Genomic DNA, 72,089 nt, shown 5'->3' with positions numbered 1-72,089 from the left:
AAAATCATCTTGTTGCTCCCTTCTTCAATCTTTTCTGTCAGATTATGTTCAGATACTTAAGTCTCCTATAGCCTGGTCTAATATACTTCCCTCTACTTGTAGATATGAACCTTCATGGCACACCAGGCTTAGCTTGTGCACATGCCTTTTTTCAAACATCCCAGTTACATTCCTAAATGCTTTATGTGATTATCTAATTTTATTTGCTGAGAATTCCACTTCCTTCTACTTTTTCACATTTAACTAATCTTCTAGGGAAGATTAAGGATCTAAGAGTTCTGTGACCATATTCTTAGGAATTTAGTCCCCATTGATCTCTTTCTTAGCTAAACTTCTATCATGTGTCTGTTTCCCAGAATTTATAGTTTTTATACTACGATAAAATGATATTGTGAGGTATTAATCCATATGGTTTTGTTCCTCCCACTTCATTCTCTTTTTTAACTGCAAGATATGAAGCAGCAAATTGAAGGAGGACTTTTAGTGGAGACAAGGAACTGACATTATGTTCCTATTCGGTTTTAATAAAGACTTGGAAAACAGTTATGGTCAACTTGAAACCGTTATTTTTCAACACTGTCCTAAAAAAGATAAAAGGGCCATAAGCTTGGATAGAAGTGAGAACGTGGGAGGCTAGATGTGAATAAATCCCAGAGAGCTGCTGTGATCTGCCCTGCTGTAGACTCACTCCTGAAGGCAAGTTCTTTCTCCCCTTTCACCCCACAAGTGTGAGGATCTCAGAGTGGGAGTGTCGCTCAGAGAGAACAAGCCTCAGAAAACACTGCATCACTCATGGCACCAGAGCAGTGGAGTATCCTGAGCTGTGTGTGATGTGTAGGCAGTTATGTGTTATGGAGCCCCTGGGACCCCAACACTGAGCTTAAGGCCCTTGAAGTTTGTGCAAGTCAGCTGAGAAAAAGAGAGCCATCCCCTGCAAAGTGCTCAAGGCCAGGAGGAGGGAAAGTTATAGCCACAAATTTTTTTTTTTTTTCCTGTACGCGGGCCTCTCACTGTTGTGGCCTCTCCCGCTGCGGAGCACAGGCTCCGGACGCACAGGCTCAGCGGCCATGGCTCACGGGCCCAGCCGCTCCGCGGCATATGGGATCCTCCCAGACCGGGGCACGAACCCGTATCCCCTGCATCGGCAGGCGGACTCTCAACCACTGCGCCACCAGGGAGGCCCTAGCCACAAATTTAGAGAGAGCATGCTCTGTGTTCTCATCTCCTCCTCTGAAAATGGCACCTATTGAGAAAAATACAACACAGTTTTAAACTTGAAATGACTGAGAAATATCAAAAATGAAAAGTTTCTTAAAAGTGACTAAATTAATTATGCTGGATCAGGCAGAATGGAGGCTTGAGGTAAAATGAAATTTCATTTTTGCACACCTGAGTCTATGACTATAGCACTCATTTCCATTTCAGTAATATACAGCCATCCCCAAGGTTTCCTTCTTGCCAAAACAAATGGAAAACCCTTCCAGGTAACCATGATAGCTTTTCTTTGTTTTAGATTAGTTAATTCTATATTTCACATTCCCTTTGTCAGGATAGACAATTCTGTTTTCCGGGAGTGGTGGAAACTTGGACTTGATTTTTATTTTGAACTTTGATTTGATTTTGAAAACCTAACGTGTAATTTTTTCTCCCTTTAAAGAAATATACCCTTCTAGGTGACAGGAGAGGTGGTGGCATTTCTATGCTCTTTGTTTAGCATTGATTGCATATACATACACATGTATGTGCAATTTGAGCAAATAATTGTATTATCAAGATGGTATGACAGCCCAATATTGTAAAATGGCTGCTTTGGAGAAAAGCTAGCATTTTGGAAGCTGATAATTATTTCCTAATATTTATTACTCGACAAGTAGATTAGTTCCCACGATATTCTGATCTACTTTATTGGAGTATTATGTTACTTGCAGACAAAAGCCTCTTAATTGATACAACTGCTCGGCACTCTTTGACCTGGAGCAGTTTACTTAACCTGTCAGTCCTTTTGCCTCTCAGTGCTTCAGTATTTTTGCCAGTTGTAATATTAGCAAAACAGTCATTCTTATTTCAAGTCATTTTTATCAAGATTAATTTAGATAATCCACATAGAGTCCTTAGAATGGTGTCTGGCCTATAGTAAGCACCCTCAGTGTCAGCCATTTGTATAACATGACATAATTTGGGCTTTTCAAAAAATGAGCTTCTAATAAGATTATCATTTCACACATTAAATGCCAAGTGATATTCCAAGGAATAAAAATGGTGATGTGGTTATTTTAAAAGTCAGTCAACACACAACAAGTGTGTCAACTGCCCTCCAGACAGATTCCGGAGATAAGTTCAATGACTTTTAAAAGTACTCGCCAGAAATAGCTTTGGTTGCACTTAGCCTAAAGGAGGAAAGGGCACAAGATACCATTTAGGTGGTGTTTACAGTTAGACTTAAATAATTATTTGACCTGTTTTCTCATTCTGTGAGGTTGCCCGTGTACCTGAACATTGATTTGTGAGTTTAGACATTGAAGCTCAGTGAATTTCAAGGCAAGAAGAGTCCAGTCCCTGCCCCCAGGGACTCTGGGAGTTACCTATTAGATAGGCGAGAGCAAGACTCTGCTTCTTCTTACTTAATCCAGTTGAGCAATAGAGAAGAGGGAGAGACTCCAGGACAAACTGCCCAACAGAGACCAGAGGGAGGGTTACACATGGAGAGAGTGTGCTGTCCTCATGTTGCCTCTGAGTCTGGTAAGGTTAGTAGAGCTTGGAAGTGAATATAATCAGAAAGCATTATAACTGGGTGGTACCTGTAGAGAAGATTTTAAAATGAGTGATCTGAGATTGTGAAAAAACTTTTAAAGTGAGGGGAATAAAGGAGATTAGAGGAAAGGCAGTGCTTCCAAATAGCCAACTTCCATGACGTAGTGCTACAATCTAGGCTCTACATATTTTCAGAAAGTTTTATGATGAAAAATAGAAGAAGCAAGAAATTTTTATTTAAAAATATTTTTCCTCTGTGCTTTCAAATGGAAATAAATTTCCCCCAGGTTTATTATTTTTTTTAATAAGAATGCATTATTAATTTTCTGTCTTATTGTGAATTAGTATTTATACAACCTCATTTTTCCTTATTTCTTTAGCCCTGAGTATGAATGTTTGCTTTCTCTAATCCCTAACATTCATAGTAAGGTGATAAGTTTTATCTATAATAAGAGACATAGAGACATACTAAGATCTTTTTTTAAATTTACATTACTTAATACAGCAAAGAAATCTGTAACTACCTTAAACACTTACCTTTGATACATTTAGTCTGACTAGTTTTCAATTTAAAAATCATTGAAGTGCTTCCAAAGTTATGTATACACCTTTACTTTTAATCTCCATCATTTTCAAATTAAACTGGCAGGGTTACTTTTTTTTATAACAGTCAACATATTTGCTTTCATTTTCTAAATTTAAATGAGCCTTTCTTTATCTATAAAGGCACCAGATAGTAACATAACAAAGATACTTGTAAAATGCATCCAGTATGGTTTTCTTCTTTTTTTCCGTATGAAGTAAAATTTTTGTGCTTTGAAGCAGAATTTTTAGTTCTCACTTGTACTGTTTTTACACAATAAAAGGTTATAACTTTTGGTAGTTTAATACAAATTTCTTTTAAATTCTAAGGTGAAACTCCATTTTTTTCCCTAACAGTGCCTGGACATAGCAGACACTCAATTCATTTGCATTGAATTCCCTCTAATCTTATATATTTTAATGTAGCCACAGCAACTTTTCACATTTTCTTCCTTGAAGTCACTGGCTTCTGGTAGAAACTGCTGTATCCTTCAAAAGATGGAGAAATATTCTCTGCCTTTATGTTAGCCAATGTGTTCTCTGTGTTAGCCAATACATGGTAATTGTTCTCTGACTCATGCTTGAGGAGGAAGCTGAAATATCAGGTCCTCTGAGAAGTTTGTCATCTCTCCTTCTAAAACCTCCCCCCTCTGTAGGTTTTCCACTGTACCATAAACCTTCCACTAGACCATCTATTGTTTGATTTTATAATAATTTTTCTATATGTCTATCTGTCATTCCATGAAGCTAGAGTTTTACTTATTTTATTTTCATAATTTCTGGACCCAGCAATATCTAGTGCAAGGAGGAATAATTTATTAAATTAAGTAATTTTGTGAACAAATGAGTTATTTTAACTATAATCTGTATATGAAAATAATGAAAATAATTCTGAAACATCACAGTAGCATAGCACACTGCATTTGCTGAGAGATTTATATTGACACAAGGTAAGGATTTAGATATGGACAAGAAAATGCCTTACATGATCATGCATCCTTATGTCTTCCAACTAATCTTTGATATTACTTGTCACCTGGATGCATAAACCCAAGGTGACCTATTTCATACAAATCCTGGAAATCTTAGCATTTATCTAATTTTCCTAATTTTCTCTGTCAGTTATGCCCTCTGTAAAAAATGTGGTTAACAATACCTAACTATAGAACTTTTTGTAGGCTTAAATAATGACATGGAAGCATTTAGCATGATAATATGTTAACAAATATTTGTCCTCCCCCTTATCCTTTCTTAGAACTTTTCCAGTTGTCCTTATAAGGGAGAAGAAATAGTATTCTACTTTTATATTTAATAATTTAATTTAAATAATTTAAAAAAACATATTTAAAACAAAGTAAAATTTTAAAAGTCAAAAGAGCATTGGAACCAGAATAATTTAAAAAAACCTAACTTCACTCTAGTAACAGGGTACAGTGTATGGGAATCAAAGAGGTGTAAATTATTCCAATTATCCAGGAAATTAATATTAAACTGACTAGCACTGCTGAAGAAGAACAGAGTACAATGACATACACAAAAAAACTAAAGTAATACATTAGCAAATATCAGGCCACATCCTGGGACAAGATATGTGAAAAGGAGAAAAATAGAGAGTATTCTAGCTGAGGAGTTTTGTTTTTTAACTGCCACTAAGGCAGTGTAAAACGAGCATTTCCCCAGACCTCTGAAGCTTCATCTGCTAAATGATTAAGACTAGATGATTCTTAAAATTCCTTCACATTTTGTAATATAAAGGTCACAAACGAGAGAGAGAAGAAATGTGTCACACATGGAAGTGGGTAAAAGGTCTTTGAACTAACAGTCACAGCTATTTATATCTGAGTGAATGTGAATGTCCTGTGAGCCTGGAGACTTGTGGTTGTTTACACTGGGATCTTCATGTAGAATTGTCCTCTGTGTCTGAGCTACACCTCTAAAATATGACCTCCTTGAAGGTAAGCGTTGCTAAACTATCCAAGCCAATTTGGGCACACACTATTATTGGGTGATCTTGGTAAATATTGGTAGCTTCCAATAAACAACAGTAGGGTGAGCTATAGATCTCTTCGAAAGACAGCTACAGAGAAACCTTCTCAGAATCGGCTTCTGATGGAATGAGTTAAGTAGCCAGCAGGAACCCAACCTGCTCCATGTGCTCTGTGAAGTCCCCACCCAGTCCTTTTAAGTATCCCAGTAGTTCTTGCATGGAAGATTCCTCAGAGGCACAGACTTAACATACTAACTACAGAATTCAGCTAACCATCCAGTCCCAGTCAGGCAACGAGGAATGCCATGAAATCAAGAGCTGGACAATGGGCCATTTTTGAACTGGACTTAGTGGGTTTTTATAGCCTATAATGTGAGGGTAGAGACTTAGGCCAGTAATATTTCTAGCCAATTCGTAAATCTTTTGAGAACATTAATTCCAGCAGTAAAAACCTCATTGTTACATTTATTATGAAAATTTCCAGATTTTAGAAGATAAAGATAACTAAATTACAGATTTTGATTACACGCTAAGTAAACAGTTCTAGAATGAATATTCACAACTAGGTTAGCTGCCCATTTCGAGATGGTAGATTAAAAGTCTTCAGTACTCCCTCATTGCATTTCATATGCGAGTATTTGAAGTTCATTACAGAAAACCTCACTGTAGGGATCATGCTTTCTTCTTCTCTGTGACAGGATTCTAGGCACACAGTGGCCACATCATGAATATTCATTAAGTATGTGTGTGTGTGTATGAGGATGCATGTCATCAACTTTAACCTTTACAGAATTATTGCCTTAAGAGATATGAGGAAAATCATACATTTTTTGTCTAATGTAGCATATACTGTAATGGCTTGATTGGCTTTTAGAATATCTTTTTTGTCTTAGTTTCTTTATTCTTATAAGTTGCATATATAATAGCATACTCACCAAATATTGCTAATCTTACATGACAAAAGAATGTCATAACTATCATAAAACTGAACTTGTTCATTTTGCAAGACCCTGCCCAACGTTGCTAGCATCTCCAGCTTTCCACAAACTAGAATATTCCCTGATGCTTTATTTCTTATCCTAAAGACCAGTGTGCATGTTGTTATGTGGTTCCTAGGAAGACTGTAATGTCCTAAAGACGAAAGATGAAAAGAGTCAAGGGAATTGCTATGAGAAAATAAGTAGGGATACCCCTGGAGAAGGAGTTGCCTCTGTGTTCTTCTAAATGTCGCAGAGTAATTGTTTCTTTTTTTAAGGAAAGAAGCAGGGGAAAGAGCATCTCATTTTCAAGCTGGAGAGCTTGGCAAATATAGGCTGCAGGGTTTACTTTGGTTTAGGAATCCCACTGCCTCACTGTTGATGCAACAGGATATAGGAAGTAACGTCAAAAAATTAGCCATTAGATTAAAGCCAATTTTCCGTTTGCAAATCACTCCTATGAGGTTTTTCATGGCAAGAACTAGCTACATAGAATGAAAATGGGAGGCATAGAAAACCAGGTGTAAGAATTAGATAAAAATTTACAGATTCCAGACATAATCGTTTTATTGGACTCTTATAACCATTACTATTAATGACATTTTATTTCAACCCATATTATGATACAGTGTTCTATAGGAACAAACAACATTTGTATACCTTAACTTTATTTCACTGTGTTTATCTTAAATAGTTGTAAACTGTGAATTAAAATTGAAGGCAGTGGTTTGCCTCAGTGGGTATTGTATGAAGATAGTATACTAAAGAAAGTGTGTAACATAGACAGGGACAGGAAATGTCAATACAAGCTCATTCAAGGAATAATTCATAACCTTGCACCTCACACCTATACAATTCTATTTGACATTTTGGTAGTTAATTGTTATTTAAGCATTCCAGACAACCCATAATTAAATATTTTGATCCAAAATCACAAAACAATTACTGACTTAAAATTATGTATGTTACCTAAATGTAAATAATTAGAAAACAAAAAATTTGAAATGACATGCTGTATAGTAATGCTACTAAACATATATTTTTATTTTTATTTTTAACATCTTTTTTGGAGTATAATTGCTTTACAGTGGTGTGTTAGTTTTTGCTTAATAACGAAGTGAATCAGCTATACATATACATATATCCCCATATCCCCTCCCTCTTGTGTCTCCCTCCCTCCCACCCTCCTTATCCCACCCCTCTAGGTGGTCACAAAGCACCGAGCTGATCTCCCTGTGCTATGCAGCTGCTTCCCACTAGATATCTATTTTACATTTGATAGTGTATATAAGTCCATGCCACTCTCTCACTTTGTCCCAGCTTACCCTTCCCCCTCCCCATATCCTCAAGTCCATTCTCTACATCTGCGTCTTTATTCCTGTCCTGTCGCTAGGGTCTTCAGACCTTTTTTTTTTTTTTTTTTTTGTAAGATTCCATATATATGTGTTAGCATATGGTATTTGTTTTTCTCTTTCTGACTTACTTCACTCTGTGTGACAGACTCTAGGTCCATCCACCTCACTACAAATAACTCAATTTCGTTTCTTTTTATGGCTGAGTAATATTCCACTGTATATATGTGCCACATCTTCTTTATCCATTCACAAACAGATATATTTTTATGTGAAAAGTCAAGGACTTTGTGAATGTCAGCATTATGTACATGACTTTGGAGAGTTGGATTATGTGTTGCATCTTGTTTATTCATTCAACAAATATTTGTCTGCCCATCACATACTGCACATTGACCATTTTCTGTACCTAATTTCATCCACTTAGCACTTTGATCAATTAATTCCCCAGAATAAATATCATTATTTAATAAATTAAATCTATCAATATAGGGGATGTTATATAGGGGTCACTGCTCTACTTGGTAATCAGGGAATCTTCCACTGAGTCTGGTACCACAGGTTCTCATGTTTTTCCCTTAAGGATAATGAAAGATCAGTGGACTCCTATGTATTTGAAGTGTGTGGAGTCTTAGGTTGCTTAGAAACTCGGTGACTATGTGCTTGTGATGGCAACCCAATTAATCAGTGAATGCAAAAGTAACTTAGTTGGCATTTTGCCAAATCTCCATATTTTGCTAGTAAGACTATTCAGATCAGCTCTTCTATCACATAAGTATTTATTATTCACACAATCAAACTAAATAATACTACAACTTACCAAATTTTGAAAAGAATAATTTATAGTTTATAATAGATAGCAAATACATGAAAATTTAGCTTAAATTCACTATGTAATTTTAGTTATTTCAAATTTGTTATGTCAGCTGGTTATTATCCCATTGCCTAAACTGCCTCATATACGTGTAAGTTTTGCTCTAAATTAGAAGCATGGGAAAGTTAGACTAGTACAGTATATAATCTATGTGTTAATAAAAAAGTCTCTATAAAATTTGACTTCTATTAATCTATAAAAATCCATAAATTTAACCATACATGTATATGTAGTACATTTTAATGATATTTTCATTTTACATTACTAACCCCTTTTTCACATATAAATATAATATATTAAAAATATTATTTACCATATTATTTCTCTTTAAAATCTTAAGTCTTAAGTAATATGCCATGTAATTTGTACACACAAATGCATTAGAAAATTAATGTATTAGGAAAGCACATTTTTGCAATAATGGAAAAGACATTAGGGAATGTACTCTCAACTTCAGTCTAAGTATTTGTTCCTTGTGGTACATTTTCAACTATTTTGCCCCTTCTAATTTAAGGCATGTTTTTAGCTTTTAATAATACCATCTGTTTATTAGTTTTTTACATACTCATGCTATATAAAAACTGTTATCTTCTCTGTACCTCTTCATATGTAGGCACTGTATTTATCGTATCTCCTATTGATTCCAACTCTCATGTTTATCACAGCCAAAAGCACAGGTAGAGCCGGCAGCCTCTCCTGAGACTAGACTGCTACAAAGTTCTAGTTACTGTCATTTTCCCATGGGTTTTGACATTTATGCATTTTGTTTTGATATTTAAGAGGTTATCATATTACAGGTTCTCTTGAGAATAAAAGAATCAGTGTGATTCAGGCTTTTATGTGACAAGGATGCATTTGGTGATATTTTCGATTTTTCATTATTCTTGATTTCTACAGAATTCTGCAATTGATCAAATTTTTCAGTCCTCTAGTATGTCAGTTCATCTGGGCAGTGCCCATGTTACTGAGACTATATCTCATTTCACAGATGGAAACAAGTATGAGGACAAAACTTGAATTGTTTTCCTTGAATTAACTGCTGTCAGAACAGAAAAGCCAGTTCTATGGGGTCCTTATTTAAGACTCCAGTGACTAGACTACATTGGCACCCTCAACAGAGGTGCATTTTGTTGTCAGATAAAGGCCTGCTGTTTTTTAACAAAATAAGTGAGCAGTCCAGTACAAATCCACTAAACAACCCAAAGGAATCAAACTATCAACAAGGGATCACACGTGTTAGTTTATAAAGAGATAGGAGATTGGCATGTAAAATTAAATGGTAGAGTAAAATATTAAGGAGACTTGGACTAGGCAAAAAAACCTCAGTACAAGGAATGATCTACATTTTATATTTAATCGTGGTTTTTGGTGTGTGATTGAAGTACTGTCACAAATTTACAAAATCTTCCATTTAATCAATATGTCTATTCCTGGCAACTGGAGACATAAGCACAGTTGGCACATTTGATCGTTTAAAATGTTTGGGAAAAAACTTATTGTGTAGTCGCATGTCATTTGTCCTTGTATTGCAGTTACTCAATAAATATTTGTGGAACAAAAGAAGTAAGCCCTTCTGAAGAATATTTTCCAGTGTGGAAGAGTCAGACTGTTTAACACATTCAGATTCTTGCTTAAAGTCGACTACATCTGTTCTTTATTCCATTACATGCCTGCTGTCTACTAAACGTAAAAGATGCACATCTGGAAAATAACCAGTCCTTTTAAATTTGATGTTGGATAACCTGGAAAAGTAAATATACTCTTCTACCAAAGTATTTAACATACCCATGTCTCTTTAATGTATGTTGGGGTACTTGTAGTATAGGTTTTTCAGCATCTATTCAATGAATATTTGAGCACCTATTATGTGTCAGGCACTATTGTAGAATCTGGCATATTACCAAACACAGTTCCCAGTGAATACATTATAGGGAGTTTCATTGGGACCTACTCCCTTGCAACTCATTAGTGAGCAAACAAATAATGAATTGAGCTTTTTTACGATACTTTGTACAAGTAGGACACTAAAGTATTCTGGACATATAGAGATGAATAAAATATAGTCATGTGATATTTTGTATGTGCTTAATATTAAAACCTCTGTTGCATATATTATAGAAAACCATGTTGCAGGGGTTTTTTTTTTTTCTTTGTTTACTTTTTTTAGGAACCTACTGATTAAATCATATTTCTTGAGCACACTTAATAAGCAAGAAATTTGGTTATATGTTTAGTTGTTTAAAATATATGTGATCGGGGCTTCCCTGGTGGCGCAGTGGTTGAGAGTCCGCCTGCCGATGCAGGGGACATGGGTTCGTGCCCCGGTCCGGGAGGATCCCACATGCCGCGGAGCGACTGGGCCCGTGAGCCATGGCCGCTGAGCCTGCGCGTCTGGAGCCTGTGCTCCGCAGCGGGAGAGACCATAACAGTGAGAGGCCCGCGTACCGCAAAAAAATAATAATAATAATAAAATAAAATATATGTGATCTACAGTCCATATTTTGCATAGAATCTCCGGGTATCAGTTTGAGTACTTTCAACTCAAACTAGCTGAATTGATACAAGGATATGAGGGACCCACTTGATTGAAAACTTCAGAGTTAGCACTCTTCAGGCACAGTTGGATCTAAGTGCTGTCTCTTCTGATTTTTCTTGGCTCTTCCCTTTATTTGGGTGTTGGCTTTTACCCTGGTTGGCCTTCCTTGAAGTTTTGAGATGGTTCCTGGCAGCATGAGTACATGTTCCCTTATTCTTACACATTCTTACATATAGAGTATGTGAATGGGGAAAGATGATAGTGGGAAGATCAACTCCCACCCATACTGAACAAAGGAACCTAGGTTTTGGGAGTCCTGAGGAGACATATGTTCTTATAACACTAAACTTTTGATAACGCTTTAACTTATAACAAATAAATAGGGATTTAATTAAATAAAGGAAAATATTAAATAGAACACTGACATCTTTAGAGGCAATATCATGTTAGTACCATGTTAGTACCATGTTAATACATGTTTTATAAATCAAAATATGTAGGTAGCTTTTGAATCATTCCTTCTGTACTCAATATTGAGACGCATCTCTGAAAGCAAAGTCAGCTGCTTGTGGCTTCCGGAACACTAGTTGCTTCTCACTACACAGGATGTACTAAGGATCTGAGGATAAGTTCTTGAAGAAACATTACTATCTTCCTTTCCTCTGGGAGATTCTTAAGCATGTAGAAATGTCCCATCGAGATTATGATTTAGTCAATCAAAATGGGTGAATTTAGTTATACTTACTCATTATGTATCATCTTTAAAAAATTGAAGCCAATCTCCTAAAACATGTCTTAACACATGCATGTTGGAATTTTTCAAAAAACAGATATTGTCTATTTTCAATTTTAATTTTATTCACCTAAGATTGGAGGAAGATTGCCTGAAAGGATGACATCTTCAATGGTAGAATGTTTTATCATAGAAAGAAAAGGTTTTCCCTGTAATTAATTGGCACCAAAAGACTTAAAAAGGAAAATCACCACTGTATTTTTTCCCTAACCTAAATGGCATGGCAAATAAGCCAAAGAAAGTTTAGTAAAGTTTAGTTTAATCTTTCTTTTTTTTTTTTTTAGTTCATAGCTTGAAGAATTTAAATATTTTCTACACAGGATGGTAAATAAATATGAGCTTAAAAGAATAAGTGGCAGAATAAGGTTCAGTTGTAACTAAAATATTTTTTGGTAATATTTGGAAACCCGTGATTGTGTATTGAACTGCCATCAGGAGGTAGATGTCTTTCAAAACAGAAATACCCGTAAAGTGGATAATGTTAGTGTATCAATAAAAGGAGTGAAGGAATCATCTCACACTGGTCAGAATGGCCATCATCAAAAAATTTAGAAACAATAAATGCTGGAGAGGGTGTGGAGAAAAGGGAACACTCTTGCCCTGCTGGTGGGAATGTGAATTGGTACAGCCACTATGGAGAATAGTATGGAGGTTCCTTAAAAAACTACAAATAGGGCTTCCCTGGTGGCGCAGCGGTTGGGAGTCCGCCTGCTGATGCAGGAGACGCGGGTTCGTGCCCCGGTCTGGGAAGATCCCACATGCCGCGGAGCGGCTGGGCCCGTGAGCCATGGCCGCTGAGCCTGTGCGTCCGGAGCCTGTGCTCCACAACGGGAGAGGCCACAACAGTGAGAGGCCCGTGTATCGAAAAAAAAAAAACAAAAAAAACTACAAATAGAACTACCATATGACCCAGCAATCCCACTACTGGGCATATACCCTGAGAAAACCATAATTCAAAAAGAGTCATGTGCCAACATGTTCATTGCAGCTCTATTTACAATAGCCAGGAGATGGAAACAACCTAAGTGTCCATCATCGGATGAATGGATAAAAAGATGTGGCACATATATACAATGGAATATTACTCAGCCATAAAAAGAAACGAAATTGAGCTATTTGTAGTGAGGTGGATGGACCTAGAGTCTGTCATACAGAGTGAAGTAAGTCAGAAAGAGAAAGACAAATACCATACGGTAACACATATATATGGAATCTAAGAAAGAAAAAAAAATGTCATGAAGAACCTAGGGCTAAGATGGGAATAAAGACACAGACCTACTAGAGAATGGACTTGAGGATATGGGGAGGGGGAAGGGTGAGCTGTGACAAAGTGAGAGGGTGACATGGACATATATACACTACCAAACGTAAAATAGATAGCTAGTGGGAAGCAGCCGCGTAGCACAGGGAGATCAGCTCGGTGGTTTGTGCCCACCTAGAGGGGTGGGATAGGGAGGGTGGGAGGGAGGGAGATGCAAGAGGGAAGAGATATGGGAACATATGTATATGTATAACTGATTCACTTTGTTACAAAGCAGAAACTAATACACCATTGTAAAGCAATTATACTCCAATAAAGATGTTTAAAAAAAAAAAGAGTGAAGGAACAAATGAATTCATGGTTTCTGCTAATTTAGGAATAGCTGTGATTTTGTAAGTATAATTGCAGTAAGTTAATTTGGATGCAATTTCAAATTTACATACCTAAAACCACATTTAATTTTGAAAAACTATTAGAAAGATAAAAATGAGATGTCAAATAAAAATCAACTGAGATAGATAAATGCAAGGTAAACCAAGGAAGAAAAGAAGGAAAAATGAAAACTGAGAATCTTGTGGAGGAGAGAAGTCTATACTGAAACTTATTATAAAAATAATATTTTGGGACAGACTTATTTATAACATGGGAAATATTTAGTGGTTTTTAATTTTGAGTTGCATGAAATGGTATGGTTTCCATGTTTTTATGGGCTTATTTCACCTCCAAATATTATTCACTGTAGTCCTCATTTCTTCAACCTACTGTGATTATCCAGTTTTCCCTGTGGAGTTGTAGAAAATGAGAGGAAAAACAGGCCTGCCCCAGTCTTGGATCATGTCCAGAAAATGTTTTTAGTCCTTGGACTACGTGGAGGATGGTGCCCCAAGCCTTGTATACACAGATTGGGAAAACAATGAGGATCTCAGCGTATTCACTCTCAACAGGAAAGCCCTGTGTCCTTAACAAAAGGTGTACTACAGAGTACACTAAAATGCACTCAGATAGCATAAGCATCTCGATTCACATTTGTATCTTTACCCACGAACAGGAGGCAATGTGGAGTAGGACAGTTTGCTTGCTAAATACCACAACTGAGGGCCCTGGGCCCTGAAAGCCAGGAAAACGGTTGTGTTAGCAATCTCTGAGGATAAATGTACTAATCAACCAGTGCAAAACTAGGAGGACCAGTAGAGTCATTTAGGGTGACATTCCATAGCAATTCAGATTCCATAATCTGCTACTGTTTACTTAAATCACAACCTCCGGACAAAATAGAAGAGCAACATTCAGGAATCTGAAAGGGGATGGTGAGAATGAACATGATTTGAGTCCTTGGTCGCTTGTTGGAGAATGATGAGGATGACAGACACTTGCATAAAGACACGGCTGATGTTATTTAAACCTACTTCAGAATAGAAGATTTCTTTCTACTTAATCATAAGGTAAATTCCTTTATCAAGTCCATTGTCAGTGCCCCCTAATGTGCAACAAACTTTAATGATGCTACTAAAACGTTAGGGCTAAAATGAAGTTTAATAGGTAAGTTGAACTTCTCTATTATTCAAAATTTAAGTGTGCAGATACTAAAGGGAAGGTTTTACTGTACCCCTGACTAGTTGTCATTTCTTTCATTCGAGCAGATAACCAACTGTCACAGAGAAACCTGCAGAACAGTTGCAGGGTTCTGATATTTTAGGATTCTGAATTTTTATGATATCTACCTTATGCATGATAGAATAGTGGTCTGTCACTTTTATTCTATTTGGATTTTAATGTTTATGATTTATAGAATATAATCATGAAAATAAACTATATAGAAAGAAATTTAAATGATTTATAATACTTCCAGGAAAATATTTGCTTCTGGAAGTTTTATTTGATATATTAGATAGATACCCACACACACCCATACACTCTATATGTGGGTATGTATGTGTGTTCCACAGGTTTTTGTTTTGTTTTTACAGACTATTACACGAGGCTTTGTTCAAACTGAAAAATACATTTAGAGCAAGATGTTCCCACTTTGAATCCTTATGGATTCTTGGAAATCTTAAGAATTTATTTCAAGTTCTTCCAAGGAGTTCATTTGAGAAGCAGCACTCTAAACCAAACCCTTTGGTCTCTTGGAAGACAGAAAACTCTGGCTTAGCCACAAGCAAATCCTTCCCGTAAACCCACTGAGAACCAACCTGGAAAATGACTATTTGATTTCACTATAGGGTTTGATAGGCTGTATAATATTTCTTTAAAGTTTCTAGCAGAAGCTGCTGTGCCACTCAAATGCAAGGTTTGTGCCAAATGTTTCTTCAAAGTGTCAGGGAAGAAGGATCAACCTTTTCTATTTTCAAGCAGACAAACAGAAAAAGAAAGGCATCAGAAATATCTTATTTCCTGTGTGGTGATTTCTAAGATAAATTATTGTTACGTGACATACTTCTTAGAAAGTATTTTATTTCTCAGCTTTAAAAAAGAATTTCATTAGGTATGCTTCCGTGTCCCTGGAAAAGTGTGTGTGTGTGTGTGCGTGCGTGTGTGTGTGCCTGTGCATGCATGTATGTGAGTTTAACACTTTCAGGAATCTGACACCTAAGTGCTGTGTATCTCTAAATTTAATGGATTGTCAGATGGCATAGATGTCAATATAATTGTTTAAAAGACAGACTACAGAGTATGGTTAGTATGTCTGTTTATTTACTAAATGGAACAAAATCACTTTAAGTCTCGTTATCCCTCTGATTTCTTTTCTGTTTTTACACATTCATCACAATGAAAGCTTCTTAGCCTTTCAAAGCATATCACCTTGATCAAGCCATCAGCTAATGTGAATGTGTAAATTGATTTCTCTAACCCTTCTTAAAATTACTTTATTGATTTCCTTTTTAAGACCCCACTTCAGGGACTATTTATAGTGTAGATGACATTTCTCAACACAAAACTCTGTTGTACCCTCAATTCAATGAATTTTATATTTCTGTCATGGGAAATTATAAATTAATTGCTCACAGAATTTTTTTCAGCCTTTTTCTGGTATTTGGTTAGCCAAATGCTTATTTTTGTAATTGATTATTGATTTTTTCTTATTATTTCATAACAACCTGCTTTGAGGTCTAGTTATTCTTTTACCTGAAGATTTCTGTTTTTTCCCCCTAATAATTTCCTTTCCAGTGTATGAACACAAATTGTCCTGACAACTGTGCTGATCTTAACACTTCCTTAAAGTTCTTAGTATTGTTTAAATGTTGACTTTTCTCCACTCTCCTTAGAGAGTTAAGTCTGTTTTGCAAATGGTTCAAGTAAAGATAGGTGCGCCAGCATATTTAGAAGGCCTGTGAAATTTACATATTGATCTGGCCCAGACCACATGAGAAGTATCCACATATACAGAGGTGCTGTCTTTAATCTGTCTTTTACACACAGCTCCTACCATGACTTCTATGAGACATATGGGGAAGTCTACTTTATATCACTAATGCAGTAAGTTTACTTTCATTGTGTGCTCTATTCATTAGACGACATAGCTTAAGTCTAAACTTTAATGACCCTGATGGTCTTCATTTTACCTTTAATGATGTCCTTTGAAGTTTTCCTTTAAATGTGTTATTAAAAACCTCCATTTTACTTTCTCACGCTTTCGCTGGCATTACCGTGTACTGCTATGTCTTGTGCATTTAATATTCTCTTTTAAAGTTATGTACATATATATTTATGTACATAAATATATATGTGAAGCCCCTCCTCACCACATGAAGCAGGTAGAACCTGCCATTGGTTTAATACTTCAATAAATGTAAGGCAGCTATTGAAAAAATAGGTATTTGTTTATATAGCACACACAATCAGGTGTCTTATGCAAGTGCATAAATATGTGTGTGTGTGTAAATCTTCATGATTAGTTAGCCCAAGGATTAAAGTGATAAGACGAATTTTGCCTTGTGGTTTTACACCGGTAACTAATGTTTTGAGATACTTTACAGTGTTAATGTGTTACAGGTCTTCAGAATGAATTTTGTTTTAGCTAATCTCAAAATAATTCTGTTAACTGCCACTTACAGAATATGCTCACTGTTCATTCCTTGTTTGTTGTACTTAGATATCATTTTCTAAGAGCAGGTTATTTATAATTGTTATTCAATTTGAACAAATGTGTTGAAAAGAATACGTAAATGAGGTATTGATCAAGAACTTATTTATATATATATTTTTTATTTCAGAAAAGAGTATAGGCTCCTCAGTCAGTCTTTCAGGGTTTTAATCCTTGTTTTGGCACATGCTAGCTGTGTGACCTCCACTAGTTGTCTAAAGAACATAGTAAGGTGGTGTGGTGGGTCAATGAGATAACTTATGTGAAACACTTATTTCAACAATTGGCAGACAGTAAGCCCCCAGTACATGTTAACTCTGTTACCTTATCACCATCATAATTTATAGGTCTTTGATTGCCCATACAACTAGAATTACAAAGCATATGATACCAAAATTCTTTTCATTTGCTAGACTGTAAAAAAAAATGAATCAATTAAAAACTGTTATCTACTATATAGAATCTGCATACATCTTTACATTTTAAATTTAAATCTACCATATAACTTGATCTTCAGCTTGAGGCTGTAGGTAGGCTCTGTCGTTATTCTCTTTGACAAGAAAGGAAATCAGGAATATGAGGACTGTGTGCTGCCCAGTTCACAAAACCTATTATTATTAAAAGAGCTGTGGTCAGGACTTGAGCTGTGTGATTCCTCTTCTAGAACTCTTATTATGCCTATGTTGTCTGCTTCTCAAATATGTTGCAATGTTTGTAATTACTCAACATATTTTACTCTTCCTCTTTTATTTCACAAGTGTTAAATTCCATGAATCAGCTCATCTAGAAATACCGTTCTAAAGGATCTTTTGAAACCATACAAATGTTAGAAGAAAGTTTATTATTTTTTATATTCTTGGAGAAAGACTTTCAAAGCATGACACAGTACTTAAAAGGAAAGTTAATGGCATAAAAATTGAAATTGTCAGTAATTTAAAAATACAATCAAAATAAAGTTTAAAATAGTCAAAAAAGTTTTAAAAACTGTCAAATGTCAGAAGACTGGCTATTTCCTTACTAGCTAATAAGGAAGGACAAACAAACCCACAGTGGGGAAAAAAAGATGAACAAAGATATTATCACAAATATTAAAAAATATAAATGCCAATATGCTTAAGAAAATAGGTGAACCTTCACTCAATTAAATATTTACCGATAAAATAAGTACTTGTAAAAAACAAAGTTTAGTGTAAACCAGTGTGAGTGATGTATGGAGACAGGCATTTTTACACATTGCTGTGTACATGTATGAACAGAAATTTGGTAAATCTCCCCCTGCCAAAAAAGTGCATACTTTTAAATTTCACTTTCTGCTGTTTACTAGTGTCCTAGCACAGTAAGCAAAACTATATGGGGACTTCCCTGGTGGTCCAGTGGTTAAGACTTCACCTTCCAATGCAAGGGGTGTGGGTTTGATCCCTGGTCAGGGAGATAAGATCCCACATGCCTCGCGGCCAGAAAACCAAAACATAAAACAGAAGCAGTATTGTAACAAATTCAATAAAGACTTCATTCTCCATTTTTTGATTAAGAAAAGAAGAATAAGTAGTTATTTAACTCCTAATCCCCAGTCAATATAGCTAGCAGTGGTAACACCAGAAGTCATGGATGTCTGTCTGATTCCAAATTCTAAGTGGTCTTCCAGAAAAAAAAAAAAGAGTTCCCAAAGCACTGTGCCTAAGCTGACTTAAGCATATTGACAGTTTTATCTTTCATTCTACTAAATTTTATCTAGTGCTGTAGTGGATTTACAGAAGGCAAGGTATAGCCTCATATAAAAATATCCCTTCAAAATATTGCACATACATTATATTTTCAAAATGAAAACCCCAACATGCATTACTCAGAAATGGGTGCGGCAGTTTTCTGCCTTGTTCAAGGTGAATATTTTGCTCAAAATATAGATATATCGTTGCAGATTTTACTTAGCTCTAGAGTTCCTGGGTCTTATGTGCTAAGCTACTCAGAACGGTTGTCTATGGGATTGAACACTTAACAGCTGCCTCTGGGAATGTAAATTTGATTCTTTGGGCTGCTCATGGGAGGGTGTGACATTTTCCTCTCCAGAGACACAGTGTTTGAATGGCATTAGGCTACTGAGTAAATAGTGATCCAAGTAAGTTCAGTGTCAGCTTAGGCATCTATTTTACATGTATTTTTTCTGAATCATCTTTCTCTAACAGTCTTCAAATTTTCATTATAATTTAACTATCCTTGACTTCCCTGGTGGTCCAGTGGTTAAGAATCCGCCTTCCAATGCAGGTGAGGTGGGTTCCATCCCTGGTCAGGGAACTAAGATCCCACATGCTGCGGGGCAACTAAGCCCGCGTGCCACAACTACTGAGCCCATGTGCCACAACGAAGAGCCCACACACTGCAATGAAAGATCCCGCATGCTGCAACTAAGACCTGACACAGCCAAAATTTTAAAAAATAATAATTTAACTAGCCTTTCAATATATTTAAGATATGCTGTTTAAAATGGCATCTGAACTCCTATATTGGTGGGCTATTTCTGAATTGTCACATTGGATGGTGTGTGTATGTGTGTGTATCTGTGAGAAGGCTGAGAAGGAAATGTATCAAAGTAGCTTAAATACAATAAAATAGATACTCTTAATCAAAATAATTATTAAATTAGCTTTTATACTACCTTTTTATTAATACAACAAAGTTAAAAGGTCACAATTATAAGGGAATCATCTTTTTAAATTATCTGAAATCTCTGTAAGTTATTCTTTTTAAATGAAAAGCATCAATCGTAATGAGATTACAGAAGGCCATTTCTACTTTATTGTAATTAAATGATCAGATATATTTTTTTAATTCCAATATACCTGAAGACTTTTATAACTTATTATTAATTTTTAAATAAATTTGTCTGTAAAAATATCCTGGAAAGAGAAAGCAATGCTAGAGGAAAAAGAGTGCTTTGGATTCCTTTCCAGTTGTATTGCACAGCTAGCAAATGAGAGGATGCAACACATGCCCAGAAGTGACAGCACGAGCAATCCAATGAGGACTGGTTTAAATACAATCTGATGAACTAAATGAATTTCTGTCTATTACTGTTAGGTTGCTGTCTTTCAAGCCTGACTTAGAGGCATTTATTTAGCTGGTCTGTCTGATAGATGACAGTTTAACCTTCTGAAGATTTTGATTTTTGCCTGTATGTTTCTGAGAATTTCTTTGTAAAAATGTATTTCTAATATTGAGGGTCTTTTTTATCCTCCCAAAGTGCAAGAGTTTAAAATAATAACTTTCTTTTAAAGTAACTTTAGTATATGCTTTTTTTATATTAAAAGATCATCCTAAATAGTAGAATTATTTAAATGTTATGTAACAGTTGTCTTTTTATCTGAAGAGATCTAAGAGAAATTTAATTTGGGGTGCTTTCATAGAAGGATTTTGCTGTGCTCATGAAACTTCTATAAAACTAAGAGAAAATAATAAACAGTGAAGAACTTCCACTTAGAACAATAGGCTATTTCCTTTTTTAAATATCTGTTTGTCATCCTTGTTGATTGACAGTCTCCAGTCATTTTTGCAATTGTTAGCCTCAACACACTTTAGATTTATGAAAAGTGCGTTTTGTTTAAACTTTATGAAATGAGGTTTTCAAGCAGGAAAGTTAGATTCTGATAATTCTTCCCAATCTACACTTTCCACCCCTGGGCCCAGTTTATCATCTGGAATAATGATTCTGTAGTAAAAGAGTATATTAGAGGCCACTCAGCAAGTTAGTTCCTTTTGTCTCTCTGGCCTCTGACTTACTTGGATGGGAAAATGTCCAAAAGAAAAAAAAAAAGTACTGCAGAGGATCTCAGATATAGGTAATGGGTCCTTACCAGAACATAAAAATAGGCTTGTAGGAGCCATATCAGTGGTGGGATGTGTGTGGGGTTTTTGTTTGTTTGTTTGTTTGTTTGAATTACTCTTGCAGCGAAACACTCACTGGGATCTGACGTCTGTCTGTCTGTCTCGTTTTTTTTTTTTTTTTTTTTTTTTTCTTAAAGCATATTTAAACTCACACTTTTTATAATGGGGATTTCAGTGTAGGGTTTTCTGCAGAATACCATTTGGTCCTCCTAAGAATTGACCATTCAAATGTTGGAGCATTTGATTGAAAAATCCTTCTTAGCCTTTTTAAAGGTAAGTCATAATGATTTTTTTTTTAAATAAAAAGATTTCTATCTCCCAAATGATAGGAGATGACACTACTGTATAAACACCCGTTAGAAGTTATAGAACAGAAACAGCAAGCAGGAACTGTTTTCTTGAAGTCATTAGGCTTTTTTTAAAATGTAGGCTTGTGTTGTTTTCCAAGTTATCAATCTTCTTACCTTTTATGTTTAAAAAAATATTGAAACCTTGTCCACCAGCCTATGACATTTTGTTTCTTGATGTTTAAAATCTTATGTTTATTTGTAAATATTTATTTGTTAATATTTAAAATGATGTACTATCCAATTTGATTATTGCAGAACTTTCATTGTCTACTTAGGCTATTTATACACGATTTTTAATTTAAATTATGAATGAAAATCAACATAAATAAAAACCAGTATAGTGGGATTAGTTCTTATAAATGACTTGCCACTCTATGCCAACCTGCTTTCTAATATGCAATTGTTAACTACCTATTATTTTAGAGAGTCATTATTTTGTTTAATCTTCTATCTTAATTTCACAACTTTTAGTGAACCTGACTTTGTCTACATGGTTAAATGCAGTGCATGTTTTGGATATATTCTTATTAAGAATTTTTTTTAAATGAACAAAGATATTGTAACTGCTACTGGGGATGTTTAATTGTATTAATTCCAAATAATGATTCTGATTTATATAAATGTTTATAAATTATATAAAATTTGGTAACAGAATAAAAAAACAAAATTAAAGTTTTTGGATATTTAGGAAGCTTATTACAAATATCAGCAAATTATTTTCTTGAATGATGATACAAAGTTTATAGAACAAATCATAATAGAGAAATTAAAAGTTTTAGTTTATAGTAATTTATAGTAAGTGAATTCATACATAATTGTAAATGGCATAAATTCTCTAGAGTAAATTTATAACAGTTTCTAGAATTGTAACATATTGAAAGATGTTTTTGAAATCTTTTCATGTACTTTTCAGTCCTTGACTGTGTAGTTTTAAATTAGGAAAAGAAACAGTGCTTTTAGTATTTGTTCAAAAAATAACCAAAATAATAATTTTTAAAAATTTTGTTATGTAGTGAGTCCAGTGGTGGACTGGATTTTATGAGAGAAAAAATACGTAGAAATTTTTTTCATTTACCAAAATCATTATGAGACCGGAACAAGAAATCCAATACAAGATCATCAGAAGTTAAGCTGGGAGGAATAACCTAATTACAACTGGAGAGGTATTGGACAGAGTGTACTAAAAATTTTGGAATTTATTTTGGGAGTTATAGTTGCTACACTTAATTTTTAAGAAAATGTTAGCAAAAAATACTTGTGGACTTTTTTTTTTTCTTCCTGAAGTAATGGATTCTGTAACTATTTTCTGATTTAATTCAAACGTGTTTTAATTCACTGGCCCAAGTCATGGCTGAAAGTTTCAAGGAGCATTAGTTTAACCTAGAAGCTGCCTTTTCATTTGCATGATACTCTAAATCCTGGTATACATAAGAATAAACCATTTCATCAGATTTTATTGTAACCTAAGGGTTTTGGAAATAATCAGTCATTCTTCTTTGTGTAACTTGTATATATTTATTAGATTTTTAAAAAATAATACTTGGCCAATTTGCAATAACATTTTACTATTATGTTATGGTTGTTCAATATAATATTCCATAATATTTCAAATACATAACATGTGCTATGATAGGAATTTTTATTCATTACCTCATTGAATTTTATTTAACATTTTTAACCATATACGATGTATTTATACCCATTTTAGAGAAAACTGAGCCAGAGAAAACTATAATGTTAGACTGCAAATTGAACCTAATTATTTGAATTCAAAGCTCAGAATCATAATTATTGCAAATCTTATAATATTCTACTATTTACAGTAAGAGTTGGGTTGGGAAAAAAGAGATAATAGCATTTCTATCTAGGACTCAACAATCAAGAATGGCTCTAAATAATCCTATTTAAACTCTAAGAGAATCATTTCAAACCTATAGTAATCTCTATACTCAAGTACTCCAAAAACTACTCCAAAAAGGTTGGTTTGCTTCTAGAAGAACATTTAATGTAATAATGAAGTCAGTGTAATTATTGTTTTAATTTTCTAAGACTACCACCAAAACAAGTTTTAAGTTGTTATATTTGAAAGGCATAATTTAGTAAAGTATGTTATTTTTTGTATTATATATGTCTATAAACTTTTTTCTATTATATACGTTTAGCTCCATATATTCTGATAGGATGGAAATGCCCATATAAATTAAAAGGATTATGGTAACTTGAATAAGAGAAGGTGTCAGAGATCTCCTAATCTAGTTATTTAAACATTTTGCACGTAGCCGTTGTGTTCTGTGGGGATGAATCAGAGCCCAAATGAGATGTGACTGGAAGGGGAAAGGGCCACAGTTCTTGCCAACTTTGACCAGAATAGCTATTCTTTTAACTATCTTTATATGTTGGGATTGTGTGTAAAATAAGTACTAGTCTAATGCCCTTCTGTTTCCACATAATGAAACACAAACAGATTTAAATGATTGATTTAACTAGCTTGATGTGAATCTGCATCTTACTCATGGATAGGGAATCATGGCTTTGTAAACACACCTAGATATCATATAAAGTAAGAGTGTGAACAGGAACTTAACTTGGAAAGCTAATTTTCATCATCCATATTCAACCTGTTGAATTAATCACCCCCAAAACTCTAAAACTGGGTTTTGTGGGCAGATACTGTATTTATTAGGTGAGAAAGACTGTGTATCAAAAGAATCACAGTGTGTGTCTAGTGGAAAACAGAGGTGTGTGATCTGGTTTCCTATTCCAAGGAAAAGTGGAAGGAAGGCTTATGGAGAGAATAGGAAATTTCTAACTCACTCATGAGTTAGAAAATGTCATCCAGGTCCTGGCATTCATTTATGGTACAAGTACATACTCTTATAATCTGAAAATGTTAAAGTTTCGTAGTTCACATCCCAGGAAACTGTACCTCTGGGTCATGCCTTTTCTGGGTGGAGTTTCCCAGGAAACATAGCTCTATCTGCACATGGGAATAATTACAGATTCTCTGGGAACTTTATTATTCTGACCTACTAATGGAGACGCTTCTTATAGCTCAGTCTCAGTTCCTACCAGCAGGTTTCCAACATAGTGGAATGGCATAACACTCAAAAGTTCATCTAGAAACATTTCGTAGATATGACAGCAAAAAAAGAAACAGCCACGTGAACATAAACTCATGAATTCTACAAAAGGAATAGGACTTAATATCTGTGAACTGATAGGATACAGCTGATCTCCATATAGACTCAAGAAAGTAATGGGATTAGTGATATCTTAAAACATTTCTTTTTATTTTCTCTTCCTTCTTATAGGTCTCAAAAATCTGTTTTCTTCCCTGTACCTTTGATTATTTTTTGTTTTCTAAATTTAAGTATTTTAAGCAAGCAGTAAGTTATTACAGATAGCAATGTCTTATTTTTTGTTTCTTTGTTTATGTTTGAGTAAAATGTGCTTTCTTTTTTTTTCTTTTTCTTTTTTTTTTACATCTTTATTGGAGTATAATTGCTTTACAATGGTGTGTTAGTTTCCACTTTACAACAAGGTGAATCAGTTATACATATACATATGTTCCGATATCTCTTCCCTCTTGCATCTCCCTCCCTCCCACCCTCCCTATCCCACCCCTCTAGGTAGTCACAAAGCATCGAGCTGATCTCCCACTCTCACATTTTGTCACAGCTTACCCTTCCCCCTCCCCATATCCTCAAGTCCCTTCTCTAGTAGGTCTGCGTCTTTATTCCCGTCTTACCTCTAGGTTCTTCATGACATTTTTTTCCCTAGATTCCATATTTGTGTTAGCATACGGTATTTGTCTTTCTCTTTCTGACTTATTTCACTCTGTATGACAGACTCTAGGTCAATCCACCTCACTACAAATAACTCAGTTTCATTTCTTTTTATGGCTGAGTAATATTCCATTGTATATATGTGCCACGTCTTCTTTATCCATTCATCTGATGATGGGCATTTACGTTGCTTCCATCTCCTGGCTATTGTAAATAGAGCTGCAATGAACATTTTGGTACATGACTCTTTTTTTTTTTTTAAGTTTCTGCTTTATAACAAAGTGAATCCGTTATACATGTACATCTGTTCCCATATCCCTTCCCTCTTGCGTCTCCCTCCACCCACCCTCCCTATCCCACCCCTCCAGGCGGTCACAAAGCACCAAGCTGACCTCCTTGTGCTATGCGGCTGCTTCCCACTAGCTATCTACCTTACGTTTGGTAGTGTATATATGTCCATGCCTCTCTCTCGCTTTGTCACAGCTTACCCTTCCCCCTCCCCCATATCCTCAAGTCAGTTCTCAAGTAGGTCTGTGTCTTTATTCCTGTCTTACCCCTAGGTTCTTCATGACATTTTTTTTTCTTAAATTCCATATATATGTGTTAGCATACAGTATTTGTCTTTCTCCTTCTGACTTACTTCACTCTGTATGACAGACTCTAGGCCTATCCACCACATTACAAATAGCTCAATTTTGTTTCTTTTTTATGGCTGAGTAATATTCCATTGTATATATGTGCCACATCTTCTTTATCCATTCATCCGATGATGGACACTTACGTTGCTTCCATCTACGGGCTCTTGTAAATAGAGCTGCAATGAATATTTTGGTACATGACTCTTTTTGAATCATGGTTTTTCAGGGTATATGCCCAGTAGAGGGATTGCTGGGTCATATAGTAGTTCTATTTGTAGTTTTTTAAGGAACCTCCATAATGTTCTCCATAGTGGCTGTACCAATTCACATTCCCACCAGCAGTTCCCTTTTCTCCACACCCTCTCCAGCATTTATAGTTTCTAGATTTTTTGATGATGGCCATTCTGACCAGTGTGAGATGATATCTCATTGTAGTTTTGACTTGCATTTCTCTAATGATTAATGATGTTGAGCATTCTTTCATGTGTTTGTTGGCAGTCTGTGTATCTTCTGTGGAGAAATGTCTATTTAGGTCTTCTGTCCATTTTTGGATAGGGTTATTTGTTTTTTTGCTATTGAGCTGCATGAGCTGCTTGTAAATTTTGGAGATTAATCCTTTGTCAGTTGCTTCATTTGCAAATATTTTCTCCCATTCTGAGGGTTGTCTTTTGGTCTAGTTTATGGTTTCCTTTGCTGTGCAAAAGCTTTGAAGTTTCATTAGGTCCCATTTGTTTATTTTTGTTTTTATTTCCATTTCTCTAGGAGGTGGGTGAAAAAGGATCTTGCTGTGAATTATGTCATAGAGTGTTCTGCCTATGTTTTCCTCTAAGAGTTTGATAGTTTCTGGCCTTACATCTAGGTCGTTAATCCATTTTGAGCTTATTTTTGTGTATGGTGTTAGGGAGTGTTCTAATCTCATACTTTTAATGTAACTGTCCAGTTTTCTGAGCACCGCTTATTGAAGAGGCTGTCCTTTCTCCACTGTACATTCCTGCCTCCTTTATCAAAGATAAGGTGACCATATGTGCATGTGTTTATCTCTGGGCTTTCTATCCTGTTCCATTGATCTATGTTTCTGTTTTTGTGCCCGTACCATACTGTCTTGATTACTGTAGCTTTGCAGTAGAGTCTGAAGTCAGGGAGCCTGATTCCTCTAGCTCTGTTTTTCGTTCTCAAGATTGCTTTGGCTATTCGGGGTCTTTTGTGTTTCCATACAAATTGTGAGATTTTTTCTTCTAGTTCTGTGAAAAATGTCAGTGGTTGTTTGATAGGGATTGCATTGAATCTGTAGATTGCTTTCGATAGTAGAGTCACTTTCACAATGTTGATTCTTCCAATCCAAGAACATGGTATATCTCTCCATCTATTTGTATCATCTTTAATTTCTTTCATCAGTGTCTTATAATTTTCTGCATACAGGCTTTTGTCTCCTTAGGTAGGTTTATTCCTAGATATTTTATTCCTTTTTTGCAATGGTAAATGGGAGTTTTTTCTTGATTTCACTTTCAGAGTTTTCATCATTAGTGTACAGGAATGCCAGAGATTTCTGTGCATTAATTTTGTATCCTGCTACTTTACCAAATTCATTGATTAGCTCTGGTAGTTTTCTGGTAGCATCTTTAGGATTCTCTGTGTATAGTATCATGTCATGTCATCTGCAAACAGTGACAGCTTTACTTCTTCTTTTCCGATTTGGATTCCTTTTATTTCATTTTCTTCTCTGATTGCTGTAGCTAAAACTTCCAAAACTATGTTGAATAAGAGTGGTGAGAGTGGACAACCTTGTCTTGTTCCTGATCTTAGTGGAAATGGTTTCAGTTTTTCACCATTGAGGACGATGCTGGCTGTGGGTTTGTCATATATGGCCTTTATGATGTTGAGGAAAGTTCCCTCTGTGCCTACTTTCTGGAGGGTTTTTATCATAAATCGGAGTTGAATTTTGTGAAAGCTTTCTCTGCATCTATAGAGATGATCATATGGTTTTTCTCCTTCAGTTTGTTAATATGGTGTATCACATTGCTTGATTTGCGTATATTGAAGTATCCTTGCATTCCTGGAATAAACCCCACTTGATCATGGTGTATGATCCTTTTAATGTGCTGTTGGATTCTGTTTGCTAGTATTTTGTTGAGGATTTTTGCATCTATGTTCATCAGTGATAGTGGCCTGTAGTTTTCTTTCTTTGTGACATCCTTGTCTGGTTTTGGTATCAGGGTGATGGTGGCCTCGTAGAATGAGTTTGGGAGTGTTCCTTGCTCTGCTATATTTTGGAAGAGTTTGAGAAGAATAGGTGTTATCTCTTCTCTAAATGTTTGATAGAATTCACCTGTGAAGCCATCTGGTCCTGGGCTTTTGTTTGTTGGAAGATTTTTAATCACAGTTTCAATTTCAGTGCTTGTGATTGGTCTGTTCATAGTTTCTATTTCTTCCTGATTCAGTCTTGGCAGGTTGTACATTTCTAAGAATTTGTCCATTTCTTCCAGGTTGTCCATTTTATTGGCATAGAGTTGCTTGTAGTAATCTCTCATGATCTTTTGTATTCCTGCAGTGTCAGTTGTTACTTCTCCTTTTTCATTTCTAATTCTATTGATTCGAGTCTTCTCCCTTTTTTTCTTGATGAGTCTGGCTAATGGTTTATCAATTTTGTTTATCTTCTCAAAGAACCAGCTTTTACATTTATTGATGTGTGCTATCGTTTCCTTCATTTCTTTTTCATTTATTTCTGATCTGATCTTTATGATTTCTTTCCTTCTGCTAACTTTGGGGTTTTTTTTTCTTCTTTCTCAAATTGCTTTAGGTGCAAGATTAGGTTGTTTATTCGAGATGTTTCCTGTTTCTTAAGGTAGGATTGTATTGCTATAAACTTCCCTCTTAAAACTGCTTTTCCTGCATCCCATAGGTTTTGGGTCGTCGTGTCTCTGTTGTCATTTGTTTCTAGGTATTTTTTGATTTCCTCTTTGATTTCTTCTGTGATCACTTCGTTATTAAGTAGTGTATTGTTTAGCCTCCATGTGTTTGTATTTTTTACAGATCTTTTCCTGTAATTGATATCTAGTCTCATAGCGTTGTGTTCGGAAAAGATACTTGATACAATTTCAATTTTCTTAAATTTACCAAGGCTTGATTTGTGACCCAAGATATGATCTATCCTGGAGAATGTTCCATGAGCACCTGAGAAAAATGTGTATTCTTTTGTTTTTGGATGCAATGTCCTATAAATATCAATTAAGTCCATCTTGTTTAATATATCATTTACAGCTTATGTTTCCTTATTTATTTTCATTTTGGGTGATCTGTCCATTGGTGAAAGTGGGGTGTTAAAGTCCCCTACTATGAATGTGTTACTGTCGATTTCCCTTTTTATGGCTGTTACTATTTGCCTTATGTATTGAGGTGCTCCTATGTTGGGTGCATATTTACAATTGTTATATCTTCTTGGATCGATCCCTTGATCATTATGTAGTGTCCTTCTTTGTCTCTTCTAATAATCTTTATTTTAAAGTCTATTTTGTCTGATATGAGAATTGCTACTCCAGCTTTCTTTTGGTTTCCATTTGCATGGAATATCTTTTTCCATCCCCTTACTTTCAGTTTGTATGTGTCTCTAGGCCTGAAGTGGGTCTCTTGTAGACAGCATATAAATGGGTCGTGTTTCTTTATCTATCCAGCCAGTCTGTGTCTTTTGGTGGGAGCATTTAATCCATTTACATATAAGGTAATTATCGATATGTATGTTCCTATTCCCATTTTCTTAATTTTTATGGGTTTGTTATTGTAGGTCTTTTCCTTCTCTTGTGTTTCTTGCCTAGAGAAGTTCCTTTACATTTGTTGTAAACCTGGTTTGGTGGTTCTGAACTCTCTCAGCTTTTGCTTGTCTGTAAAGGTTTTAATTTCTCCATCAAATCTGAATGAGATCCTTGCTGGGTAGAGTAATCTTAGTTGTAGGTTTTTCTCCTTCATCACTTTAAAAATGTCCTGCCAGTCCCTTGTGGCTTGCAGAGTTTCTGCTGAAAGATCAGCTCTTAACCTTATGGGGATTCCCTTGTGTGTTATTTGCTGGTTTTCCCTTGCTGTTTTTAATATGTTTTCTTTGTATTTAATTTTTGACAGTTTGATTAATATGTGTCTTGGCATATTTCTCCTTGGATTTATCCTGTATGGGACTCTCTGTGCTTCCTGGACTTGATTAACTCTTTCCTTTCCCATATTAGGGAAGTTTTAAACTATAATCTCTTCAAATATTTTCTCAGTCCCTTTCTTTTTCTCTTCTTCTTCTGGGACCCCTATAATTCGAATGTTGGTGTGTTTAATGTTGTCCCAGAGGTCTCTGAGACTGTCCTCAGTTCTTTCATTCTTTTTTCTCTATTCTGCTCTGCAGTAATTATTTCCACTATTTTATCTTCCAGGTCACTTATCCGTTCTACTGCCTCAGTTATTCTGCTATTGATCCCTTCTAGTGTATTTTTAATTTCATTTATTGTGTTGTTCATTGTTGCTTGTTTCATGTTTAGTTCTTCTAGGTCCTTGTTAAATGTTTCTTGCATTTTCTCTATTCTATTTCCAAGATTTTGGATTATCTTTACTATCATTATTCTGAATTCTTTTTAAGGTAGACTGCCTATCTCCTCTTCATTTTGTTAGGTCTGGTGAGTTTTTATCTTGCTCCTTCATCTGCTGTGTGCTTTTCTGTCTTGTCATTTTGCTTATCTTACTGTGTTTGGGGTCTCCTTTTCCCAGGCTGAAGGTTCATAGTTCCCGTTGTTTTTGGTGTCTGTCCCCAGTGGCTAAGGTTGATTCAGTGGGTTGTGTAGGCTTCCTGGTGGAGGGGACTAGTGCCTGTGTTCCGGTGGGTGAGGGTGGTTCTTGTCTTTCTGGTGGGCAGGTCCACGTCTGGTGGTGTGTTTTGGAGTGTCTGTGGACTTATTATGATTTTAGGCAACCTCTCTGCTAATGAGTGGGGTTGTGTTCCTGTCTTGCTAGTTGTTTGGCATAGGGTGTCCAGCACTGTAGCTTGCTGGTCGTTGAATGAATCTGGGTGTTGGTGTTGAGACGGAGATCTCTGGGAGATTTTCACCATTTGATATTATGTGGAGCTGGGAGGTCTCTTGTGGACCAGTGTCCTGAAGTTGGCTCTCCCTCCTCAGAGGCACAGCACTGACTCCTGGCTCCTCAACTTGGGATGTTTCCTTGTCTATTCAGGTATTCCACAGATGCTGGGTACATCAAGTTGATTGTGGAGATTTAATCCGCTGCTCCTGGGGCTGCTGAGAGAGACTTCCCTTTCTCTTCTCTGTTCTCACAGCTCCCGGGGCTCAGTTTTGGATTTGGACACCCCTCTGCGTGTAGGTCGCTGATCTTTGTTCTTTGCTCAGACAGGATGGGGTTAAAGGATCGGCTGATTTGGGGACTCTGGCTCACTCAGGCCGGGGGGAGGGAGGGGTATGGAGTGCAGGGCGAACCTGCGGCGGCAGAGGCCCGCGTGACGTTGCACCAGCCTGAGGCGCGCCATGCGTTCTCCCGGGGAAGTTTTCCCTGGATCCCAGGACCCTGGTAGTGGCGGGCTGCACAGCCTCCCCAGAAGGGAAGTGTGGAGAGTGACCTATGCTTGCACACAGGCATCCTGGTGGTGGCAGCAGTGGCCTTAGCATCTCAGGCCCGTCTCTGGGGTCCACGCTGATCGCCGTGGCTTGTGCCCGTCTCTGGAGCTCCTTTAAGCAGCGCTCTTAATCCCCTCTCCTTGCGCACCAGGAAACAAAGAGGGAAGAAAAAGTCTCTTGCCTCTTCGGCAGGTCCAGACCTTTTCCTGGACTCCCTCCTAGCTAGCCGTGGTGCAGTAACCCCCTTTAGGCCCTGTTCACGCTGCCAGTCCTCTCCTCAATGTCTTATTATGAAGAAGAAATAACAGTAAAGAATAAAACTTAATCTAAAATTAACAAGTAAAATAAATTTTATTATGTAAAAAGCTGTACTGTTGAGAAAACCAAATGTGCAAAACACAAATTTTATGTGCTCTAAATGGCTACATGTGAGAGGAGAGTGGGGAATAACTACACTTTTTTTAATGAAGCTCTTGAATAGAATGTCCTGAGTAACCTGAACTCTTATGTATTCAGTGCATGTCCTACTTAATTTGTTGGTCCCTCCTTTGCTTCAGGTGAATAAAACTACAGTTGACCCTTGAACAGAACAGGTTTGAACTTTGTGGGTCCACTTTTACACAGAGTTTTTTCAGTAGATACTACAGTACTACCTGATCCACAATGTGTAGTTGGTTGGATCCACAGATGCAGAACTACAGATAAGGAGGGCTGACTGTATAGTTATATGTGGATTTTCCACTGCCTGCAGGGTCCATAACCCCTCTGTGTTGTTCAAGGATCAACTTGTATTTGTAATTGTGTAATATGAAGCATAAGGTTAAAGTATAATTATAATAGCAATACTTAACTTATGGTGACAGGGCACTGACGCATAATAAATGAACGCAAGTAAGTAGTTCCCCCATATTCACGGGTGTGGAGGATACCTTCTAAGACCCTCAGTGTGTGCCTGAACCCAGAGATAGCACCAAACCCTAAGTAGTGCCCCTGTAGCCAAGATTTTGCTTTCTACAGGTTCAGTTGCCTTCACTTGACCACTTTTGACCATGGGTAAGTGAAACTATGGAAAGCAAAGCCATTGATAAAGGAGGACTACACTACACATGTGAAATATCTTGCCTATTCTTAGAAAAAAAATGGAAACTTACATCAAGGTAACAAAAGTATGTCGGCCAATAGAAAATGTGAAAAATTAGATAAACTCAATCTTTTTCTGTTGAAAATATCAGTACACATATGCAGGAATGTTAGAGTAACTCTTGTATCTTTGCTTATGCATCATCCAGACAGTGTCAGACTAGGAACTGTTTAACCATGCGGTTCAACCCAAAAAATTATTGACACTTCTGTTTTCTGATGAACTTGACTCAACAGCAGTGGGCTGTGTATACTATCTCACTTCAGTTTTAAGTTCAAAGCAGACAGAGCCTAGGCAGTACCCAGGTCTGCCCATGACTTCACATCTCTGGGCTCAGGGTCCTTGGAAGTCATAATAATGAGTTTTCAGATTTAGAGAGAGAGGCATTGAATAATATGTTGCCCCCTAGGTCATCCAGTGGACTTTCTTGGGACTCTTTGCCCCTTGCAGAAACTCTTTCCTGTAGTCCATGGGGCTGCTTGAATGTACAATGGAATAGTACTCAGCCATAAAAAGAAACGAAATTGAGCTATTTGTAATTAGGTGGATGGACCTAGAGTCTGTCATACAGAGTGAAGTAAGTCAGAAAGAGAAAGACAAATACCGTATGCTAATACATATGTATGGAATTTAAGAAAAAAAATGTCATGAAGAACCTAGGGGTAAGACAGGAATAAAGACACAGCCCTACTAGAGCATGGACTTGAGGATATGGGGAGGGGGAAGGGTAAGCTGTAACAAAGTGAGAGAGTGGCATGGACATATGTACACTACCAAATGTAAAATAGATAGCTAGTGGAAAGCAGCTGCATAACACAGGGAGTTCGGCTCTGTGCTTTGTGACCACCTAGAGGGGTGGGTTAGGGAAGGTGGGAGGGAGGGAGACGCAAGAGGGAAGAGATATGGGAACAAGTGTATATGTATAACTGATTCACTTTGTTATAAAGCAGAAACTAACACACCATTGTAAAGCAATTATACTCCAATAAAGATGTTAAAAAAAAGAAATTGAAAATGAACTACTCCTCTTTAAAATATTTCAATGTTTTCAACACCGTGTATAAGAAAGAATGCAGGCATGAACTCAATATTGATGAAAGTGGAATTTTCTTTTAATAGTGATTATAATTTTGATGATATTAGGGAGTAGTCTAGTGCTAATTTTCTGACAATGTGTTTTCCCAATTTACTCATGCTTTTTTGTTTTAACAGATAGCTTACAATTGATTACGATAATTGATTCCTCTGAGACTCATCAGATCATTTCCTGTAAAATCCGTATCTTTCTATTTGTGAAAAAGGTAAAGAAAACATCTGTTACTAAATGCTTAGCATTTAGATGTGATAGACATCAGTCCACCCACTTTCAGTTTGCAGGAGAACTCCAGTTAGGGTGCAGATGGTTGTGTTGGGGTGGAGAAGCCAGATAGAGGGTGAAGATGCCCGTAAGTGTCCCAGGCTGATGCAAGGCAGGCAGAGGGCGAGAGTACAGTAAGCATATTCTCCTTAGATAAGATTTCAGAATGTTAATCATCCATAGAAAATTTTAAAGAGGAGAACTTTGAAGAACTGCTCTATGTGACATTATTTATTACTTCTACCACTGGTAGGTAGGTCATATCAAGAAAGGACAAGACCTAGAAAGTTTTATTTTTAAAAAAAAGCATTTGTTTATAACTGGCAAAATAATCTGTTTCAGTTGCGTGTTTTCCTTGTACTTTGATCTTTTTGTATGCTACTTATGCTTCTGTTTTATGATCTCCTTCTAATGATAGAACCAGACTTCTTGGAAACCACCTGCATCAGACCTGGGAGTTTGAAAGAAACAGGTGCTGAACCTTAGTTATTTCCCTGAACAAGAAAAATGGGCTGCGATCGAAACAGTGGGCTCATCGCCGGTGCGGTCATTGGCGCAGTCCTGGCTGTGTTTGGAGGTATTCTAATGCCAGTTGGAGACATGCTTATTGAGAAGACAATTAAAAAGGTACAAGTAATTTCAAGAATATTTCTTGCCATCCTGATTCATTCTATCTTCCATCCCTTTTTGGCTTAGGGTGGCTGTTTGTTATTTCATTGTAACTGGCAATCATGTGTCTCCAACACAAACGTGATTGTGAACTACTGAACTCTACATGATAGAGAAGTGGTCACAGTATGATGTATATTTTACCATTCGTATTCTATATGAATGCACTGTCATCTTAGGTCTAAATATTTAATTTCTGATAAAAAACTATTATAGGTATGCAGGTAAGTAGAAATAATTGCATTTAATTATGTTAAAAGAGTATGCTGATAAGCTTTTGAATGAGAAATGAGTGTTATTTGTGAGGGTACATTTATAAAATAGTTGCACTTTGATTAATGTTGAGAAAATAAAATCATATTTAATATATATATAACTTAAACAAAATTGTGTTTAATATTGATGTAGGAATATTTGGTAAAACCGGTAAAAATTATTTCTGTTTGGTAAACTGCTCTATATGATATGGGTAATAATATATGATTGTCTTATGAACATTTCTTATTGATGAAGTTTGATAATTGACTTTTAGAAAATGCTTCCAGAAATGTTATGTAGAACATATCCTAGTATATATGTAACAAGTCAACTGTAGTTTTAACAAAACTGAAAATAAAAGTGACTAAAATATATTTAGTCACCTATATGTTAAGTCACTAAAAATAAAGTGACAATATATAGGCTTTGTACAACAAACTAGAATTTATCTCCCATCCTAGTTCCTTCTAATTCGTTTTCATACTCACCAACTTTAATTGATAAAGAGAAGGAAAACTAGAATAAAGAAAAGTAGATCTGCTGAAGTCCTAAACCAGGGATGGCAAATTCAAATGGCTTCAGGGGTTTGGAGACAAGGTTTAAAAAAAAAAAAAATGGGGACCTACCAAGAACAAGGTAAAAGCAAGACAAGGACTATTGTGAATTTAAAAGTGTGTGCTCTGCCCAAGGCATATATGTTCATTTTTAAAATACAATGCTAGCCAAATAAAACATATCTGAATGCTGGCCTCAGCTGTCAGCCTGGTTCAGATGTCAGCAGTCTAGACGTTAGTAAGCACAGTGCACATGGAGAACAAGAAGAACTGAATCTGGAAATGGGCTAGACTACCAACTCATACTGCAATTTCTGTTCCTGCTAAGACCTTGATCTGTCTTATCCATTCATCCATGTTTAACATCTTACTCTTACTAGGAGTATAAACATATACAATTATATATATATATATATATATATTTTTTTTTTTTTTTTTTTTTTTTTTTTTTTTGCGGTACGCAAACCTCTCACTGCTGTGGCCTCTTCCGTTGCGGAGCACAGGCTCCGGACGTGCAGGCTCAGCGGCCATGGCTCACGGGCCCAACCTCTCCGCGGCATGTGGGATCTTCCCAGACCAGGGCACGAACCCGTGTCCCCTTCATTGGCAGGCTGACTCTCAACCACTGCACCACCAGGGAAGCCCTACAATTATATTTCACTAAAGCACTGACCTAATTGACAAATAAATATGAAGATTTAATTTCAAATCTAGTTACCCAGGACAAGAAGTTACTATTTTCCAATGTTTTTTTTTGGTTTAGCTAAAATGCTTAGTCTTTACATTTAAAAACTTTTCTCACTGTACCATTATAGCTCTTGTCTTAGTATAACAGATTTTTTTAAAAAATAGGACATTTTTAGGTACAGTTTCTATACTTGCATGCTATATTTGCTTAATAACAGTATAGCCATTTCTGTCCTTTCTCTTGCTAACATACTGCAAAATGTTCAACCTCATTCATTTAACTGAAAATATACATTAAATTCCATCTCCTTCCTTGGAATTCCCAGTTTTCTTGATATTATTATTATATTTTATAAATTTATTTATTTATTTTTGGCTGTATTGGGTCTTTGTTGCTGCACGTGGGCTTTCTCTAGCTGTGGTGAGCAGGGGCTACGCTTCGTTGCAGTGCACGGGCTTCTCATTGCGGTGGCTTCTCTTGTTGAGGAGCATGGGCTCTAGGCACGTGGGCTTCAGTAGTTGTGGCTTGCGGGCTCTAGAGCACAGGCTCAGTAGTTGTGGCGCATGGGTTTAGTTGCTTTGTGGCACGTGGGATCTTCCTGGACCGGGGCTCAAAACCGTGTCCCCTACATTGGCAGGTGGATTCTTAACCACTGTGCCACCAGGGAAGCCCTATTTTTAATACAGTTCAATAGAGACAGACAGGTGATGGTGAGGTGGGGAGTATCTAATAGTGCAGGAGGGAATTGCCATTGTTCAACACCCTTTCTGCTCTATAAACTTGCTTCTCTTCTGTATATTCTGTGATGAGAGAACAGGATCAGTTCTAACACAGAGACTATAACTTATTTTTTGGAAAAATCTTCAGAATAGAAAAGTGACAATAATCTTCCAGTGCACAGCATTTTAGACTAAGACTATTTTTTGATACATAATTGATCATCTGTAGCTGAATAGTGATCATCTATTCTTTCTTATTATTCAACAATATTATTCATTTAGGCCCTGTTAGATGGCATGAGAGGTGCCAGACTCTATTTTAATTGTTTAATATTTATCTCTAAGTTCATAATGGCTAATCCTGAGGAAATAAGTGTTTTGAGTCATCAAAAATTGGCTTTTATATAGAGGCTAAGAGAGAATAAAATAAATATTTATCTCAAGAACTATAAGTTTTAACTGGGGAAAGCATATTGTAAAAAACTACAGAGACCTGTGAAACTCTATAATTGAATTCTCAAGCATATACTATAGAAAATAAATATTATTTAGAAAGAGAACTTTCTCAGAGAATTCAATAACTTCAGGAAGAAGGTGAGACTTGAATTGGATTTTGAAGTATGAAATTTTGAAAGTCCAAAGAAGGCTCCAATAAAAGTGTCAAAGGACTGTTTAATACTATGGGAAAAGTTGTGGAAATGCAACTAAATGTTGTGACGAGGGAAGGAAGAATATTAAAAAATGTGCCCAAAATATAGGATTAACAGGAGAGACAATTAGAAAATAATAACATGGGGTAAGATTTAGGAAGCTTTGAACGTCAGTCAGAAGACTAATTAATGAAATGATAGGCAATAATAGATGGTGTATGTTTTCTGGTAGGTGTTAGATATAACAAATTCTGCATTCAGAGATTGATATCAAATATACTATATACTAATATACTAATATACTATATACTATACATACTAATATACCATACTATATACTAATATACTAATAAAGCATTTATTTAGTCCTACTAAGAGTTGCATATATACTAATTCATTTAATCTTCAGAAATATCTATGAGAAGGTACTATTATTTTACCCATTTTTCAGTCACAAGACCCTAAATCAACTTGCCAACTCACCTAGCCAAAAGAAGGACGAGTTAGTTTCCAAACCTAGGGAACCTGAAGGGAGAGACTAGATGATTTACACAGTTTGGGAGTCTACAATTCTGTAATAGAATGTACTGGAAAGTGAGGAAACCAAAAACAGGAAGCGCTATGTAGGACATGACCACTTTCAAAGAGAATTTAAGACTCCCTTTCGAAAGATCTTTGCACAGTCTGCACATAACAAAAGGCACTCTGGTCTAGTGTGGTGGAGTACATAGAACTGATGGGTGATGGGATGCAATGGGATAGAGTACTAAACAGGGAGAGAGAGGAGTAAAAAGAACAAACTGCAAGACGTCCAGTTGTTATTGATAGAAATGTATACCTTAGAAGAATAAAAAGACAGCCATTTGATATCAAATGTCAAATGATATGATATCATATCAAAGCGATTTGATATGAACATCGGTGTATATTTCAGAGGTCAGAGCTCAAGAGATTTGATCATTATTATAGAGAATACAGATAAAACTAAACAGTAGATTTGCTTAAGGAGAATTTGAATATAGAGACAAAAGGGCAGAGAAATTACTATAGGATTTGTGCATTCAGAGGTAGGTAGGAAGACAAAAACAAAAGGGTAAAATTATTTTATATGAAGCAATGAAAACAATAGAGTGCATTTTTTTGGAAGTTAATAGGAAGCCAATTTTCAGGGAAAGAGAATAAAATGATCTCAGGCGGATGAAAATTAAGGAAATAATGGTTAGAACATGGTCAGTAATGACTTTTTTTTTTTGCGGTACGCGGGCCTCTCACTGTTGTGGCCTCTCCCGTTGCGGAGCACAGGCTCCGGACGCGCAGACTCAGCAGCCATGGCTCACGGGCCCAGCCGCTCCGCGGCATGTGGGATCTTCCCGGACCGGGGCACGAACCTCTGTCCCCTGCATCGGCAGGCAGACTCTCAACCACTGCGCCACCAGGGAAGCCCAGTAATGACTTTGAAAGTATAATTTCAGTAGGGTAGGGTAACAAAGCAGGGATAAAATAAAGAAATAGAGTGCTTTCCCTTCTTGTTTTTGAAATGAGGGTTATCTGCAATCTTCGGTTTACATTGTAACCCAGCTCAATATCCACAGACTAAGACATCGTCAGAATCCCTTCAATGGTCAGGGGCTGTGTGGTACATTTAAGACTAAGCCTGAGTTTGCTCTCAGATATTCATATATCCATGATGATCTTGCCCATTTGAATCATGTAAAGATGCTGGGACTTCTTTATTTAAATAAAACTGTTTCTTTTTTATTTAGTTTAAAAAATTATTTTTTAAATGAGATTGGCATATGTATCTGTTCGGCATGCAGTATAAGTCAAATCTTTGAATTATGCGTAATCCCAGAGAGCCAAGTATCTTACCACTGACTCAGAGCACTTAGGTTAATTCTGTTATTTTACAAATATATACAAGTTTTACTACTGGTCAGTTTTGTCTACAATTGAAACTCATTGCAGATTACTTGCTTTATTTAACGGACTAGTAGCAAATTGGCAAAGTTATTACCTGTATACAAGCACCATAAAAAAAAAGAAGTGCTTAATTTAAAAAGATCAGAAAATCATATCATGTTGTTATCTAATTCTTAAATATAGAATTGGGACTCTATGATACCTTCCAGTTCTAAAAGATGGCACCCTACACCAGCCTTTGAAATGGCCTAAACTAGTCCATACACTTTACTTCATGTGTATATGTGTGTGTGTGTGTGTATGTATATATATGTATTTCTTTACTCGTTATTTCCAAGGGATATTTTCTAGGGACTTCGTGCTTTTTATGCATTATAACTGGAAACTTTTCTACCAGTATTTTAGACTTTGATTCCTAGTAGATTTGTGTGGGCCCAGCAGGTTTATGCACTCTTGCTAGACACACTAAAAGTCAATGGCATGAGCTGCCACGAATATGGAAAGTAGAAATTATCAAAGGACTTCAGAAAAAGGTCAAAGTTCTGCCACCATTTACAAAGGTTAATTTATCACTTGACACTGTTAATGTCACTTGATATATGTTTGGTGAATATTATATAACATAGGCAATTTCAAATCATTTTAATTTAATTTCCCTGTGATATTAACTGTAGAACACCAAGAAGGGAATTAAAGATACCTTTTTTCCAATTAAAAACTAATGTTCAATTATACAATCATTCAATTATACCATCATTTCCTTCCCCCATTCTTGAAAAGAATGATCCTTCAGTAGCCAAAAAAATGCTTCCAGATAAAATAAATTGAAATAACAATTATTTATGTTCATTAAAACGACTAGAATTTCAAATCAACAGTACATATTTAATAGTAAAACTAATTTATATTTATATTAATTTCATAATATATGCTTACAGCATTTCCAGATATGGTAAAATAGTTTTTACATTATTATAGTATCTAAAAAGCTCAAAAAAAGTGCCAGAAGTATAGGTTTGTTAAAGATGGTAGCATTTGTTTTAAATTTAATGATAATATATAAGAACATGAAATAATCTAAAACAAATTATAAATTTAAATAGCAGAATAACATGGTTTAAACACATATATTTGCATATTAGCTCCAATAATAAAATCACTTTAAAATGTTTTAAGATAAAGCAGATCAGCACGTGTAATTTTCTTCCTCCAGCCCAATTTAATATCAACATAGTTTACTTTTCATGCCAAATACAAAATCTCCCATTTTAGGTTCTTACATAAACTCCTGACGGCTGATTTCTGAGTTTCAGAAACACATTAAATCTGATCCATTTCACCAAATATTATTCTGTGGTTTAATTGTTGACTTGACAACCTGAGACTAAAACCACTTTTTGACTCTCAACACAACTGGTACTAATATTCTAACTCATTCTCTCTCTCAGCATGCACACACACACACACACACATATGCATCATGTACACACATGGGAGAATATTTTTTGAACATGGGAAGACTGCTTGTAACTGGTCCTAAACAGAACAAATTGTAATAGTGAGTAGAAAGGATAAAGACTCCTTTCAATATGTTGAAAGGGAAGTTTTGATTTCACTGGATGGAGAACAAATAGAAAAGTGATTAAACAGAAGAAGTAGTGTCACAGGATTTTACATGAGTTATTGCCACATGACTGGTTTAGACAGGACTCCTATGAACGAAGTAGTTAAAGCAATCTGGAAAGTAAGTGAGATGAGAGTTCTCCCTCTAAGGGGTGGAGAATATTTGTATAATAATAATAGTCAATGTTTACTGAATGTGCTAACACTGTTCTGAGTGCTCACATTTATTCATTCTTACAATAACTTCTGAGGATAAATATTTAATTACAATATATTCCACTTATTTTGACTTTCAAAAATACTACTTTCATATAGTTCAATCTAATGTTATTATTAGTATCCTTATTTTACAGATAAGGAAACTGAGGTACAAAGAAATTAAATAACCTGCCCAGGCTTAGCTGGTTAGCATGTGACCAAACTGGGAATCAAACTCATAGTATCTAGTTCATTGTTAACGACTTCACTCTAGGCTTTGAGTGAAGAAGCCAATATACTTGGTCAGTCTGGGAGTAGGCTAAGGAAATCTACTCATAGATTAAAATCTCTTGGACTTCCCCAGTGGTCCAGTGGTTAAGACTCTGCGTGCTTCCACTGCAGGGGGCGCAGGTTTGATTCCTGGTCAGGGAACTGGGATCTGCATGCCACATGACGTGGCCAAAAAAAAAAAAAAAAGATCTGCTATATACGATTCCGTCTCTGGGTACTCTGTAAGAGCTCTGAGAAATGGGACGATATATTTTCTACATATGTATTCTATATACTTCCGCATAGGAAGATATCAAGGACATTTTAATAGTTACACTAAAGTTGATGAGTACTGTTTTCCCATAACAGCAATAATCAAGTGACCAGGTGACTAGATAGAGGGCATTACAGTCCCATATATCTACTTTTAAATTAATGTAGCAAAATAGAAGTTTCAAGGTAAGTGGCTTTAAACCCAGCTGGAGACCCTGTCATGTGGCAATCATCAGGCTGGCATCTACTCATTACTAGGGCTGGATAGTCTGAACACTTAAAGTCAGGGACAGATACTGATGTACATATTAGCCAAGTGAGAGGATGTTAAATTATATTACTTGTTCTGTACACATAATTATCACCTTTGTACTTCAAATTTAGTAAAAGATCTGCAAGGTGGGGTAGAGAGTCCAAAGTCAACTTAAAATCAAGGCCTCCTAAATTCACAAAGAACATAAAAACTTTTGCTCCTTTTAGAGGAACTTATGATATATTTAGCCTTGGTAGTCAAAGAGGCCTATACAATTTTTTAGTACATTTGATAATGTTAGGATCAGAAGAAATTCATTCCTATTGTGACTGCTTCAATATTTTTCTCTGTGTCTCTGAACAAACCATGGTGTTATGGAAACCACACAAGATTGGAGTGAAAGCCAGATTCTCCATTATCTACTACTAAATTGTCATACAACATTGAATCAGACATCTGCTTCTCTAGGACCCACTTCTACTTCTAAAAACTGGATGGGGTTAGATGACCCTAATTCTAAAGCTAGTAATTCAATACATTCATTTCAACTCTTTGTGTTTCAATTTCCCCATTAAAAAAAATCTCTAGGTCAACAAATAAGACAAAGTAATTCATGGCGTTAGAAGAAAGGCATGATACAGTTACAATGTCTTGTGATATGAAATGCACAAGCATCAGAGTTAGGGAGTTTTCTGTCCTGCCAAGTACATTACTGAGCTCCTTTCATTAAGAACTGAAATAAAATATGTGCCTTGATAGGTACATGATAAACAATTGATACTATATATATTAGTCCTTAACATTCTACAGTGTGAGAGTAATAATGTGTATGTGTCTATGTTCGTGTGTGTTTTCCCCTCATAAAGTCTCTTGAAATGGGTAAATTAACATAGCTTTCAGCTTCCATATAGATTTCAGCTTCAAAAGCCCCATCATTTAGGGTAAACACCTTTACATTTAAAAGAATAGCATTAATACTTTATCTGTGCACAATTTTGTCTTAATTTTGAGCTTGCTATGGAAATAGACTTTTAAGGAGCAAATAAAAAGATTTTCAAGGACAATTGCTTGTAAGACGTAAGAAGATCTAACATTGCTTTAGCAGCTCCAATTGCATCGCAACAGCACAGGATTTTGTAAAGGCATTTTAGCTGATGCCCTGTTCTTCTCTAAGGAATTCCCTTATTCTCTCCACTAAGTAATAAGTAAAGTTTCCTGAAGATATGAAACTTAACTTGACTTCTACCAACTAAGTGCAGAGGTGACAGGAACAAAAAAATAGTAAAAATGCGGTGTAAAAGAGGACCAGCCTAAGGGTCAGAGATTAGGATCCTCGTCATGATTCTACTTCTAGGTATTTGCCTCAGTTACCCGTGGGCCAGACACCTGGTTTCTCAGAGCCTCAGCATGCTCTCCTAGAAAATGTGCTAATGTTCACTGTCCTTTCCTGATCCATCATTCTATGAATTGATGCTTCCAGGTGACAGAAACAAAGAAGTCAGACTGTCCCTGTATTCATAGGTCTTATTAGGCTCATTTTGTGTGAAATATTTTCCTTCCTCTTCCTCTGGCAGCTAGGTAAGTTGGAACTTTACACCTGGGCATTCCTCCCAAGGTGCTTACTTAGAAACACTGCCTGCTACAAAGTCACCTTTGTCTGCGTTAGCTACTAGAGCTTCATAGGCTTCCTGCCCAGAGAGTGAAAGCCTTGGAAGGAATCCAGGAGAGCATCTATGATAATTCCCTCGTTTTACAGATACTGAAATTGACCCAAGGGGTTTGGTGACTTTCTACTCAGTCCCAACTCCTGAAGCACAAGAGAGATTTCAAATGTAGGGTTTTCTGATTCTGTCATTCGTATGTTTCCTATTTGTCTATCTTTATGACAAGGAGCATCAAAGATTTTTAATGGATTTCACAAAAGGTTAACATGAAAACTTCCTTATTTCATCCTTTTTTAAAAAAAGTATTAACCTAATAATAATGAATTAAACTTGTAATTTTTGGAAACACGTACTAATAGATTTCTGCAAATGTATTGAGAGTTGGGAAAGCCTCATTGAGCAGGATTTTGAAGGGGAGAAGTCAAATTTATGTTTTTCTTAATTTAACAGATATTAAGTGATTTTCCCCTGAAGTATCCAACTTTTGAAGAAAATGAAAAAGCTTCCAATACCACTAGAATTTTCTCTCCGTTTTTCTGTTTTGCCTCTTCAATCCATCTCACTGAGGGCAGAAGAGAAGTTAATATTCAACCTGATAAGAAATTTTTGGAAAAGCTTCAGATTAGCTTAATAACTTGTGTTATAAACTGTTGCAATGTTGCCATAAGGTCACTGTAAAGCTTGCTAATGGTTGGCCTCACAATCGACAGACATATCTGCATTATTAGACACTGATTCTCTTTGTAAAAGGTTGACGAGATTGCTATCAAATGTGTTGAAAACATTTCTGTCGCAACCTGTGGCAGGTTGCAGAGGTTCTCACAAACAAGATACTTGAGCTTGGTTCTTTCACTAACTCATTAATGGTTTTAAACTCCCACAATTGCCCATATTGACTACAAAGAAATAACCCAAACTTGTTTTCTTTGTCTTAGGAAACTGTCCTTGAAGAAGGTACAATTGCTTTTAAAAATTGGGTTAAAACAGGCACAACAGTTTACAGACAGTTTTGGATCTTTGATGTGCAGAATCCAGAGGAGGTGGCAGTTAACAGCAGCAAAATTAAAGTTAAGCAAAGAGGTCCTTACACGTACAGGTGAGCGAGTCCCCGCAATAAGTGGCATTCTTTCCTTGACCATATGTGTTTCTGGAAAAGCTTCCACTTGACAAATGTCATTGTATTGAAATGTACTTATTATTTTCTTACCATTAATATACACTGAAATTTTTGTTTCTGCCTATATAAAAGCCTAATCTAAGGATTTAATGATGATAAGAAATATATATTTTATTATGAATTTACCAGCACCAATTAACTGCCCTACATTTAGGAAGTTACGGGAGTTTTACACTTGTGGCATGTATTTTCAACAAGTCTAAAATATGCATGCTAAATAAAAAACCATCTATCACAATTTTAAAACCAGAGCACTTTGAAATCCTAAAATTGAAAGTGTAGGTTATGTGAGTGGTTCTCCAAGGGTGGCTCCTCAACCAGCCACATCAGCATCTCCTGGGAACTAAGTAGAAATGCAAATTCTCAGGCCCCACCTTAGACCAAATGAATCAGAGACTCTTGGTTTAGACCCCAGTAATGAGTTTTACAAGTACTCTGGGGGATTGCAATACACACTCAATTCTGAGAACCGCAGCATTAAACTGATTCTACCTAACTACAATATCTGCTAAGGACTTCTATTCAAACTAATTTCTAGGTCATGTGGGTGTTTGTATTTATTCAGTAGTTTCATTCTTATGTTTTCTTCAGTACTGAGACTGAATAAGCTATACCTTTATCTACATGCCTTAACATACTTTTGAATAGAATCGTAGCCTATTGGAAGTAGGGAGAAATAATTAGCCAGAACTTTTCATTTTGTAAATTTAAAAACAAACTGATACCAGGGTAAGTGAAATGATTTGTCCATGTTCTCACAAACCTAGGAACAGGTAACTCTTAGATATTTGTGTACATTTTCTCCTATGTAAATGATAGACTATGTGTATTTTCTAACTATCAAAGTAGGAAAAGGGGAGATTGAGGTGCTAAAAACACTAACCTTATCCAGGTATTAGGAATATATTTATGGTGCCCATATGTGAACACAGCTAATCCTGCTGTATCATTTGTTACACACGAGTGGTTTTTCCTCAAGAATAATACAACTACTCATATGCCATGATCAAGTATTATTACAAAATTTCATATTTGTAATGATTTCTTCTAATTCATAGTTTTACTTTCTTATCTGTTTCAGGTAGTCTATGATTATATAATTTCTTTCCTTTCCATGCATTAATATATTTCTACATTGACAACTCACACGCAAATATAATGAAATAACAGTAGTTGGGAGGGTGATGCCTGCTGCCATAGCACATGATATGTAAGCTGCCAAGAGCCTTGGTGCCTATTCTGTCCTAATAATTATCCCCACGTCTCCTGTCTCCAGACACAGGTCTGCGACTATTCCCAGCTCTGTCAAAGAAGACATGGTTTTCATTGTTACAAAAAAAAAAAAAACCCAGAAAACAAAACAAAACAACACCTCACCTTGGAAAATATTTTTATTTTTTCATGATCTTATAGTTCTTATGTTGTTATGAAAAGCCTGTATGAATACCTTCATCCAAAAAATGTTGTAGCTGTGATGTGTACCTATGAAAATGTAGAATTCACATATGACCTAGTTAGAATCTAAGCATAACTGATTTAAAATCATACCCTGAGAGAACCGAATACATGTGATAAAAGAGAATACTTAGAATTTGGGAACTCATCACAGTTTTTAATTTTTTGGTTGTTTGGAGAGGTTATGTTTTTACTTTTAAAGATATTAATTGGGGTATGGAAAAACATAAACATAATATTGAATCTAGTCCTAGTCCTGCTCTGATAGTTGACAGTTAATACATATTCTATTCTTGGAGGCTTAAACCTTGCTCTTGAAGGGATGAAAGGGGGTGGGTTAGATATAACTGATTTACTTGGAGAAGCAGTGAGAGGAGGATTGGAGAAGAGAAGTTGGATTTGCAGCTAAAGTATGTAAACAATAAACTCCTATTTATATAACAATGTTAAAGGAATTTATGATTAACTACAAATTATCTTGTCCCGTGATGTCAACAAAACAGTCCTTAGTGTCTGCTTGGATGCCTTAAATGATGGGAAAATGACGTTTACCTCTCCGAAAAAGTTAATAGTTTGAGAGTCTTCCACGTGTTGAGGTGATCCTGCCTCTCCATCAGTTACACCCTGAACTCAGTTGAAATTCTAAGTGGAGGAGGATGTCTCTCCTCAAAGAGAACCACAGGCTTATTTGGCTTTTGGTTGCTAAAGTGAGCTTGATGAAACTTTGATTGACAAGATGTGACATGGGTCAAAGCATAAGATTGCCTGGATAGAGATCTGAATTATATATGTTCCAACCCACACCATCTCTATGAAGACCTGGTAACTCTTTCAGAATATTCTCAGATCCAATCTTTTTTTTTTTTTTTAATTACTTTGTTTTGGCAGGAGTACATAGCAAAATCTGAGGCACATTCCTCCCTTTGGCCTTATTAACCAACACTTTCTAAAACCTGTATACATTCTAATTTTTAAACAAAAACTTTAGTGATTTATGTTCTCTTTTTAAAAGTACATTCTAAACACAGGCCTCAGTTTAAAGGATTTTTCTGTTAGTCAGTGCCATCTACTGGTACAATATAAGTACAACTAAGTAAACTAGAATTTGGGTCACAATTATTTTGCTATTTCAATTATTTTATATATATATATATATACATATATATATATATATATAATCCTGAAAATTAAAGTATTTTAATTTTAAATGTTAATATGTAATCTAATTTTAATATACAGTTAGCTAATAGAAAAGAGTAATTGACTAGTAATAGACTCTCCAGGAAGATGTTCCAGATTTTTATATTCTTTACATGTCTACAGTACTCCAAGAAGAATAAATAATAAAGCTTGATGAAATTCCATTAGAAATAAAATCTATTTAAATTTTTTGTGAATTCTCTTTTTAAAGAACGTGAACAATAAATTTATTCATTCAAAAATATTTACGAAGAACTTACCATGTACCAGACACTGCTTGGTGATACAAAACATACATAATACCTATCTTATGGAAATTTACATTTTTATTACACCTGATTGAAATCAGGTCAGGTGTTTTTGGTTTTATTTTTTCCATTTCAGTCCCATGCTTTTTCAGTCTTTACCTTAGTTAGATAACAACAGATAACTATTAGAACCTCACATAATAGACATTCAGATATATGATATAGCAATGAATAATGTATACCTTATTTCATCTCAGTAAATATCTTATACTTGCAGAAGATTTTTTTCCATATATAACCCTTCACCACATTCCTAAAAAGTAGTTGGTACTTTGCCTAGAGATTTTAGAGCCAGGAGCTTAGAACTAATAAGTATACAATATATGGGACAGAGATGGAGGGGAATGATCTCTAAAGTGGAAATTATATTCCATTAGCTATCTTTAATTCTCATTAAAATACCACAAATTATGAAAAAGCCAGTACTGGAAAGGCTGTTTACTTTGAACAGTCTTTCTAATATACGAAAACGTGCTCTTACTGTTCCTTTCTTCAACTTCTCTGCTATCTTCCTCCCGACCCTCAGGATAAAAAGCTAAATATCTGAGTACAGGACACAACCCTTTTGTGTTTGAGATCTTGTTTATTTTAGTGGCTTTATTTCCACCACTCTCCTTACTCTAACTCTGTAAACCAACCATAGTGAAATGTTTGCGTATCTAAAATTACACCATGTTCTTACTCCTTAATCTTCTACATGCTATTTTCTACCCTATTTTATCTAACTAAACTTCTCCTTGTCATTCAGACCACTTATGAGGAATTGTTTCTTGTCCATTATCCCCCCATAACCATCCCAAGCCTGGGTTTGTACCTGTTGTGTGTTTTCCCACAGACTCTGTGTAAACTCCTATAATAACACGTACTCCTTCTCCCCTGCTCTGCACCTCTAAGACATCTCCCCACCCACCCCTCCCCGCCGTCTCTGATTTGCTAGAAACTCAGCATTTGCTTATATATCATTTTAACCTACTTGTTTAGCCTAATTTCTGACATAGTCTATGCACTCAAAAATTATTTGTTGTATGAATGAACGGCATATGAGACTTAATGTTCACTTGCAACAATTATTTTGAATTTTATTTCCTTTTTATCTTCAGAGTTCGTTATCTAGCCAAGGAAAATATAACGTGGGACTCCGAGACCCACACAGTCTCTTTTCTGCAGCCCAATGGTGCCATCTTTGAACCCTCACTATCAGTTGGAACCGAGAATGACACTTTCACTGTTCTCAATCTGGCTGTAGCAGTGAGTAGACAAACAGCGAAATCACTGGTTTTGAAATACTCTAGAATCCACTGTAATTAATCTCATGATTAGAACTACTATTAGATATCATTTATTTTGTCATTTTTATGAAAATGTGTTCTTACGGCATTATTTTGAATTACACTCAGTTGGAAAGATAACAAGATTATAGAATAATCAGCTGAATTAGAAAACTATTTAAAGTGTATTATTTAGGACTTCCCTGGTGGCGCAGTAGTTAATAATCCACCTGCTAATGCAGGGGGCACGGGTTCGAGTCCTGGTTGGAGAAGATCCCACATGCTGCGGAGCAACTAAGCCCGTGCACCACAACTACTGAGCCCATGAGCCACAACTACTGAAGCCCATGTGCCTAGAACCCGTTCTCCACAACAAGAGAAGCCACCGCAATGAGAAGACCGCGCACAGCAAAGAAGAGTAGCCCCTGCTCTCTGCAACTAGAGAAAGCCCACGTGCAGCAAAAAAGACCCAACACAGCCAAAAATAAATAAATAAATAAAAATTTATTTTTTTAAGTGTTTTTTTGCGGTACACGGGCCTCTCACTGTTGTGGTCTCTCCTGTTGCGTAACACAGGCTCCGGACGCGCAGGCTCAGTGGCCATGGCTCACGGGCCCAGCCGCTCCGCAGCATGTGGGATCCCTCCCAGACTGGGGTATGAACCCGCATCCCCTGCATCGGCAAGCGTACTCTCAACCACTGCGCCACCAGGGAAGCCCAAAGTGTATTTTTTAAAAAGTAGGATTTAACTTTGAAAGTCTTCTTCCTGTGGCTCACACTGAGGCAGAGAAATGTAATCATTCAGAGATGAAGAAAAAATACACTTTTAGTCTTGGCAAGATTTGGCAGTCATTTTAAAGATACAGTTGAAAATTGTTTTATCAAGCTTAATTCTAGTATTTTCCATTTATTTGTTTAAAATCTGATACTACAATTGATGTCTTTAACGGTGATTTTTTTTTTGCAGGCTGCACCGCACCTCTACCCAAACGTATTTATTCAAGGAGTACTCAATTCACTTATCAAAAAGTCAAAATCTTCTATGTTTCAAAATAGAACTTTGAAAGAACTATTATGGGGCTATAAGGATCCATTCTTGAGTTTGGTTCCATACCCTATTACCACTACAGTTGGTGTGTTTTATCCTGTGAGTACGAAATATGAATGTCGATACTGTTAGACTTTAATTGGATAAATATAATGGCACTGGCAATTCATAATTTTATCATTTAATGTGTTAACCCTATTTCTGATATGGGAATACATGTTCTAAGTTTTTTAAAGTCTCTACCTACATGGATTTAGTTTTCCTAGTTGGGAGAATTCACTTATCTGAATTTAGCACATTTAATCAAGTTTCCACTCTTAGATAAATATACAATTGTAAAAATAAGGTAATAACCTGGTAAGACTTTGAACACTGTTTTTGGTTTTGATTTCCTGTCTGATAAAATCAAGTTTAATACCATATTTTTATTTTTGTTAATTGTATTCATCATATCATTCTTCCTTCTCTAGACTTGTTACAAATTTATTTCAATGTAAATTTAAAAGTCACCAGAAATTGCACAGCAGATTGATAGGTCAGCAATGTCATATTTTCACAGAATTAGTTGATAAGAACTTCTAGGAATCTACAAATGTCATGAAAAGGCAGTTTGGAGATAAAGAAAAATGTGAGCTTGGTTATGTACTTAGTTATAGCATAATATTTTGAATTATAAATAGGACAAGGTGACTATTGCTTTGAAAATACGGCTGTGATTTCACTTGGCACTATATGACATATTAGTTATATTCTCCAGTTCATGGTTGTTATTTTACTTTAGATGGTTTTTAGGATTGCAAGTTCATATATCAATCAAATATGAATATAGAAAGCCTTAAGGGATAATAAATTCAGTTACTATTATTTAACGCAAATATTCTTAATCCTTTCCTGAGCTAATTCTGTTTTAAATTTTGTGACCTAATCTTTTGTAAGCACTTATTATCTTATTAAAGATCATAACATTGAGAATACTTCTAGAAATCTGTCATTGTTCTCATAGGTTTTGTTCATTATCCCCTCACCTCAATAAAATAGGAGTAGTGATTAAGATGGCCTTTCTGGCTTAATTATGAAAAGTGTGCTAGAGTTGGATGTCAGCTTTGCTATTTGTTTCCTTCTGTCTCAGGATCTAGCACTTATTTCTAGGCACCTTTTCTATTACATCTTTTTAAAATGTTAAAGACCAAAAATTTTAAAACTTTATTGCATATATATATTTCAAATCATATAAAATAATTATGAACAACCACTGAGAAATGTGTAAGTTAATTACATATTTTATAACTTGGACAATGTGGCTTGTAGAAGTAATTTTTTCTTGTACATATCTTTTCAGTACAACAATACTGCAGATGGAGTTTATAAAGTTTTCAGCGGAAAGGACGACATAAGCAAAGTTGCTGTAATCGACACATATAAAGGCAAAAAGTAAGTATTCACACAAAGTGTGTGTGTGTGTCACTAGGATACTCTAAGGCAGGCAAGAAACTTATTTAACAACTGGTAATGCACAGGCACCAACCTATGGAACAGACCTTCCTGTATCTCAGCCCTAGAAACTCCTGTTCTGCCAGGTGTTTACCCTTTAGTTGTGACGACTGGTCACACTAGTGCATAGGTGCTGAGTGTCAGCCCCACTTGAGGGTTGACCTTTATGCACAGGGTCTCTTACATAAAGAAATCTAAAGAAACTACTTCCACCTCTGCTGCATAACCAGCATTATCGTGCACTCATACAATTACATAAGCACAAATGAAAAGGAAGAAAATCAATACATCAACTCATCTAGTAAGTAGGAAAATATACCTTTCGCTTTTTTAATTTTAACTGAGCATGTCAAATAAAAAATGTTCATTCCAAGGACATGACTAAATGTGCCTATAAAGGTGGAAGCTTAATGAATCCATGCCAACACTTTCATGATTTTCCCCTTCAAAATTTTCTTGAAATAATTTTCTATATTGATAACTTAGCTTTTAAAAACTTTATCAATGCAATAAGGGAAGTAGTATTTCAAGTGCTAAAACTGACATATTAAACTTGAAAATAAGGAGCACACCTCCTAAGAAGTAGTAGTAGAATGAGATATGTTCGTATAGCCATGATTTCCTACTTTCCCCTAGCTCGTGCCTATTTATCTGGAGTACACCTAATTTATTCATCATATGTCTAAAATAGGACAAACCCCAATAAATATCAAGAGAAAATCCTTTTCTCCTCAAAGTTAAAATGACTTTTAAATCAGTGATTTCCTGACAAAGAATAATCAAAATCAAAAGAGATGAAATATTTTTATTAATTAAGTAAACATTACCTCACACTGCGTTCCTATCTAAAAGTTACTTAAAACAGTTAAACACTCAGGTAGTCCTTTTTCTGCTACAGAGTTCATAGTCACGTATTTTTGTTGAAAATTCTAATGGAGGAAAATGAACACATCTAAATGCTCATTTTAGGGAAATCACTATATATTGAGGCAAGTGAGCATTCCCTCTATATCAATATTACAGAGAGTTTTTGAGGAGAGTTACTAAATGCTCCAAATTGGAGTAAGAATTTCACATGAGTTTAAGATTATGACAAGGTTAATTTAACTGACCATGGCAAGACTGAGCATGATTAAGTTTACTCTGTTTTAAAAAGCAGGAGCAGTGGAGGTGATGGTGGTTGGATGAATTGGGAGATTGGGATTGACATATATACACTAATATGTATAAAATAGATAACTAATAAGCTGCTGTATAAAAATAAATAAATTAAATTAAATTAAAAAAAAAACAAAGAAACAATAGCTTGCCTTGACGTCTTATTGGATGGTATGTTGGGAGTGTGAGAAACCCATTTTCCATCACCAAAATGTGGCTGAGTGTGCAGAGAAGCTATCACTACTGTTGATTTTATTGTTTCCAGATATATATGTTGATACATATATCTTATGTAGATACGAGAGTACAAAGTAATAAACTCCATCCTACTTTAATGCCCACTCACGTAAGAGGTAAAAGAGAGGAAAAGTATAAATTGATTATCTACATGTTCCTAATCTCTACTGATCAAACATCTGCTTCCTTCCGTCCTCCTCCACACTTCCCTCTTCCCTCATACTGAGTTTATACCAGTTATCTGGTTAATATTTTCCTCCTATTCAGCTGAACACACAAAACAAAAAAACTTTCCCCTAAGTAGAGAGCTAAATTTCTGATAAGTGCTTCTCAATTTCCTTTTTGCAGAACTCTGTTCCAAGTTGTTTCTAACTACCAACTTATGGCAGCTTTTATTGTATAATCTGGCCACTTAATGGCATCAGGCACTTCATTTAACTCAACAAGATGCAAACTTCAAACAAAACATAGACCAAATGGCTTAGAACATTTCTTAAACTTGGCATTTGACACATCTAGTCTAATCAATATTTATTATTTTTGCAGGAGTACTGACTCATAATAGACAATGTAATGTGAAAAGGTGCTCTTGAAATGAGACTGATCATTTTCTTTCTTTTTTTTTTTTTTAATTCCTAAGGAATCTCTCCTATTGGCCAAGTTATTGTGACATGATTAATGGTACAGGTAAGGGCATTTGTTTTGTGGTAATAATCACAGTGAAACCAACTCCTTTCTCCCACAAATCCACCAGGGTACCTATAGTGTTCCGGAGGTTGAGGGTATGCATTTACCTATCTTTGTATCCCTGCAACATAATTCAGAGTCTCTGTTCTTATGTAGGCTTAGTAAATGTCTATCTAATGTGATGGGATTTCTGAAGCTTAACCATTGAAGATGAGCCTTTACTGCATTCCTGGGAAAATGTTTGCTTCATAAAAGCTTTACTTAATTGAACTCCCTCCCTGGTCACAGAAGTCAGGGGTTAGAAAGTTTTAGAGTAGTAGTCACTGTCTGCATCTTTTGTAAGTACTGTGTACATAATAGTTTAAAAGTGAAAGAATTAAAAAATCAAGATAAGTACAAAAGTAAAACATGCATCCAAATTGAGGTTTCAGTATGAGGTAGAATCACTGAAGCTGTTAAGACAGAGCCACGGATTTTTGAATGAGATGATCAGAAATGAGAGAGAAAACTACAACAGCAACAAAACAAGGTTATAAGTGTATTAACCACGAAAAACGTATGCAGAAATGAACATTCTGAATTAGAGTTGTGAAGAAAGAAGGTACTATGAATTTAGATTTAGTGTGTGGTAGATTCAGGTTATTATTCTCCTTAAAGAAAAGCAAAGTACACATATGCCTATTATTTTAAGAATTAAGATTGTAGGGCTTCCCTGGTGGCACAGTGGTTGGGAGTCCGCCTGCCAATGCAGGGGACGCGGGTTCGTGCCACGGTCCGGGAAGATCCAACATGCCGCGGAGCGGCAGGGCCCGTGAGCCATGGCTGCTGAGCCTGCGCGTCCGGAGCCTGTGCTCCGCAATGGGAGAGGGCACAACAGTGAGAGGCCCGAGGACCGCAAGAAAAAAATAAATAAATAATAAATAAAAATAGCATTAAAAAAAAAGAATTAAGATTGTGAAAAGCAATGGGAATCGGATCCCATGAGGTAATTAAAATCAGAGGTGAACTTTCAGCTGCTAAGAAGCAGAAGCAGAGTATAATGTTTACAAAGCTAGTGAGACAATACTTTATAGGAAAGTAATATAATGAAGATGAAAAATGTTAAATACAAAGTTATGTAAAAGGCAGGGAATAAAAAGGAAACAGAATATTCATTTTCACAAACATATTGCTGAGCTTTGCATGTTTATTTAATTTTGTTAACACTCTTCTAGAAGAAAACAGCAAAACCAAACGTTGAGTTTGCTTTATAGTGCTTTGAGTCATGGGGATGGGTAAGGAAGTCCTTTCTCAGCAGTTCATTTCTGCAAATAGTCAAGTGTCCCAATACCACTAACTCTAGTAATTTCATAAGCATAAACTTCAGTCCTTAGATACAGAGAAAAATATACTGTGCTTCTTCTAGTAAACTACTGTTTATGGGCTTAAAAATATATTTAAACACTTTGTCCAAAACAGAGAAGTAGAGAAGTTTTAAAACAGGAATTAGAGGATTCATTAATGACTATAATATAAATACATGTGCATCAGGCATGAAGTTAAAAGTATCTAAGGATAAAAAAGCAGTAAAACAAACTAGGAGCACAGGTAGACTGAACAGGCCAGAGGACTCTGATGGAATCCCTGTGAGAGAGATTCTTAGTTATGGCGCTAGGAAAGAGACTAATGAAATGGAAAGTGTTCCAAGGTGTTTTTTTTTATCATGATTTAGATGTACGTCTTCTACCTTCTTCAATAGTTTAAAGAGACAGAAAATGATAATATTGATTTACATTTGAATGTATTACAAAAAAGAGCCCTGCTAATATCAGCTATGTTATGGTCATGGACCATGGTAATTGCTGGTGTCATTATAACACAATTTTTGATGATATTTCAGATCATCTTTAAAGCTTTTCAAGGTATTCCTTTTCTTTAATGGCTGCGATGTTGGGACAGCAGTTGTAGACAATGCCCATTCAGGGGCCTATCTGTGGAGTTTAAGGTAATATTCAATATCCCATTCTCTCAATGTCAGTATCAAGTTCATTGAGATCTTCTGTTACATTTCACTTATCACAAAAATATAAATGAAATGTAATAAGATCACAAGGTTAGTGCAGTTACCAGAAGAAGAGTGTGGTATTCATAGTTGAAGGATGGGTCTTACTGTATTGAACAGACACATTCAGTGGTGGCTCATTTTGGTGATATTCATTTGTGGAGCAAATGGAGGAATAATCTCTTTTTTCCTGCTTATATCCAGTGTGTGCCATGGATCATAACCATAGTAGAGATTCAATAAGCTCAACAAATGCCCTTTTTAGTTTGATGTGTACATTTTCCATCCATTTGCATGAAATTCTGTTTAGTGAGAGAACTTCAATAAGTGACTTAAAAAATATTAATCAGACGTTAGGGTAGGTGAATGCATCATTATTAAAAGTAAGAACAACATTTACCAAAGTGAGTTCTAAAGGAACCTCAAGGTAAGAAAAGTGCTACTCTACTGATAGGTGGAGGATTTCAAAACACACAATCACAGTTTTAACAACGTGCGATTTTGCCATGTTTTTTTAACTTTCATTAATCTTTAAGGAGTGGGAAATTTTAGTATGAAATTGAATACCAGTGATTGTATACAGTGTACAGACTGGTTCAATGTGGTAGCTGCTAGCACATGCCACAATTCGGCACTTGAAATGCAACTAGTACAAAGTGAAATGTGCTGTAAGTATACAGTACACACTGGATTTTGAGATTTTTGTTAATTTTTATATTGATTATATGTTAAAATGATGGTATTTTGGATATATTGGGTTAAATAAAATATACCAGATACTTTTTTCATTTTTAAAATGTGGCTACCGGAGAATTTTAATATTATATATACAGTTTGCATTATGTTTCTCTTAATCCTGCTGGAATCAAGGTTTCTAGATTTGTCTAGGACACACACTACACCTAATCCCTTGCCACTGGCTTGGTTTTTAAACAGACGCAGCATCATTTCCACCTTTCGTTGAGAAGACCCAGGTATTGCAATTTTTCTCCTCTGACATTTGCAGGTAAGACAAAGACATTGATGTATTTCTCGAAGTCAGTTCTTTCCCTAAGAGATAAAACACAGACCAAAAAGCTCATACTTAATAATCATGTTATTTGAGAAAAATAAAGTACATTTAGGGAAGTTTTTTTCTTGATGTATTAAGAAGAAATATAATATGGAATTCATAATGTGTTCATAAGTCTTTAAAAAATTGAAAGATGTAGGAGGATATTTTGCATAATGCAAATCATTTTCTTTGTTATTTCTAAGCAATAACTATATTTTCATTCTTCTACTAAACTAGTAGTATGTGTAGTAACAGTCGAGTCTAGAAAGGCATGTTCAGTCTTTGTAAAGATGTCCAAAGAGACGGATACCACAGTCACAGCTATATTAATGTGCTCTACAGACAGTATAGCATCTTTTCAAATTGATGGGGCCTAGCAGCTATTACAAAAGCATTGGCAGTCCCGGTACGTTGCCGGGGTTATGGTGGACACTTGGTACATGGGGAAGTGTAGGAGATGTATATCAAAACCCATATGCACACACCCCAGCAAGTGAGCAGCCTTTCTCTCCAGGATTAAGTTGTAGAAGATTGAAATTTTAGTTTTCTTTAATTTAAATTGGGCACAAATATAGGACTTGAGGGAGTCATATAAATATTTAATCTATAAAGGAAACTCTGAGAAATGTCCTCAGTATAAACACTCCACAGTAGTTCACAAGCAAAAATTATTCTCAGAAGCTTTTGAAAACAAAGGTAAGAGCTCATACTCAGGTATTGAGTTCCGGTATATTTTAGAATTTCACAAGAATTTTTTTCCCTAAAAATTAGGCAAGAATTCCAACAAGATCATATTCAGTTTTTCTAATTTAAGGAAGTAATATAAATTTAAGAGTAAGAAAAAAAAAGAATGTCCAGAATGAAGTTCAGTTTCCCAGAATGAAGATCTTTATCTGTGTTTAGGTCAATCTATGCTGTGTTTGGAGTGGAAATTAATCTGAAAGGAATCCCTGTGTATAGATTTATTCTTCCATCCTTGGCTTTTGCATCTCCACTTCAAAATCCAGACAATTACTGTTTCTGCACAGAAAAAATTATCTCCAAAAATTGTACTTCATATGGTGTGCTAGATATTGGCAAATGCAAAGACGGTGAGTAAAAGTTCTCGATGGTGCAATCCATGCCATAATTTGTAGTTTTCTTTAAACTTCACCCAGGAATCCTTTGCACCAAAAATTTAAAGTGTGAAAGCAATAAGGGCAGAAAGTAAAGGTGGTGGTAGGATATTTTTGTTCTGATTTTTGTACCGTTGTCAAGGTCCCAATTGTTTCAGTGTTGCAAAACTTAGTTATTATTAGGTAAAACCCTACTGATATTTCCCAGTGCTACTTTGGAAAATGTCTCTTCAGGTCCTTTGCTCATTTTTTTGAGTTGTATGAATTTCTTGTATATTTTGGACGTTAATCACTTATGGGATATGCATTTTTCAAATATTTTTCCCATCCCATAGATATACCCTTTTCATTTTTTGATGGTTTTCTTTGCTGTGCAGAATCCCTGTGCTCCTTATAGATTTAGGGTAAAATGAAAATAGTTCCCAGAATATTCTGAGCATCCCAACTTACCCATCTGACGTTTTTCTAACCTTTTCTACCCTAGAAAATGGTAAATAAAGATAAGTATATTTCAGGGTGTCTGAGACAAGAATTGCTTCAAACATGAAATTTGGAGACTATCTTATTTTGCTCACCTTCTTCATATTGGAATGGGTGAGAATAAAGAAAGAAAAGCCTCTTAAATAAATTCTCAGTCCATAGACATACTACTGCCTGAAACATGAAGGTATATGGTTGTAACTTTGTGTTCAGCAGCTAAGCATTACATATTGAAAATAAACACCTAAGGGATAAACGACAGACATCAACTGAATCGTTAGTAGGATGATGCAGAAATTTATATTTTATTTTTGATCAAAAGCAATCATATATAATAATTTTCCCTCACCATCATCCCCCAATTAGTATTCAAAGCCAACTTTATGCATTTCTCTTTCTAACCTAAATAGCTTTATTTTCAAGGAAGTCTTTCCTAAGTGGTATATGAAATGAGGAAAACAATTTATCTCAATTGTCTCTTAAACCTTGTTTTCAGGAAAACCTGTGTATATTTCACTTCCTCATTTTCTATATGCAAGTCCTGACATTGCACAACCTATTGAAGGCTTAAGTCCAAATGAAGAAGAACACAGAACGTACTTAGATGTTGAACCTGTAAGCAAATACATTATTTATCTCATTTGTTTTTTAAAAATGAAGGAAAAATTAAATTCTCTCCTTTTGTCAATCACATTTATTGATATTTATTGTATCACGATCTTGATAAATTACTTTTATTTCAATGAAAATTACGTTGATTTCTTCCTATTGTTGCTTATGAAATGTCAAGGTAATTCAATTTTAGTTTTTCAGCAAAGGTCAGTAATAACAATGAAGGAAATGATTCTAATCAGTTTAAAACAATTTGGTATAAGGTACTCTTTTATGCTTCTTTTATACTTAACTGCAAGTATTGCTTACATGAAGGGACACTGTAGACTATGAGGGATTGAAAAAGTTTTATGGGTATATGTGCATTTGAGGCCAGATCTATGATATACTTAGTGTAAAAAATCTACTAAATTTCCTATAGTGTAACAGTTGTAACTTTTATTTTAATATTTCCTTGTCAACAGTTAAATGAAATGCCAGGATTTTAGTAGTCATGTTTCAGTTTAAATAATGACAGAAGTAGCATTATAATTATATGGACGATACAGGATTCTGACTGAATATATATTTGACAATATATAGTTCAGGATTTAAACTGACTACATGAGTTCTAGGTTTCACTACTGTTGTTGTTGTTGATTCCCTAAAACCAGTTCAGATAAAAATCAAAAATCTAACTAAAACCTTGACAGTAGTTTGGGCAAAAAATTGTGTGTGCGCATGTACACATATATATGCATGTGTGTATACATCTGTATACACACAGGCATATACACATAAAATGTTAACTATGGAGAGTTTTGTATGTAATATTTAATAAGTCCAATTAATTATTTAATAAATTTCACAAGTTTTAAGTACAAAGGTTTCACCTTAGGTTCTACATAACAGTAAAAATAAGTTTTGGATATTATAAAAGAATGTTTTTAAAATAAGTTGGTAATTTTTAGTTTGTTCTCTTTAGATAACTGGATTTACCTTACGATTTGCAAAACGGCTGCAGATCAACATATTGGTCAAGCCAGCAAGAAAAATTGAGTGAGTCCCTCGGAAAAAGTTGTTTCATTATGATTTTTACTACCTCCTTGTAAGAATGTGGGTATATCTATGACAGGAAGTGGAAATAATAAAACTTTCACCTTCTATTTGGCTTTATGTCATTAAATGATTACTAAATGCTTATAGCTTTCATTTGTAATTTAGAATTATATCTAGTGTGTATTGAAATGGTATTTACACATATTTTGGAATGAGTATTTGTGGCACTGCTCATTTTGCTAGCTGTCCAAATATTTTCAAGAGAATAGTTTCCAGCATTCATATTTTAGTTTCCTGGGTATAATTTGTTGAAAGGACAAAACATAGGCTTAGAAAAAGTCAGTCTAATTAGAAATGTGTATTAGAAAGATTTATAAGCGTGAAAGATGTTTGAGAAACAGCCATATTAAAATTTAAATGATTCACTACAGGGAACAGACATCAAGGTACTTAACCAAGTTTCAAGAGCAGCTAATTTCTGAGCATTTATTTTCACTAATAATTATTAACATTTCTGTCATATATGGGTAGTATATTAGTATATATTTTCATAATTATTTTCAATGTTTATTACAGAGCATTAAAGGGTCTGAAGCAGAACTATTTTGTGCCTATTCTTTGGCTTAATGAGGTTAGTATTTTTATTTATTAGTCACTAAAAACAGTAAGCTTCTTGGTAGACAGAAAAAGCTTTTGATGTTTGAAAACTGAATACACATATATAGTATTTGAACTTGTGTTTCCATTGCATATATGGGAGATTTATATATTAATTATATAATAATTATTTTGAGAGTACCAAATCACACAGAAGTATCACGCTTATGTTAGATTTCAGTGTTCTTATTTTCATAATGTTTATTAAACAATTTTTCCTGTCATAATGCATGTGTTAGGAAAGAGTCATGCAAACGTGTAACTCCAAATAACTCCATGTGAATGTTGTAGTGCTAATAAAAGCCAACCAAACTTAGAGTAGATGTAGGCAGTCTATCTAGTGCCTGACAAGATACTTTTAGTACAAATCAGGGAACTGATTAGCCACAGGATTAGGAAATGAACTGCATAAGCCTTTAGAGGAAGAAAACTGTTGACCCTTGGCATTTTCCTCTGCCACTAGGAAACAACCTTCGGAAAATTGGAGAATATTCCAGTAAGACCATTGTATTTATCAATGAAATCAGTATATTGAAGAATGCTAGCTGACGTGTTTCAAGGGAGGAAGAGTATATTTCTCTCTCTAAATATTCTACCTTGGCATTTATTGCCTTTTTTGACATGCAAAGGGAATTCCATTAGCTTGTCTTACAGATAAAGATGACTAACATCTATGCGATGTTTCAAAAAAAGAGTGATACACTTAAGTGGAGAGTTGAGTATTTTGTTCCCAAATCTAACCAAATAACGTTATTTATTAACTTGATTACAGACTGGTACCATTGGTGATGAGAAGGCAGAAATGTTCAGAAATCAAGTGACTGGAAAAATAAACCTCCTTGGCTTGGTAGAAATTACCTTAATCAGTGTTGGTGTGGTGATGTTTATTGCTTTTATGATTTCATACTGTGCATGCAGATCAAAGAGAGTAAATTAAGTAAGTATATAACAAAAATTATATACGGCTTTAATAACATTAGTTTATATATTACTTGTTTTCATTTTATCAAAAAAGAGGTTATAAACTAGGCTGCAAATATTTCTGGATATGTCTAGTCATCTAGCATTTTTAACACATCCTTGAAGTTTTGAGATGCTTAATGTAAATTATAGACAAAGCCTGAATGAGTAACAAGCCCTATTAATATTAAGCAGATCACTACATTTCATCTTTATTCTGGGAGGAATGGGCTAAATTATGAAATTGTCACCTTTGAAAAGTTAGAATGTTGCACAAAAGCTATACATGTACTAAATTTTATTTCTTGATTATTTCTAGCTAGTTATTTTTTTAAAAATCACAAATAATTAATTTAATATATCTGACTAGGAAAGGATATGTGAAACTGAAAATAGTAGATATTAGGGGAGACTGAAATTTACAAAGGAAAAGAAAATAAAAAGGAAAATTTAGATTAGGTAAGCTAAAAATTAATGAGAATTAAAAACTCAATAAATGATATAGATAAGATAAAAATATGCTATTTTAAAATGAAAATAGCATATTAAAACAGAGTTGCTGCACATAGACATGCTGTCCAAAATCATGATGTGGAAGCCCTGATGAATGATTACAGTTTGGGAGCTTACAATTCGGGAGCTAGAACTGAATACAACAGTACAAGAAAATAGAGACAAAAAATGTCCAACATAGTAAAACCAAATTACTCAGAGTTTACAGGAAAAATCAGGTAAATGTGGACAGATAGGAGTTTTAACAAAACTGAAGAGACGGTTCAGGCCTCTGGGTTTTAGACATTAGTGCCTGTGCCCCCTTGTACATAGAGGAATGAATGTCTGACCCTATCTTTCCTAAATGGAAGACTTTCTTTAATGATCATATGTAGCATTGGTACGGCCTGGGCGGGGGGGGGGGGTGATTTTCCACTTATCCATAGCTTCCATCCACCCTTCCTTCCCGAGAACATCAAAAAAAAATGGAATCTAAATAAAAGCAATATACTTGCTATGAAAAATCACAATTTCAAAACAAGTCTTCTTACTCTACTTTCCATCAGGTTGTTGACCGTAAGCTGTCTTATATAGAAATTCTGGAGCTGCCACTGATAATTATTGACCTTCTTAATGTGCCAAAATCATGCTAAATATTTCACATGAATTATCACAACTAATCCCCGATAAAATTTTATGAGTTTCCAATAGCCATGGATCCATCATCATCCTTCTATCTTTTGGAGACGTTCCAGAAAATTGTAAATTTTAACTGCAAAATTATCCATTTTCAAAATGTGAATCAGTCAAATTGAAGATTAAAAAAAATGAAGTGGCATTTTTGGACCAATTTTTTTGTGTGTGAGATTGAGAGCTTGGGCCTAGGAAGGCAACTCCATCTTTTGTTCTGATATTTTTGGCCTATATTTATTCCCTGAAAAGAAGACTGAACAATTCTGCCTACAATCATTTTGGACAGAATGTATTCAAAGTGCTGACTTAATACATTCACATTATAATAAGTAAAGGGAATACTGCATCACCATTAAGACCTGTCATCTGTCCAGTAACAAATGAGTTATGATTAAACAAAGTACTTCATATGACCATTTATATAATAGATAGAAGAGATCATTCACTGAAAAGCCAATTTACAACAAAACCTTGTTGTAGTGGGAGAATATGCTTTTCAAAATGAAGTATATAGTAGTTGTAAAAATTTTCTGATACTATTCTCTATTAAAATTATATGATCTATTTCATCAGTGCTTAATGAGCCCTGAATGTCCAATATCTTGGGTCTCTATGTGGCTAAATTAAGATGAAAGATTGAAAACTTTCTAGAGTGTCTTTATCAACAAGTATATTGAGTTGGCTTAAACATTTGACTGTTACAAGGAAAAGTTACTGCTCTTTACACAATGATAGGTCTGTTTTCTTTTCTTTACTAATAGAGAAGAACACTGTTCTCTGTAGATTACCTGATTTACTAGATTTAGAAGAATCACAGATATAGATTTCCTTAAACAAGCTTCTGTTTCAAATACTATAATAATTATGCCTCTGGGAAGATTTATAAACAATTGAAAAATAAGGAGATGGATGTACAAGAGGGAGTAAAGCAAAGATGGTGGAGCTAAGGTGTGATTTTGCTCAATGGATCACAAAGAGAATAAGCCAACAGTCCTTTTGAAAGTAGTAGTATATACACTGCTAAATGGAGGATGGTCTGAAGGGACAGCAAAGAGTGGAAATGCTCATCCAGAGCAGATTTAATGGGCTACCCCTCCTTATCTGGCCATGCGCAGCTCTTGAGAGCTGGGAAGCAGCCTTCCACGTATCCTGGAATGGGGAAATAATTCCCTTATTCATGAAGTTCATCAGAGAATTTTTCTCTGCAGCTTGAGAAATTGGGCTAATTACTAGAAAACATGACATCTTCAGTATTTAGAATTTGAATATTACCTGTTTTATTTTTCCACGACTTTCTGATAAGTGCTTACCTTTCTTCTGCTTTCCAGGAAGCAAATGAGTCAACATTTATGCACCAGCTACATGAGGACCTTTCTTCATATCGACCTACAAAATGAAGATTTAATATGCTTTATATTTGCAAAACACACCTTGTCTTACAGTTGAAGAACTGGCGGCACTTTTGTTCTCTGAACTGAGCAGCAGCACGTTTCTAAAGGATTATTAAGATGTCATTAAAATCCACACTTTGAACAAAAAGCAGTAACTTTTAAAATTCAACATGTTCACAATGGAATGGATTTCAGTTTCTACAGATGTGGCTTCAGCATGATCCAGTTATTTTTATTTGGTACTGATTCACTGATTGGTTCCCTTTTGCTAAATTCAGAAGATGGGTGGATGTTCTAAACAAATCCTGGACCCTGAACTCTTGTCTTCCTCATCAAATGGAAAACATCACTACCCTTATCAGTGTCCCTGCAATACACAGACCCCAGGACTGTCAGGACATTGCTTTTCATGAACATGAACCATTTTGAAAGATGTTTAAAAATGGAAACTAAAGGACTGGCCTATGAACCATTTATTATACATTACTTAAGTTTCTTTCTCTATGGAGTCCTTTGTACAGCATCAGTAGGCACTATAACCATGCTGTTTATAACAATATGGGCTTATATTTTTGTCAATGATTATACAAATGGACATGTTTGGGACTGTCATTTTCCATGTTCTGCAGTTCTTTTGGAAATCTGAGTAGATTTTGATCTTTTCACTCAGTTGCATACAACTTATGCTTGGCAACTTCAGAATGCTGTGTTAGTATTAAGAGATGTAAATGATAATACAGAAATTATTGTGTGGGAGATTACAAAGAGCATAATGTCCATTCATAGTTATTTGTTGTAGTATTTCTTGCTTTCATAGTCGCCACAGAAAGACTGGTTTCAAACATTAAAAGATGTCCTTCCTTAAATTCCTGTGCTTTGCCTAGTTCCTGTTGTGTCACAAAATATTTACTCTAGCTTTCTGACTGATGTATTCTATCTGAATTTTTATTTCTTTATGCATCTACATTTCCTTCTGAAACATTTCTAAATTCAACCTCGACCACTTTTTCCTTAGGTAATTTTTTGAGCTAGTTAGGGGGAAAGGAAACAAAAAGATACTTGGTCATGCTTTAGAGTTGTAGGACTTAAAGTCTAGACTATGAAGGATCTTTCCTTTTTATTAGAAGACATATTGTTAGGTAACCCCTTTCGTTAGCAGGGGTTCACTTATGGCAGAGAGCACTAGGCTCCCTAAAAAGGCTCCCCATAGAAAGGGAAGGTGGACCACATTCTGTTTGTGTTTTACACACAGAGGTTTCTAGGATAAATTATTAGTAACTGGTTTGTTGAGATACTAAAATCAAGAATAATTAAGCTCCCCATGTTAGCTGCCAGGGTAAATACTGAAAACCCCAAACCAAGATAGCACCAGTTCAGAAGGATCTTTTGAAAATCTGAAGCTACTCAAAACATACTGATGTAATAATGTCCTCTCATTTATTGTCAATAGAAAAAAAGTATCCCCCTAAGATATAGACAGATGAGATCCTAAACATCATCTTCTGATACTTGAGTCTACTTCTGCTGCATTTAGGATATTTGTGGACATGTTGATCTAGGAGGAATATAAAGGATACTTCTTTAAATCTTAAACTAAGTAGGGCTGAATGATGTAAAGTAGAAACTGTTCAAAAGAATTGGTTGAGAAATTACATATCCACCTCATGGTAGAATTGCATAACCAATCAGTGACTCAGATTTTAACTCTTCATACAGGAATGCACCTCCATAGTATTTGGGTATCAGTAAAAAGGTTTTGACTTATGTGTCTTTAGTACTTTAGTAGTTCAACTAAATACATGTATATTCTAATCTTTATCATTCCTCACCATATTTTCTCTGAATTCTATAAATTATGCAGAGGAAAAAAAATCCATACACAGAGATAAGTGAAACATATTAAAAATGCCCAGTAGAAAGTATAATACTTTCTTTAAAAAAATGGGAGATAGATTTTTTTACGTGAAAAATGGGTTTGGATATGTGTGTGCATGCCCATGTGCACATACTGAGGTGGGAGTGGAGCACTTTTTGGGAATGTATTAAACGTTGACCTGCAGATTGCCCCAGAGAAAGTGTAATTGTACACAAGGATGAATTTGCTTTGTTTCAGAGAAAAACTACCCCATATTTTAGAGAGGCATATTTTCATTCAAAATTGTTTAATCACCACAAAACTATTGGTGTTCAAAACTTAAGTTTGAAAATGTATAGCATCTACAAAGGGGTTAACATAACTTAGAGTCTACATTATCTTAAAATGGGTTGAGGCTTATTGTTGCTGACAAGTACATGAAGAAAGAGAACAATCTATAAAGCTTTCAGTTATCAGAAAAAGGTAAAGGGGGTATCATTTCAGGAAAAATAAACATAGCTATACATTAGATCTTTACATGTGCAATAATCTGTCATTCTTAACCCATTATCAATGTCTGAGCTACACAATAATTATCTTTGGAGCTGGAGTTTGTTGCAGGTGTTTTCCACCTGTTACTTCAGTGTTTCTGGTTGAAGTTCTATGTATTAGAGACACTGTGGCTGCTCTCTCTTCATCTGCCTCTTCTGGCCCATCTACAACTCCACTTAAAGAATCACTGGACTTCAGACTATACTACAAAGCTACAGTAATCAAGACAATATGGTACTGGCAAAAAACAAAAATATAGATCAATGGAACAGGACAGAAAGCCCAGAGATAAACCCGTGTACATATGGTCATGTTATTTTTGATAGAGGAGGCAAGAATATACAACGGAGAAAAGATAGCCTCTTCAATAAGTAGTGCTGGGAAAACTGGACAGCTACATATAAAAGAATAAAATTAGAACACTCCCTAACACCATACACAAAAAAACCCTCAAAATTGATTAAAAACCTAAATATAAGGCCAGACACTATAAACCACTTAGAGGAAAACATAGGCAGAACACTCTATGACATAAATCACAGCAAGATCCTTTTGGACCCACCTCCTAGAGAAATGGAAATAAAAACAAAAATAAACAAATGGGACCAAATGAAACTTAAAAGCTTTTGCACAGCAAAAGAAACCATAAACAAGATGAAAAGACAACCCTCAGAATGGGAGAAAATATTTGCCAATGAAGCAACTGACAAAGGGTTAATCTCCAAAATTTACAAGCAGCTCATGCAGCTCAATATCAAATAAACGAACAACCCAATCGAAAAATGGGCAGAAGACCTAAATAGACATTTCTCCAAAGAAGATATACAGACTGCCAGCAAACACATGAAAGGATGCTCAACGTCACTAATCATTAGAGAAATACAAATCAAAACTACAATGAGGTATCACTTCACACCAGTCAGAATGGCTATTATCAAAAAATCTAGAACCAATAAATGCTGGAGAGGGTGTGGAGAAAAGGGAACCCTCTTGCATTGTTGGTGGGAATGTAAATTGATACAGCCACTATGGAGAACAGTATGGAGGTTCCTTATAAAACTAAAAATAGAACTACCATATGACACAGCAATCCCACTACTGGGCATATACCCTGAGAAAACCATAATTCAAAAAGAGTCATGTACCACAATGTTCATTGCAGCACTATTTACAATAGCCAGGACATGGAAGTACCCTAAGTGTCCATCATCAGATGAATGGATAAAGATGTGGCACATATATACAATGGAATATTACTCAGCCATAAAAATAAATGAAATTGAGTTATTTGTGGTGAGGTGGATGGACCTAGAGTCTGTCATACAGAGTGAAGTAAATCAGAAAGAGAAAAACAAATACCATATGCTAACACATATATATGGAATCTAAAAAAAAAGTTCTGAAGAACCTAGAGACAGGACAGGAATAAAGACACAGATGTAGAGAATTGTCTTGAGGACATGGGGAGGGGGAAGCGTAAGCTGGGACGAAGTGAGAGAGTGGCATGGACATATATACACTATCAAATGTAAAACAGAGAGCTAGTGGGAAGCAGCCGCATAGCACAGGGAGATCAGCTCGGTGCTTTGTGACCACCTAGAGGGGTGGGATAGGGAGGGTGGGAGGGAGAAGCAAGAGTGAAGGGATATGGGGATGTATGTATATGTAGAGCTGAATCACTTTGTTATAAAGCAAAAACTAACACACCACTGTAATTATAATCCAATAAAGATGTTAAAAAAAAAAGAATCACTGTCCATTACCCTTTTCTGCATACACTAACAGAATTACCTATGATTGCTTTTCTGAGTTATTTGTAGCAGGCTGAGCTAATGAACTAAAAGTGAGTTAGTGTTTAATATTGGTATCAAATACATACAGGCATACTCTACTCTTTTCTTTCCTGGCTCAAAGGTAGCTGCATTTTTAAACATTGGTGAAAATAAAAACTTCCTTTATTAGAATAATGATTTGGTTTTCATTTATAATTTTTGAATGCGTTTGACATCAATGTTGTTTGATATTAATACTATAATTGTATATTAGCTGTTTTTGCCTGTGCATGAGTTATTGACATATTAACTCCTATTTTCTTTTCCCAACTGTTCTCAGATGCTAGTAAGCTTATGCTCACACATTTCAGAAATGCTCCATTCTACACACTCATGAAGGGGAACTCTGATGTAGTTAGGACAAATATAAATGTTTTAAAGTCTTGTTTCCTTTATTATGTGAAATCTGAATCAGGTGCCTCAGCATCACCTGTGAACTTGTTAAAAATTCAGAATCTCAGGTTCTATCCTAGACCTACTGAATCAGAATCTGTAGTTTAATAGGATATCAAAGCGATTTCTATAGACAAGAAAATTCGAGAAGTCCAGATTTAAGTCATGTTGAAATCAGACTACCTGTGTAAAAAAGTTTTATTTGACTGGTTGCTGGTATTAGATTTATTAACAGAACAACTTAAGAGAGGAAAGCTATATAAGCATACTGAGATGAGAGGAATGTCATCTCGCTTGACAATTTGCTATAAATGTTCCACTAAGTTTTCTCATTTGCCCTGTTGAGATTGTAAATGCTATTTTCAGATGGTAATAGAGCTAATCTATTTGGCAGGGTAGAGGGTGAAATGAAAGTAACTCTTCTCTCTGAATTTTCTGGAATGTGTTCTTTGATCACATATTTACTGCATGTGAAGTAGGAGATAGCTCAGGGCAGGTAAGGAATATTAAGACTGGAGATATTCCCCAGAATTTATCTGAGATGGAAATTATCCACTGGAATAAAGGGACTCTTCAGCATCCAGGAGTTTTACATATTATATAAGTTATAAGGAATATATTAACAGCTATGGAGCTTTACTCTGGGCAAAATAATGGGTGGGGTTGCTTGTTTGGAGGATATCTAGAAAGGGGTAAGGAGCAGGGGCAAGGGGGGAGAATACAAAGATGAGGGTTTATTTCCAGAGAATGAGTATCTATGAAGTTATAGAAGAATAAATAAGGCCAGTGTGGAGGAGAGAACTGAGCTTGGAACTATCTAGGCTCAAAGAACCAAGTTGACAGCTACTATTCTGCTCTAATCCTACCCTCAATCTACACAGTTGAGGACTATGGTCATTATGAAAAGATGGGCCTACATGAAAGGATATGTAATTAGTAGCAGGTAGTTTTATAAACTCCACGTCCTAAGTACTAAAGAAGAGAATTTACTTATTGGAGACGTCCAAGGAACCATCCTAAAATGGAAATATGGTTCGTGAGAAAGTGTTAAATATCTTCAGCTTTTGATATAGACTGGGGAACAGAATTCTAAAAATTTTCTCTTTTCTGGCACTTGTTTGAAATATCATCACATGTTAATGTTATGTATTTCCCCATAGGTATCTGAATAATCATTTAAAATTAAAGGTCCTATAAGATTGTGAGAACTATCTGCACTGACTATTAAGTAAGCAACTTCCTTTTGCCCATCCCCCATTCCCTTCCCACCCCAGCCTGCCACCAGCACACATGTAGCATGTTTACAGAAGTATAAGGAGGTGTGTCAGTGGAGTAACCAACTGAGCGGGCAGTTGAGTCACTAGGATTCAGACACTTCTTCCACAAATAATTTCTTGCTGACATGTGTTATTTGCTGCTTTATTTATGTTATTACTGAATAACATAAGCTCTGGTTCCAGTTGAAGATGGCAACATAGGAAGACCCTGAACTCACCTTCTCCCACACACACTTCAAATCTACAGCAACATAAGGAACAATTTTCTCTGAATAAACTAAAAACTAGCTGAGCAATTCCTACATATAGAGCAAATGAGAAAAAAACCCACATCGAAGCAGGTAGGAGAGGCCGAGACCCAATGTTGCCATTGGCAAGAAACATTCAGGAGGAAACTTAACCCGGAGCTTCTCCCTGAGGAGCAAAGAGTCTGAACCCCGCATTGGGCACCCTAACTTTTCATATGTGCACCTGAGACATGAGTCCCCAAAACATCTCAGTCTGAAAGCCAATAGATCTTGCAACCACGAGACCCACAGAGGCATAACAAACTGAGAAATGACTCAGTCAAAGGGCTCACACGCTCAGACTCACCTCCCCCAGGGCCAGGTACAGAAGCAGCAGAACCAGAGGCACCCAGACTGTATAGGAAAGAGGCTCATTTGCTAACCTTAAAATCTCAGACCGAGGGACAGGCATCTCATTTGACACACACATACGGGCGTGCTGGGATACTTTCTGGGGACAGAGGCTGGTGACATCATCTTCACTCTTTTTCTGCTTTGTTCGAGCAGGCAAGTGCTACCTCCCCTGTCCCAACTTGGACACTGTGCTTATGCTCCCCTTATGCCTCACTCCAGCCAACAGATGCCAATTTCACACTCACGCTCTGCAGTGTGAAGGAGAGCAAGTCTATCACAGAGGGGAGTTTTACACACATTTGGTGATCCAGTTTTTACATCTGGTGCCCTGGGTTTGGAGGGTGCTTCCCAGGGGATACCCCTTGATCACCTGGCTCTAGAGGCCAGAGGGCCTTATGTTTCTGAGTCTCATGGGACTCTAACAATCAGACTGACAGTTCCTGGCACACTACCATGCTGAGGACACTGCACAAACAACAGACTGAAACACTCCCATTCTTTTTATGAAGGAGGTGTTTTGTTTTTTTTTTTTTTTTGCGGTATGTGGGCCTCTCACTGTTGTGGCCTCTCCCGTTGCGGAGCACAGCCTCCGGACGCACAGGCCCAGTGGCCATGGCTCACGGGCCCAGCCTCTCTGCGACATGTGGGATCTTCCCAGACTGGGGCACGAACCCATTTCCCCCGCATCGGCAGGCGGACTCTCAACCACTGTGCCACCAGGGAAGCCCTGAAGGAGGTGTTTTTGCTTGACTTGGAGCTTTGACCGGAGGGGAAGGCTTCAGGATTGGCATATATCTAGAGTCCTGTGGAGATACTCTCAGCGAACATAAGCTGGTGAATGTCATTCTCTGTGCTCTTCCTCTGCCTCACTATATCTCACTGGTAACTCCCAGAAAAGAACTATTTTAACTTGTTTGGTGTCCTGATTTTTTCAACTGCCACCCAGGGCACACCTCCACAACACTTGGTTTTGGAGGCCAAAACAGCATAAATCTGTGACCCCACCAGACAGTATAAATGTGCATAATTTAAAAGTTGCAGCCTAAGGTACTGCTTCCAATCCGCCTGAATAAAAGTGCTCAATGAGTTCCTCCTATTTGGGAGAATGACAGGTCTTGCACACCTGCAATTACTTTGAGCTATTAAAAATAATACAGGCTGCTTGGACAATCACAAAGGTGTGAGAGAAAATCAAGATCTAGGGCACAGATGAACAATATGTTTCATCTCCTACTCAAGACCAATCCTTTAAGACTGGGAGAGATGCCTATTACATCTCATGCATAGAAACCAA

At 35.7% G+C, this 72,089-nt stretch overlaps 1 protein-coding gene across 1 annotated transcript; it reads left to right on the top strand.

The window, feature by feature from the left end:
• The first annotated feature begins 16,532 nt into the window (after positions 1-16,532).
• Positions 16,533-65,111, top strand: LOC309809996 (platelet glycoprotein 4). The gene is made up of 17 exons (XM_082631638.1): positions 16,533-16,590; positions 21,252-21,349; positions 22,440-22,589; positions 33,800-33,888; positions 34,363-34,571; positions 44,619-44,779; positions 48,924-49,071; positions 50,059-50,238; positions 51,479-51,570; positions 53,666-53,712; positions 56,690-56,759; positions 57,711-57,898; positions 58,899-59,017; positions 59,979-60,052; positions 60,629-60,683; positions 61,482-61,646; positions 64,183-65,111. The coding sequence occupies exons 5-16, from the start codon at positions 34,452-34,454 to the stop codon at positions 61,644-61,646; spliced, it is 1,419 nt and encodes a 472-aa protein (XP_082487764.1). The 5' UTR covers positions 16,533-16,590; positions 21,252-21,349; positions 22,440-22,589; positions 33,800-33,888; positions 34,363-34,451; the 3' UTR covers positions 64,183-65,111.
• Positions 65,112-72,089: the final 6,978 nt, after the last annotated feature.

The sequence above is a fragment of the Mesoplodon mirus genome (assembly GCF_964341445.2).
Source record: "Mesoplodon mirus genome assembly, chromosome: 9".
Lineage (NCBI taxonomy): Eukaryota > Metazoa > Chordata > Mammalia > Artiodactyla > Ziphiidae > Mesoplodon > Mesoplodon mirus.
Note: the sequence above shows the minus strand (reverse complement) of the source record. Positions and strands in the feature narration are given on the sequence as shown.

What these genes read in the sequence shown, in the direction of transcription:
- LOC309809996 (XM_082631638.1), top strand. Translation starts at nt 34,452, where the DNA reads ATGGGCTGCGATCGAAACAGTGGGCTCATCGCCGGTGCGGTCATTGGC. An exon ending in TTCTCCTCTGACATTTGCAG is followed by an intron (nt 56,760 to 57,710) that starts GTAAGACAAAGA and finishes ATCTGTGTTTAG; the next exon opens with GTCAATCTATGCTGTGTTTG. An exon ending in AAGCCAGCAAGAAAAATTGA is followed by an intron (nt 60,053 to 60,628) that starts GTGAGTCCCTCG and finishes TGTTTATTACAG; the next exon opens with AGCATTAAAGGGTCTGAAGC.